This window comes from Protopterus annectens, chromosome 16.part0, assembly GCF_019279795.1.
Source record: "Protopterus annectens isolate FY-2018-M chromosome 16.part0, PAN1.0, whole genome shotgun sequence".
NCBI classification, from domain to species: Eukaryota; Metazoa; Chordata; order Ceratodontiformes; family Protopteridae; genus Protopterus; species Protopterus annectens.
This window is the reverse complement of record NC_056750.1, coordinates 783,042,095-783,114,183: the sequence shown is the minus strand read 5'-3', so window position 1 is coordinate 783,114,183 and position 72,089 is coordinate 783,042,095.

Here is a 72,089-nt window from a genome sequence, read left to right as displayed (position 1 = left end):
ATGGCCACCGATAAACTACAATTTATGGGCCAAAACCCACTCTTCCCGTGGTAGATAGGCCACCTGATGCTTACCGCTCCCACTGATAAGCTAGAAGGCTTCCCTCCAACACAGAAAGGCTTGGGGGGGCTCAGAAGCTTACAAAGAGTCCTGGATACAGCAAACCTGTACCTGGACTAGATTAGTAACAGGAAAGGCAGGAAACAAGCACAAACACAGGCTTTTGAATCAGAAGGTTGAAAGAGATGGAAGAGCTTCCCAAACGGCCAATAAACTATAATTTATGGGCCAGAAACCTCTTCTCCTGTGGTCGATAGGCTACCTAGTGCTTACCACTCCCACTGATAAGCTAGAAGGCTTCCCTCCAACACAGTAAGGCTTGCGGGGCTCAGGAGCTTACAAACAGACCTGGATACAGCAAGTCTGTATCTGGACTAGATAAGTTACAGGAAAGGCAGGAAATAAGCTAGGAATTTTTTTTTTATCAGAAAAGCAGATAAAACAGCAGTAAATACAATTCAAATGCAGTGCAGGCTAGCACACGTATATCAATATTACAGCAAATACAGTTTAATTAAATGCAATTAAATTAACAAATGACTAAAAAACAAATGCAGAAGGCATTAAATTAGAAGGCTACTAACAAGCAGTAATAAGTGCAGAGTAAGAACAACTGAACAGATAGCCCGCAGAACAGCAACTAAGACAGTTATAGTAAGAGCAGCTGAAATATATATATATATATATATATATATATATATATATATATATATATATATTTGTTTTTTTTTTGAGGGAGGGAACACAGCAGGATTAAGAGGCTACAGGGATTGTCCTTCTCAAATGCTCTCTTTGTACACAGTAGGAGTGCCTATGATCTCACTGCACTCAGTTGACTGAGCAAATGAGATAGGCCCAGAAGGAGTATCCAAATACAAATTTACAAGAGGGGCGGGCAGTTTCAAAGCCACCAAGACAAGAACAGGGAAGGTGGGTGGGAAAAACAGTGGAGACACAAGAGACAGAAACAGAAACAATACAGCACCACTATAAATAATAGGCAAGTGTATAAAGTGGCAAAATATGTACTTATCAGTTTGAAATAGATTCCAGCTCTGCACAGCAAGTCTGTCAGCTTTCCAACAGTTCACCAAAATCAAAAGACCGAAATTCAAAGATGGGATTGGTGTACAGTACTTTTCTAAATTATAGTTAATTTGTGTGACTTGTTGCTAAAGTAATGTAACCAACTGTGTTAAATCTCCTTCAGGAGGGCTGATATTGTGTCCAGAACCATTATGTAAAAGTGGAGCAGCAGCACCCTTGAGAGGTACAGAACATGCTCCTAACAGTCTATCTATAATAGTACAATCCTAAAGCTGTCTAATTGAGCACTCCCATGCTGAAAATGATAAACCAAGGACCAAAAGCACTTGTATCAACAGCATGTATCCGTGTAGCCAAATATAACACCAAGAAACTCAAAAAGGCAGGATCACATAGTGACAAAAGGAATCTTTAGGATGGAAAAAATGTGAAATCCAGTTGTGAAAAAAACACAGTATAACTCTAAAAGAATGGACACAGGACTGTAGAAGTTTTAAAAACACAACAGTTATACGGATTATATCACAGTACAAAATGCAACGGTTAAGCACTTTCATCCCTTAATACATTGGGACTTCATCAGAACTGTTTGAATTAATCAATTAACAGCTTTTTATAATAAATTTACAATGGTTCATGTGACTCCACTCCTAGGCTGCTTAAAGAAACATGCCAACAAGAAATGCCAAAAATATCATAGAGTCCAAAATATATCCTGTTATACAACATCATTAAAAATCTAACATTTATTCCATAATAAAACATATTAACTAAAACCTGTACAACATATTACTAAAAAAAGAAATTGCTTAAAAAAAAGTATAACCACTTATTAGTTTATAGTTTAGCAGTTCTGAACTTTAGTATTGGGGTAATAGAAGTGCATTCATTAAGTTTTCTTTTTTCCCATCGTAAGGATTCCTTGTTTCACTGCATTAGCTTGACTTTTTGAGTTTCTCTATGTTATATCTGGCTGCACGGATACACGCTACTGATATGCCAACATAACAAAATCTACCCAAGAAAATCTAAAGGTGTTACTGCTCAATGCCAGGAGTCTAAACAAGAAGCTCTACTCCCTGCAAGCTCTCCTCACATTGGAAAATGCAGACATCTGTGCAGTTACCAAGACATGGTTTAAAGCCACAGAGAGTATTTCATCATTGCAAGCCGTTAGTGCCTTCCACACATTTAGACCAACAACTGCATGGACAGGGACTAAAGGTGGCGGTATCTCAATTTACACCAATAACAAGCATACCTCTAGGTTGGTTAAACAGAATGACACACTGGAGTTCCTCCACATCCAGATTATGATAGACAAAGTTCCATGCCATATTATAGCAAGTTATAGGTCATCCTCTGTCTCCTGAAATCCATACCTCATACTTAGACCTATTGGAAACAGTCCTCATTCAACCAAATACTATACTCATGGGGAAATTTAAGCTGGGAATCCTACATGACTCCAAATCAGATTTGCAGGTGCAGAGATTCCTAGGCTTTGTAAACATAAATACCCTGGGCCAGTTAGTGTATATGCCTAATAGAGGTACAAACAAATTAGACCTGGTACTCATAAATATGGCAGAATGCTGCACCCCCACCCACCAAGTGTTGTGTTCCCTTTGAAATAAGAATCGGTTATGTAACCCCAGCAAATTCTGTAACAGTTAGAAACTGCTCCACAGCAAACTACCTTTTATTAATTGATACCTGGATACCTGCAGCTGCCTATGCAGAATTATTCACAGAAGCTCTGTACAACCACATCAATGACATGGTGAAGTAAGCCCGAAGCCAACTCAACAAACAAACCACCTTGGTAGAATCAAAAATGAAATAAGTTGCACAACAAAATAAAAACAGTCATGGCTAAAATTAGGAAGTATAACACAATAAAAGATAAAAACTCTCTCATCAAACTGAATAGACAATTAGAAGGGCAAATTTGAGGTAAAGATAGGATCCCAAACCAAAGATAACCATAATGTCTTTATCTATGTCCGAAACCTCAAAGGCAACACACTATAGTGCACCAATCTGTTGGTAAATGGAGCCACATTTCACGGAACTGGGTGATATAGCAAATCTTCTGGCTGACATATTCAGCTCCAACTTTACCTCCTCAAACTTCCAGCTGCCCCCAGGAAATACCATCTAACATAACCCTCCAACTTTCAGTAGGAAGAAGGTCTTAGTTGCACAGGATGCCTCCTAAATATCCTGAAATATGACCTGTCAGGGGCACTGTAGTCACTGTTCAGCCATACCTCCACACAGGCTTTGTACCATGCAAATGGAAGACTACAGTGGTAATTCCTCTGCACAAAGGGTGGCCCATCAGTGGATCATGGGAAAACAGCCCCATTAGTCTGACTAGTCTCATATGCAAAACCATGGAAGTAGTTATCATGGAAATGATTAAAAATGACATAGGAAACCTTCCAACACTGGGCTCAACCCAGTTTACATCAAAGACAGCTCATGAAAACTGAATATGATAGACTTCTTTGAGGAGGTCAGCAAGGCAATGGGTGAGGGCAAACAGTATATACTACCTACCTTGATCCATCAAAGGCATTTGATACAATACTCACTCTGCCATTGTAAGCAATCTTATGGAATAAGTCATAAATCCCTAAGTAACTCACTGGATAGCCAGCTGGCTTACAGACATGACCCAGGAAATTAGGATTGGAGAAACCAATTCCACAAGGAGGCTAGTCACCAGTGGAGTCCCGCAGGGATCTGCTCCTCTTTGGCATCCATTTTTTGGAAGTCAAGGCCATTGTTAAGGGCCTCATGCTTACCAAATTTGCAGATTATTTTGAGCTTGAAGCAATCATAGAAACCCCACAAGATTCTAACATCTTACAGAAAGGTCTAACACAGACAAATAACTACTGCCAAATCCACGGCTTAAATCTCAGTGCCATAAAATGTGTAATAGTATCTTTTGGGTAGTTGGCCACCCATGGAAACTACCTCAATGATAAAACACCCCTAAAAGTAGACATAGTCAAGGATTTGGGGACTCATGTAGATAGTTACCTGACTTTCAACCAGCATGTGTCTAAGGTAGTATAAAAATCATTGTTTGTCACTCATCTTATAAGTAAGGGCATGACATCTAGGTCCAGTGGAAGTTATCTTGTCTCTGTGCTCAGTCCTTATCAAACCCATCAATCAGAATCAGAACCACATTTATCAGCCAAGTATGCACGCATACAAGGAATTTGACTCTGGTCTCAGTGACTCTCCAAGTATGAATTACATAAATGGCATACATACAGCTGCTGAGAACAAGAAAATGACATACATGCAACTATTAAGAACAAGACAAAAAAGTAAATATACATACAAGGTGCAAAGTGCAACTCAGTGCAAGAAATACAATCATTATAACACTCCCTTCTGTATGTACCTATCCAGGCACATACAACAGCTGGAACATCCACAGAGGTTCCTCACGAAAAGAATACTGGGGGTAAGTGCAATATCCTACGCAGATCACCTCAAAGTCCTGTCTCTATACTTTGTTTTCTACAAACTGCTTAGAGGCAATTTTTGCCTGGCATACAAGGCATCCTTGGATCCCACTCTGATGGATCTTTTGCATATCCAGAAAAACAACATCCCCAGAACTACTAGATCTAAAGATTTAAACTTTGGTTGCAACTTAAATAGAACATATTGGGAGGGACAGGTATGAGTCTCAGAGAATCTCTATTCTTGGAATATGCTTCCCTTCCTTAATCCTATTCAAGTACAACCTGGATAAGTGGTTAGGAAATCAGAAATTCACCCCTGGTCTGATACCTATATCTCTGACGGACAGAGGCAGCCATTAAATCATGGCCTAGTAACCTATAAGTCTCAACTTGTGGGATACATTTGGGTTGCATGTTTGTTAACCTAGTACACACCTTTGAACCTATGCCAGATGGAAGTAGCAAACCTCACAAGGAGGTGGAGAACAATTTTTCTTAAGTGCATATATCAACTATATCAGAATGCAAACTGAGCAACATAAACAGATGCAGCGAAGTACAAAATAATTACCTCTAGATGTTATCATGCCTCTAAGCTTATTTGCTTAATAATCATGGACTAAACCTAATAATAACAGGGGCAAAGGCCCAAGGTCAGGAATGATTTTTAAATATTGTTCTAATTCATTTATTTATTTACATTTGTTGACTGGGGAAGTCTGGCTGAGAACAAAGGCCCCTTTTCAGCATAGGCCTGGGGATAGGAGCTCTAGTAAATACAATACAATCTAAATCTTTGCTATACAATATCAACAATGTCAGGCAGAAGACAAACTAAATTGTTCAATGTCAAAACAGATAAGAAGATAGTAACTATACATACAAAAGTAGGATTTCTATACTAATTATACTCTATACAGATAAAGTTAGACAAATAACTAAGCAGTAGAATAGGTGTCATACTACAAAGTACTGAGTCATTTAGAAAGGGAGCATAGCAAAAGGTTGATTTAAGTTTCAAATATAAATGAAAGGAGTGGCAAAAGAGTTAAGAGAGGCATAGGCTGAAGGTGGGACGGGTGAAATCACAGTGATTGTTAACAGAGTAGAGGACAGCAGAGGTATAGTAAAAAAAGAAGGAAAAAAAGAGATGTTATGCTTATCCTGGAGATGTGCAGGTACAGAGTCATGATGTTGAGAGGTGTTTTCTTAGATGGGTTTTGAATGCGTGCTGGTTTTCAAGAAGCCTGAGAGCATTTGGGAGTCTGAGTATAAAGTGACTCCTGATGTGTTTTGGGCTTTAGTGACAGAGAGGAGGAGTGTGTCTTTAGAGTGAAGAAGCTTTGGTAGGTTGGTAATGATAAAGCATGCCTTTAGTGTCGTATACTTATCAGAGCAGTATATTAGAGTATGAGCCAGTACCGGCTGACTGCAATGGGGGTGATGTGGGACTTCAGTCCAGTTTAGTTGCTAAAGGGTAGAGCAGTGATGAGTTCTAAATGAGTGATTTGCAGCAAAGCAAGCTGTTTTATTGTAGCATTGTTCCAGCTTTGTTTGTGTGGACATTTGCAGGTTAGTAAAGACTGGGGAGGCACATAGTAGGGTAGATAGGATGTAGGCTTTAGCTATGATTTCTTTAGTTTTGTCTGCTAGGCAGGCTTTTGTTCTATATAAGAAACCAAGCACTTGGTGTTATGTTTGTCAAATTTTATGTTGCTGTCAGTGTTTGGTATCTAAGGACCTGTTCACTAAGAGCATTAGTTAATGGTGTGCCATCTTCCAAATGATTGGGATAGAAGATGCTAGAATGGATCTAGTCATTAGTATTGATACTGGATGAGATAGAGCTTCAATTGCTATGCTTGTAGTTTCTAGTTTTAGAAGATATTTTCTTATTTTGGAGGTAGAGATATATTTATGGGAGAAGTGAGTTTCCATGAGGTTGTGTGGGTGGAGGGGTTTGGTTTAATGGTGGAGCTGTCTTTGATAGGAAAGGCTACATCTTGAAGGAAGTATTTATTCATCAACAATTCCAAATAACTTTAACAGTCTTCTGGAGAGGGATTAGCTTGTTGACTGTGGTCTGGGCCCAGCAGATTTTAGACCGATGACCAGATTTTTTTTGGATTATTTTGGTGTGCCTATTGTAAATTAATTTTAGTGCAGTTTTCTGCCATGTTTTATTCTGTCTTTGGGTTAATTACTTATCTGTCTGTAGTCTAGATGTTTCTCCTGGGATTTGCTGATGTGCCATGCTTTCCAGGTCTTGTCTTCAAGCAACATCAATTGCCTACTCTTTTTAGACAGCAATGTTGATAGATTAAAATTAACTCTATCTGATGGGAGTATGTTTGTTCACTATATTGGTAAAGGTTTGTTAAACTCAAGGTGGCTTAATTTAGATGAAGATTTTTTAACATATTCCAATTGTACTGTTTGAGTGTGAAGATGAAATTGTTTGCATTAAAATTTATATTGATATTCTTGTATGCATGGTGTTTTACTGGAGGGTCATTTAGGTTGTCTGGCATTGTGCTACAGTTGTAGATATTAGTGGGTTTAGTTGAGAGAATTCAATCCGGAGCAGAGGCCTTAAAGGAGGGCTTGTTATATCTTGGTGTATGTATGAGCCGAGATAAACCATATAGGTTAATACAGGTAGTGGGGCTATCAGATACAGTTTGGGTCCAGTCTATTTTAAGGTCCCCAAGGATAATGGTTTCTTGGGGTATATTGGTAGATGCTCATGATAGTATGTCCTGTGCCGTGCTGATATTACTGCCTGGGGGAATATATAAAGCTATGATATATATGGTCCTATAAGAGTTTAGTTTGAGTAAGGCAATAAGAATCTCTAAATGAGAGTTGCTTTTTCTGATAATGGGTATGTTCAGGTTTTCTGGTTATATAATAGCTACACCACCAACTGTTTTGATTTATGGTTTGCTTGAAGGATAATATATCCTGGTGGGAGGATTTCATTGTCTGCAATTTGGGGTTTTAGCCACATTTCTATGACAGACAGGATGTAAAGGTTGTAATGTGAAATGAAAGTATGCAGTTCAATTACTTTAGTGCAGATGCTTCAAAGGTTAATGCTTATAAATGTTGGGCATTTCACCTGAGTTGCAGGAGTGAGATGTTACACTATTAATGGTAGTGTGGGCCATTATGGGAGAGGCTGTACTGGCTGGACCTGGGATGGGGTGAATGTCACCATATAGTTGGGTAAAATGCCACTTGGTTCTAAATTTGTTCTTTCCAAACAGTTTGTGAGTTGAGTTAAGTTCTTTTATATATTTTTGTTTGAAAAAGATGAATGTGAGATATGTTGTGAAGATTTTGGGCCATAGGAAATGAAATGTGGGTGTAATTGCCTTTGCGAGCAATGGACTGAGCATTTGGGCACAAGGTTGGTGTTGAGAGGTGTATTGTAGTTAGTTATATGCTCCTGAAGGAGGAAGGAAGTGAACTGTAGTACTTTTAATAGCATGTTATTTATTATGAGACTGAATGGCTAGTTAGCTTATATTCTTTGCAGAGTGAAAGAGGGTTGGGTGGGGTTTAACATGCGAGTTGGGTTCAGTGGGTGGGGTTGTTGAGTTGTAATGTAGATGTAATCCAGGTGATAGAAAGAAAAAAAGGTAGGAAGTGGATAGTGGTTGTGTAGAAGAAGGGCAAAACTCTCGACTGTAAGCTGTTTAGTGATTGATGGTATTCTGTAGGGTAGAGATCATCTTAGCATAAGTGAAGATGATGTGGAGTGAGTGGGAATTGGAGGTAGTGTAGGGGAGCGGAGTGAGGTTGAGCGAACTGATTATGAAAGGAGAGGGGTCAACCCTGCTGGTGTTCAATGACCAAAAACAATCTATAGATCCCAACAAACTCAAAAGGATATCTGCCTGCTAACTCAGCTCTAGAAGACAGATGAAGTGAGTAACAGGGGTATTACAATTCAGGGACATCTTAAAACTGAACTTTAATCATATACAATGCTATGGGAGAACAGAGATTTGGCTGGGATAATCATTTGTGGGTAATCAATTTCAGCTGTGCATTGGCTGCACTTTACAATTATAAAGACATCTACAACAACTGGAAAGGCTGCAGAAATATCTCACAAAGATGATTACTGGCCTCAAACAGATGCCCTGCACAGACCATCTCAAAGAACTCCAGCTTTACTCCATCGCATATTGCCTAAACTAGGTAATTCAAAGGAATGTAGTTACCCCACCACCACCACCACGAGTGGTTTTCCACCAAAAAGAATCAATAAGGTAGAATGTGTAGGGATGCAAAGATAAGATTTCTTTGAAGTCTGATTGCTTGAGTCAATCGGGTACGACACTACAAGCTTACTTGCAATTGTTTCTAGTTTGGTTGAGCCTGAATGCAATAATAAATAGATTCTGTTAATAAATTCTAAAAAATGCAGTTTAATATACTGTAGAGTGAATCAGCTGGTGGGAGTTGATTTCACTTGGGTCATGGAGCAGAAAAGTAATTTTAAAATTGGAGCCATAACTGCTATTTCTGCTGGAGACCAAATGAGATGAAGGAAGGAACAATCTGGCAATTCAGTGAAATGCAGTTTAAAAGCAATCAGCAAGGGAGGACGTGTAGGGATACAATGACAAGTTCTTTAAACTCTGACTGTTTAAGGTGAGTCATAGCATTCATTTTATTTTTATTGGAGCAGCATTTACCTGTGGCCTATTACAGTACGTGTACAAGAAGGATACTATTTTAACCATATGTTCCCTTAGTTGGAGGCTAGTCACTGCTTTTTTTTTTGCAGGCTGCAAAAGTCTCAGCAGATGTTTGCACCTGAGAGAATTACTTTCACTAGGGATATTTTTGCTCTGCTAAGGTATAATATGCTAAAGTGTCAAAATGTCAAATAATGTAGTATAGGGTCTGAGGATAGGGGTGGGAGAGGCCTTCCAGCAGGTTCTACACTGCATTACAGTACAGAACACACTAATGCAAAAGTGAGGGAAAACAAGTGTTTGTAGCAATAAAAATATTTCATAGGTTCATAGGTAGGTACTAGGCTATTGGCCCTAGGGCCTACATAAGCCTAGCCAAAAAGGTACCCTGGCTTTCACCACCCAAGAAAATTATTTTCCTATGCCACTGTCGAGCAGAGCCACAGAAGTGATCCCTGGGATGAATTTCCTATTTCCCATCCATTCATCAAGATTTTTCTTGAAGAGTGCTAATGAAGAGCTTTGTTTGATATAGATAAGTAGTTTGTTTCAGAGTATGGGAAGTCTCTGGGGCAGGAATCTATCCCCTCCATCATGATCTGTTTATTGTGGTGACAAGGTTTAGGTCCCTAGAGCATGTAGCTCGGAGGGATTGTGATTTCTTTAAGTGGAGCATATCCAACAACTCTGGGTTTGACATAGCTTTGTATGTTAGACAGAGATCGCCTCTGAGTAGGCAATATGTGATGGAGTAAAGCTGGAGTTCTTTGAGACGGTCTGTGTAGGGCATCTGTTTGAGGCCAGTAATCATCTTTGTGAGGTATTTCTGCAGCCTTTCCAGTTGTTGTAGATGTCTTGTGAGGTACATACCAAAAGGGGAGTTGTACTCTATAATGGGTCTAATGAGTGATGAGTAGAGGGGAACAATGACCTCTTTTTTCCTGGATGAGAAACCTTTTGTGATGAGGTGTGCCACGTAGAAGGACTTCCTGACTACTGTGGTGATGTGATTATCAAAGGAGAGACTACTGTCCACCTGTGTCCCAAGGTCTCTTATCACACTTTCAGTGTTAAGTAGACTACCGCCTATGTGGTAGTTCATGGGTACACAGTTTTTATCAAAAGGAATGACAACACAATTTTTGGCATTGAGCTTGAGGCCATGCCTTTGACACCAGGCATCTGTCTCAGTGAGGCCCTTTTGTAGGATGTCCACATCATTAGGAGTTTCGATTATGGCTCCTAGTCTGCAATCATCTGCGAACTTCATTAGCCAAAGACCTTCTGTGTTAGTCTGTACTTCAGAGAAGTAGATACCAAACAGGAGAGGACCCAGGACAGAACCCTGTGGTACTCCACTTGTCACTGGTCTGAAGTTTGGTTTGGAGTCTGCTACTTTCACAGTGTGGGTTCTGTCAGTGAGCCAGTTGGCAACCCATCTTGTGACATAGGGATTTACAGCGAGTTTAGTGAGTTTATCTATAACTCCAGAGTGGGGGATGGTGTCAAAACTTGGCGAGATCTAGATAGGCTGTGTGAACCACCTTACCCTCATCTACGGCTTTGGTGACTGCTTCAAAGAAGTCTATCAGGTTTAGGAGACATGATCTGCCTTTTACAATCCCGAACTGGGTGGGGTCCAGAGTTTGGAGATTACTAATGTCTTTGTTTATAAGTTCCATGATGATACGTTCCATGGCTTTGCAGATCAGGCTTGTCAGGCTAATGGGGTGGTAGTTCCCAGGGTCCGTGGTGGCTCCCCATTTGTGGAGTGGGATAACCTTCGCTGTGCACCATTCAGTGGGCACAAAGCCTGAGGTGAGGCTATGACTGAACATGGTACTTAGGTGGGGTGCCAGTTCATTCTGTAGTTCATGTAGAATGCAGCCTGGGATATTGTCAGGTCCAATGGATGCTGTGTTCTTAGCTTTGGAGAGTGTGGTTTTTACCTGTGCAGCCGTGATTACAGGAACTTTGTATTCTTCAGCAGCCTTATTTCATCCTTGGGTACTGTGTTACACTGGTTTTAACTGAATATATCTGTCCTTATGTTGCTTTTGTAAAGCTGAATCAAATTCTGCTGTGGAAGTTCCTCTGGCAGTGAGAGTTTCTTAATACTTTTATAGCAGGAATCTTTAGGGCAACTATGTGCTCAGTACACTTACTGTATAGAGAAGCAGCTGGAGGGAGTTGCTTTCACTTGGGTCATGAAATAGAAAAGTCTTAATTGACCAACTGGTTTTACATCAACATGCATTTTGTTAGACAATAAGAATTATGAAGCTCTAGACAGGTTGAAAATATAAGGCAGAATAAAGCACATTCTGCAGTATCAGACACAACTGAGATCTATGGATATTATGACAGAGATAGAAATGCAAAGAGGTAGTAGGTGGCATTTGGGTGTTTTTCAAACTTGCCTGTTTTTTTACTCTTTTTTTTTTGCCTTGCAATGCCTTTGTTCACTTTTGTAACATGCACGTCTGCTGTCTGCTACTGAATAATATCCACCATGTCAAACAATAGCCAGTCTTGATGTATCCTCAGCAGCACAAGTAAGCATCCTTGTTCATTAGGTCCCAGGACAACTGGAAGTAGTATCTTTAGAGGCAAATTACATAGAAAAAAATGGGAATTGTGGGAACAATTCATGCAGAATAATGTTATGGAGCAGGAACAAGGTTTACGGGAAGGCAGGAATCAAATGAGCTATGTAATGTTGGATTGACAGTGACTGTACAGAAGATTATAACTGGTATATAATGTTTGCAGCTGAAAATATGTCAATACGTTTTTTCATTTATATAAATGTGTGATTGTCTATGTCATGAGTGATCATTTAATAAAGATGTCTCATTGTTTAAAAAAAAAAAAAAAAAACCTAAAACTCCAGGCAGAAAACAGTTTGCAGTCCTTCACGGAAACCACTGATAAGCTTGTCCTATTACTTTCTTATTTAACTTAACTTACTGTTTTACATCACTTTAGGCACTAATAATCTGTGCTTGACTCAAAATAGGAAAAGTTGCAGCAAACACAGACACCAGTTTCTTGAGCGCTTTCGTTCAATTTATTCACCAGAACTTCATGAAGTTCTGTCCGTGTTTGCTGCAACCTTCCCAGGCATATTTTTTGTGTGGTTAAAATAGGAAAACTGTTATGAAAGAACAATAGTAAATAGCCAAAGATTATTGTCTTATTAAACAGAATCGTGATTGCAAATGATTGTATGGATATTGACTACTACAGTGACGCAACACTTTAATGTAAAATGGAAAGAGAGATGCAAAAAACACTAGTGCCCATTCATATAATAAAGAAGAAAGGCACACAGAACAGCACTTATATTTTAATGTATTTGTGGTTTAACTGGATTAGTCCCACTTGGCCAGTTGCCTCTTTTCAAGGGAGACCTGAGGTAGTATTCATGGTGATGGGGAAATTTGGTAAGAGCATCTCTCCTACGCTTTTCGATAAGTGCTATGGGATCATTTACATCCACCTAGGTAACCAGCAACTCAAACCTTGGTTTAATGTCTCATCAAAAAGATGAGACACTCAGGAGTACAAGAGCAGCACCCAGCTCACACCCCCTTATGCTGCACTACTGTGTCACTACTGGAATGTTAATCCAGGCACCTGGTGTGGGATTAAAACCTACAGTCTTCTGATTTTTTCAGCAACAAATATGAGGGCGCTAACTGTTGAGCCACTGACACAGTATAAAACAGGCAAAGAAAAGCAAAGGTTGGCAAAGGGAAATGGCAAAAGCAACACATTCACTTGAAAATGTATGTAAAATCTGGAATTATGTTAGGTTGGCTGACACCAACACCCAAGCAGGCAAACCCCACTCAGCAATGCAGAACCATCAGCAAACAGACAAATCATCTACCATGCAGCAGCGCAAGTTCACCAAGCAGGGCAGTTATGTGTTGCTACACTATGCAGTTGTTATATGTGTCCCAGAAGTACACCCAGACCACATGCACAACAGGGTGCTTGTACGCATAACCGCAAGAACAGTAGTGAAGAGACCAGTATTGGTGGCAGCACATCTGCCAAAGTGCGACTCTGAAGAAGTGCGGTTCATATTTTTGATGATAATGTTTATGGGGTGTTGGTATCTCAGACGTACCATGTGGTATCACACATTTAACACTGATGCAAGATTGCCGGATAATAAGTATTCCCCAGCCTTTCACACTCACACACTTCATTTGTAATAGTTCACTTCTTAGTCTGTATGTTGTGGGTACCCTAGCAATGATGAAGATGCTGCTGCATGAGCCAGTGTGCAGCCTTCCTTTAATGATCATCCCTGCTCGTAGTTACATTTCACTTTTAGCCACTGTCTGTACTCCTCATCTACCAGTCTGTGATCTGATTGGTGGACGTGGTTTGCTACTGACACTGTGCCATTGGCAGGGGTGATTCAGCGAGGTGTCTTAAACTTACAAAACCTGAACAACACATGCATTTGTTAAGTCGAAAACTTTAAAATGTTAGTGTAAATATTCATTTCAAACTAAAGCATCTTTAATAGTTTTAGTCATCGCTGAAGAGCTGGTTATCCGTCCTATATTGGTGGCTACTGGGCAGTTTATGCTACTGTTGCAGTTTCTTTTTCCCTCTGGCTTGGTTTGCTGTTGTTGACTGAGGCTGGATTGATTTTGATCTGTGGTAAGACTGCTGTCGACTAAATGTCTGCAGAAAAAACAGTTGATATAGCAGAATGTGGATTGTGCTTCAGTTTTCATTAACTGTAGATTGATTCTGTTTGCTGTAGTCAAGTTGTGACTGATCTGAGGAGGGTTTAGTATTTTTACTTTTGGTTTCTTTGCAAAATTTTGTTGGCTATTTTGAGGTGCTGGTATGGAGAATTGGCAAGTTTGGTGTTGCAGCTTTGGTTGTCCACAGCTGGTTGTGACTCCATTTTTTTTTCTTTTACATCCAATTCCCTATATTTCTGTCAGACAGATTTTTATTTGATCGAGTTCTTTCTGCAGTGACAGTTAATTTTCAAATGCTGTTTTCTTCTTGGGTCAGGAATGCACAACTTTTAAACATTTTTTTTTCTTTTTCATATTTTGCCATGTACATTTTTGTCACTCGTTCATCTAAAACATATAACAAAAAGGTTTTGGGTTTCATTCAGATGCTTTAATACATACAAACATATCAGGATTGATAGCAGCATCATTAAATATGAACAAACTAGTTAACAAACAGAGCTTACATACATGCATGCTTACATCTCAACAGCGAACTACAAAATGGCAATAAGGCTCACAAGTGCTCAGTATTTATACACTTGTGCAAGCCCTTGGATACCTTCTTAAAGGTATATACAATTGATCTACATCCTCCCTCTTAAAAATATTGCCCTTTGAAAAAACAATATCAGAGTCAGACATGCATTACTATATACATTGGAAACAAAACACAACATTCATGTCCAAGTTACTTCATGTCTGCTACAGGGTTTAGAGATTCAACCATATCTCATAACATAACAGTTGGGATCAAACTTAACAATAGCGACAGTTTGCAGTGCACAACTCATATCAGGAACTTCTGGATTCATCATAAGAACAGGAATGAGCTCTGGAACTTCCTCTGGAATTGGAACACCAGACAACTCACTCTGAGATAGTCTTCCTCACAGGCTATCTGCTGTGGTATAGGCTCAGACACCGGTCTCAAATGCTTCCGATTCCACCTAAAAGTTGCTCCTCCTGGTTCCACAATGGACGATCTCAGCTCTGGACCAATATTTTTCACAACACCAATCTAATCATAACCTTTGGACGTTTGCATCCTTACCACCTCTCTCTCTCTCGTAATGGATTGAGCGGTTTGCTGGTCTCATCGTAGTAGGACATTTGGGATAGGCATTCCTCAACAGATTGGCTTTCACTGATCTGTTCTTGACACATGGAACCAACAATTGACTACTGATTGGTAATGTGGCTCTGGTTTGCCTTGACAGAAGTCTCTAAGCAGGTGAAGCATGATGTTTATCATGAGGAACATTTCTGAGATTCAAGAGATTTACTAAAACATCAGTATTTTCTCATTTTGACTTCTCAAGTAACTGTTTTGCACTTTGTGCTATGCGTGCTGCCAGACCATTTGACTGTGGGTACTCTGGACTACTTGTGATATGAGCAAAGCCCCATTCTTCAGCAAATCTTTTGAACTGTTGGCATCAGAAATAACTTTGTGTGGATCACCATGCACTGCAAAATGATGCTTCATCTTAATAATGACAGTATTGGATAACAGGCAAGGAAATAGGTCAATCTCAAACCAATTAGAGTAAAAGTCTACTAACACCAAATAATGCTGACCATTCCACTCAAAGATGTCTGTGCCTACTGTCGACCAAGGTAGTTCCAGAATTTGCTCAAGCTGAAGTGGTAACTTCTTCTACACACTGAACAAGATAAAAGTGCTCTCTCAATGTCTTGTGACATAGAAGGCCAAAATATTAGTTCTCCCATCATTTTGGTAGATTTGGTTCCTGGGTGACCACAATGCAAGATAGTAATGTATTCTGGTTGCAAGGACTTTGGAACAATTACTTTCAGACCTTTCATAATGATATTTTTGTCAGCCAAAATCTCATCTCTGCATGGAAAATAAGATTGTAGTTCTTGAGATAAACTAGATTGTTTGATAAAGTGGTTGAGCCTCTGTAAAACTGGATATGTGGCTGTGTAATGTCTTAGCACATCAAGACATGTGGAAGAAAGATTTCTCACTTCTATAACTTCAAAATCAAGGTTCTCATTTTTCTGCTGTTCTGTGGTGTTTCTGGGCAATCTGGATAATGCATCAGCAAGAAAAAGAAGTTTGCCTTTCTTGTAGACAGGATTGAATATGTACTTTTGAAATCACAGCATCACACATTGCAGTCTGGCTGGAGCTGAATGCATTGGCTTTCTCGGTATTGTGACTGATGGTTGGTGGTCTGTTTTGATCTGGATATGTCTACCGTAAACATAACCATGGAACTTCAAACATGCAAACATAATTGCCAAAAGCTCTTACTTAATCTGGGCATACTGCATCTCAGTTTGAGTAAACGTTCTCAATGTGTAGGCAACAGGTTGATCCTCTTGTAGAATGACTGCACCAAGGACAAATTTTGAAGCATCACAGGAAAGAGTTACTGGCTTGTGAACATCTTATTATCTGAGAGTTGGTGGACTTGCAATTCTCTGTTTCAGGACATCAAAAGCTCTTTGGTGTTCCTCTAACCAAGACCAGAATACATCATTACATGTCAGCTCTCTGAGCGGTGCTGAAAGTTGGCTCAAGTCTGGAATGAACTTGCCTAGGTAGTTGACCATGCCAAGAAAATTTTGTGGTGCTTGAACATTGTCTGGAGCTGGCTGTTTGCTTTGAAGGGTCTGGTCATAGGCCTGTACTTGTAAATAAGTGACCAACATAAGTAACTTCTTGTAGCCTCAATTTGCATTTGTGTGGGTTGAGCTTAAGATTCACTTGACATGCCATTTCTAGAACTTTTCTGAGGTTTCTGTCATGTTCAGCTTCATCACGACCTCCTACTAGTATGTCGTCTGCTATAATAGCACAACGTACCCAGAAAAAAATTTGCTCCACTGCACACACTGAAAGACTTCACTTGCAGAATTTTTCCCAAATGACATTCTCAAAAATCTGCACCTGACAAATGCTGTACTAAAAGTAGTGAGCAATGATGATTTCTTGCCAAGCTAAATTTGCCAAAATGAACTCTGCATCTAAGACAGAAAAAAATAGTGGCATTTGGCATAAAGGCTGCAACTTCTTTGACTGTGCACATTGGATGAGGTCTTTTTAGCACTTTGTTCAAATCTCATGTATCAATACATATTCTGATGTCATCTGAACTTTTCTTGTAACCTACCACCATGGAAGATACCCATTCAGTTGGAGTTTTAACTTGACAAATCACGCCTTGTCGCACCATTTTATCTAACTCTTCTTTAACCCTGTCCTGTATGGCTACTGGAACTTTTCGTGCTGGCCTGATAGCTGGACTGACCTCTGAGTCTAACTTCATGGAGTACTCAACTGGAAGTTTGCTGATCTTTTCCAAGACAAATTAGGCAGAGATAGAAAAAATGTGCTGGGTGAAATTAGAGTAGTGGTCTTTCAAGCTAGCATGATGGACTTCCTTATTAAATGAAAGCAGTCCCATTTTCAAACTGTCTCTGAGCCCTAATAATGAATAAATGTGCCTCTTCACCACATAAAATAATAAGTCGTAGCTTCTTCCTCTCTGCTAGAAGTAACATGAAAGCACTAATGAGCCTTCAGTTTGAATTTATTCACCTCCATAAGCAACAAGTTTTGCACACCTTGCCAAATCATGCCTTTCACCTTTACACACTCTAGCAAATGTTTCTGTTGACATAACATTGCACTTGGAATGTGTATCAGCTTTGAGCTCTGTGGGTTTGCCATTTATCCAAACAATACAAAATAATTCATTCTTGACCCTTAAATCTACAGCATTGACCATTTCATGAAGCACTAACACATGATCAACATGAAGAGTAGGCTTGCCATTGTCTAACTGATCAATTTGTTTCTTAAAATGTAATCTGGCCCTTTTGATTTATAAAATCTGTTGAAATTATTCCATTTATTCCATTTGTGGCATTGCTAACCAAAAGCTAAACATTTTTCCTTTTTAGATTCATGACTTCCACCACAATTACGACAGTTGGCAATGAAATTAGGTTAGGGCCCATGCTTTGAATTTGCTGACTCACTCTTAGGTTCATAGGTGTGTACTAGGCTAATGGCCCTGGAGCCTTTACAAGCCTAGCCCATAGAAGTGCCCTGCCTTGTACTTCCCTGAGACTGTGCAAAGTATGGAATGTGCTAGAAAGTTGTGGGGTTTAACAATAAGTGCTGCAAGGGTTACAGCTGCTGCCATGTGCTTGGGTACGTTTCTTTTAATAAAGTGCTGCATACTATCAACATGAGCTTTATAACTATATCTTCTAGAGCTGCTCTCATTTGCAAGCATGTTTGTGTGCTTTTTTGTGAGCTCATATATCTGACAAATCTCAATGGCCTTATTCAAAATTAAACCACTGTCGCAAAGCAAAATCTTCCTCACAACATCATCTTTAATAGCACACACAAGTCTGTCTTTTATCAACTTATCTCTTAAGTCACCAAATCTGCACGTTTTAGCCTTATTTGTCAGGTCAGTTACATATGCTGCAAAAGTTTCACCAGGCTTTTGATCCATTGTGTAAAATAAGTGTCTTTCCATTGAAACATTTGTCTGGGGGATTACACATTTCTCTAAATTTACACTTCAAGCACTCTGGGTCCTCCCTTGACTCAGCTGGTACAATAATATGACGGCTTTCCCCCTCTCCTGTATAGATAGCAGGTGCATACACAAATGAGTGTTCCCTTTCAATGGCTTCTAACCCAGCTAAATAAGCAGAATGAATGCCTTTGTATGGTCAGCTTGATCAGAAAATGCAGCCTGTGTGAAAATGTCATACTCTTGCTCAAACGCTCTCCTCAGTATTATTACTATTAAACGTAATGGGTTTTCGAGAAGGGAGGTGATGATTAGTGATCAGCAGTATGGTTTCATGCCAGGCAAGAGCACTACAGATGCAATGTTTGCTCTGAGAGTGTTATTGGAGAAATACATAGAAGGTCAGAAGGAGTTGCATTGTGTCTTTCTAGACTTGGAGAAAGCATATGACAGAGTGTCTAGAGAAGAGTTGTGGTATTGTATGAGGAAGTCGGGAGTGGCAGAGAAGTATGTAAGAGTGGTACAGGATATGTACGAGGGTAGTGTGACAGTGGTGAGGACTGCAGTGGGAGTGACAGATCTGTTTAAGGTGGAGGTGGGATTACATCAAGGATCAGCTCTGAGTCCTTTCTTATTTGCAGTGGTGATGGACAGGTTGACAGATGAGATCAGACAGGAGGCCCCATGGACTATGATGTTTGCAGATGACATTGTGATCTGTAGTGAGAGTAGGGAATAGGTGGAGGAGACCCTGGAGATATGCTCTAGAGAGCAGTGGAATGAAGGTCAGCAGGGCTAAGACAGAATATATGTGTGTAAATGAGAGGGAGGGTAGAGGAATGGTGAGGATGCAGGGAGTAGAGTTGGTAAAGGTGGACGAGTTTAAGTACTTGGGATCAGCAGTTCAGAGTAATGGTGAATGTGGAAGAGAGGTGAAGAAGAGAGTACAGGTAGGGTGGAAAGGGTGGAGAAGAGTGTCAGGAGTGATTTGTGACAGACGGGTACCAGTAAGAGTGAAAGGGAAGGTCTACAAGAGGGTAGTGAGACCAGCTATGTTATATGGTTTGGAGACAGTGGCATTGACAAAAAGGCAGGAGTCAGAGCTGGATGTGGCAGTTAAAGATGTTATGATTTGCACTCGGTGTGACTAGGATGGATAGGATTAGGAATCAGTATATTAGAGGGTCAGCTCATGTTGGACAGTTTGGAGACAAAGCAAGAGAGACAAGATTGTGTTGGTTTGGACATGTGCTGAGGAGGGATGATGGGTATATTGGGAAAAAGATGCTAAGGATGGAGCTGCCAGGTAAGAGGAAAAGAGGAAGGCCTAAGATAAGGTTTATGGACGTGGTGAGAGAGAACATGCAGGTGTGACAGAGCAAGATGCAGAGGATAGGAAGAAATGGAAAGAGATGATCTGCTGTGGCGACACCTAACGGGAAAAGCCGAAAGATGATGATGATGATGATAATGGGTTTTCGAAATCCATCTGCCATGCCCACAAAGTATATACAAGCACACTGAAAATATGGCCCTTGTAATTATGTACGGACAAACTGTTCCGTGAGCATGTAATAACATTCAAATGCACAATAAACTCTTCTAAATATTACACTCTGTAATGGCTGTACTCTCTGAAATATGCCTTGTAATTGCTATACTTTGTGAAATATGCTTTGTAATGGCTGTACTTCATGAAATAATTTTACTGTAACACTGCACAAACATGCGGACACTTTCTACACTTCTAAACTCTGACATCTTTGCTTAATACAAAAAATACATATGCTTTACAAAAATGCAGTTGTTTCCCCTTATTTTATTTGTTTTATGAAATACAGCCGTTATTTCAAATACTTTCTGTAGTAATTTGAATATTTTATCAATATTGCGCATATCTGTTTATGCAAAAATTATTTAGAACATTCTGTAGGACCCATTTCATATTATGCAAAAACAATAGTGCTGAGCAAATTTTTAATACCTGAAATTCATTTCTGATCTGTTTTGCGAATTTTGCACATTTAGGAAATGATCCACTCCTGTATATTCCACCAGCATCTAAACAAGTTCCTTAAGTTGTTTTAGCCAAGCCGTTTCTGACCTCATGCCCCTTCAGTATGCTTCTACTGACTTCATGTCCTTTTAGATATGCTGGTTCCGGCACCATGTCCTTTAGACATGCCACTTCTGGCAGCATGTCGCTTGTTCATCTCATACATATAACAAGAAGGTTAGGGGTTTCTTTCAGATGCTTTAATACATACAAACACATCAGGATGGCTAGCAGCATCTTTAAATACGAACAAACTAGTTAACAAACAGAGCTTACATACATACATGCTTACATCTCAACAGCTAACTACAAAATGGCAGTCAGGCTCACACGTGCTCAGTATTTATACACGTGTGCAAGCCCTTGAATAGCTTCTTAAAGGTATATACACACATATTGGTATACAGTTTATGTAACTTATATTTGTTTTAAATCTTATTAATTATTATTATTTATGTCTGTATTTATACAGTGTGCAGCTGAGAAACGCTATAATGAATATGGAGTAGAAGTTAAACCTGAAGGAAGATGGTACAAAATAGACTAAATCTAAATGCTGTCAAAACACTTAAACAGATACAATATATGAAGAAAAAAAGAATACCCCCAAAATTAGATGATGCAACTTTCCTAACAAAACATAAGTATCATTAAGTATCTACAGGGATTTTATTCCATTGTAGGGGTTTTTCACTTGTTCTACTGGGCAAAATATTGACTCACTCTTGAAATCTCAGTACTCGTGCAAGTGCTGTAGTACTGAGAAAGAAATACTAAAAATATGGGAGAAAGAGGAGAAAATATTGAACATCTTTCTTTTCCTTGAAACTTCTTTTTTTTTTGTGGGGGGTATACTTACTCTGCATCCCATGTACCCCCAAACCTATATATTTCAACTTAAAGATCACCATGCCTCAGAGCAAAGGGAATATTCCAAGAAATTGTGGTCTCAGACTTAGTATATAATACTAAGTCCAGATTTTCAGTCTTGCAGTCTATATATTTTTGGGACTTGCCAATGCAAGTCCTGAGATTTAAATTGGTTATCAAAACAGACATATAGACAAGTAAAATGGCAAGCATTAATTAATGGAACAAAATTACCCCAAATACCATGCATCTCATACAAATGCACCAGTAGTGAATAAAATGATGCATACGTTTTCCCACCATTTTCTAACTTGTACTTTTCTTACTGAAAATGTCATTTGGTTAACAGAGTTCTTCTGATGTTAATATGCTTGCAAGTTTGCTATTTACTAGTTGAGAGAGAGGTATGCTGGAATGCAATCAGAGTAAAATATTATTTTTCTGAGAAAACCACCATGGCAACTTGAATATCCCTTAGAAAGATTAGTTCCAGGTACTTTATCAAGCAGTCATAAAACAAGAATATACTTGCTCAGAGTTCTGGTATGTTGGCAGACAGCTGGAAATGTCCATAATGATTATTTGGCTTTTGTCATGGCTGGCAGGTTTTTCTTAAGAAAATGGCTGGCAGGATTTGACAGAATGGACAACAAACCTGTTCACTTGATGCAGAAGTGAAGTTTTGTTGTTTAAAAAGTCCTTATGAATTTCAATGTTACTTCATAAAGCAGGGAAGAAATGACTGAGCTAAAAAAAACTCTCTAGAGCAACTAGAGTGTCTAACTTATCTGACTAAACAAGTTTTGCCCAAGTGGTATGTTGATTGTTTTTTCTTGCTCCATTCATGAAAACCTTATCATAACTGAGAAACTATTGGGATGCAAAGAAAATTGTAAGATGGGAAAGTCCCTATAGCCTATGTAGAGGTACCATTGCTATCCATTTGTTTACATACTTTAATGGAAGATCAGTCATTAGGACATAGGCATAGTTAGTCTTATATGTTACAGGGCTTATAAGAAGCTCTTTATCTACTTTAAGTAACAGAGAATTTGTAGTTTCTTCTGTAGATGAAGTAATTAACAGCAGTAGAACAGTTTTAGGCATCCTAGGAATGGTCATGGATAACTAATTTTTGTATGAAAGTAAAGTAATTACATTTCAGTTAATCTAATAAAAATGTTTCCTCACTAAATACTGTACAAAAAAGTTAAAATTCATAATAACTACAGTTCTGAAATATATTTTAAATAGGCTTTTAGGTGAGGCAGTAACTCCACCACTTTACGTGTGCCTTTGGGTATGCGTGTAGAGAGATTTTGAAATGTGTAGGATTTTTGGTTGTTCTAATAGCTAAAGGTAGAACATTCTAGCTTTTTAACTAAACAATAAGAGAACAGAAGTTGGCTGGGAAGCAGGTTAGGCATGTAAATTTGAACAAAGGTGCTGATTCTCAGATCTTAAGTGTCTGTTTGGGAGGAAGGGGTGAACATACAGTTAAGAGTGGGACAGTCAGAAGGTTTAAAGATGAGTTTTTGAGTAGTAGTAAGCTGCAGGTAGTTGAGGTAGTTTGGTAGTTCTAGCCATTTTAGTGAGTGAAGAGCAAAACAGTGATGGGAGGAGATTTTGGCATTTGTTGCAAATTTTGCAATTTTATTATAACATGCCTTGAGTTTGGCTTTTAGAGAGGACTGGAGATTGGTAAGTAGAGGAGTGCTGTACATTAGAGAGGGGAGTAGGTAAGTGGATGCGAGGATTTGTTTGGTGAAGGGGGTTAGCAACTGGTTGAGCCTGTAGAGCATCCCAAGTTTTTGGATATTTTGTTGCAGGTGAATATCAAATCTTAGGTGTTTATCTATGGTTATTCCTAGAAGTTTTGTGTGGCTAACAATTTCTATTTTTGCTTTACTTTGGGAATTGATGAGCAAAGGGGAATACAAATATAAAAGAGAATAAAATCTGCCATTGCAGACTAGTAAGCAGCATACAACTTCCACCTGTGGTGTATTCCTACAGATAGTTTTTCTTGGAGAAACCTTCCAGTCCTTGAACAAGGGTGCCTGTATGTTTACCTTATTTTCTTGGCTGTTCTTGATAATTAGCTAGGTTTAGCAGAGTCCCTTGGATTCTCCCCTGCTACTTTAAATTCCAATTGAAGGTTTCCCTCCCTCCCCCCACCCCAAGTTATTGCTCAGGTACAACACACCAAAGGTTTTAAAAACCCTGGATGCCATATTTGCTCTAATTGCAGCTGAAAGCCCTCCAGGTGTAGCATCTCTAGTAAGTGATTGTATTATTTTTATTTTTTCAGTGTTGTATTCCACACTGTAAACTCACTGTCCCCGCATAGAGTACTACAGTAATTTCTCTCTAAGGTAGCTTTCCAGTTATTTTTTATTTTTGCTGGTATAGTTTATATTTGGACATTAGAAGCTTATGTTTTTGTTTGCTCCCAATTTCAGTAAACCTGTGTCAGCATTCCTCTTAATGATAGTTTAGACTACTTTTATAATGTCACAGTACTACTAGCTTAACAGTGATTCCAATAGCTTCTTTCAAAAATAAGGGCATGAATATAAGATATTTTATTAATTGTGTCTTCATGTAAAGCTTTTTTGTTTGTTTAATTGTCATAACTACCTGCTATGTGTGAACTCTTTTTTTTCTCTCCTCCACATTTGTCTCTCTTTCTCCCTAAAGTACCCTGCTCCCCATTGCGCTGTTCCTGATATAGTCTCTAAGAACCTACCTACCTGGTGACAAAGAACCTTATCGAAATACCTGCGGTCTCATTTAACGGCCTTATTTTCCCTGCACCCTCTCTCAAGGAAGCAAGAAAGTATGTGGTTGTCTAAGTCCTGCTTGTAAAGCTGACTACCGTCTACTATTGCTTCAGAGGTTCTAAAGTACGCTACGAGCCTGAACAGCCAGCAGCCTTTACCCCCCTTCTATCTACCCTGTATCCAACAAACCTGTTCTACTTTATAATAACCCCCTTTACTAGCTATCACTCCTTCCCTAGTTCTAAACCAGCTAGCTCCCTTACATACTTACCTGCAATACTATATCTGCCGACTAGGTGGCACCCTTATCCCATCGTTTATCTCCTGCTTATCCCTATGTATTTCTTTGTAATTACACTACATCTCTTAAGTCCTAGACCTGCTCTTATTTTCTCACTTACCCTTTACTTCAACTGTCTACACACACCTGTTTTTTTTCTCATAGACTTCTGTTTTATCTCTGATCTTTCCCACTCCTGACTTGCCTAACTTTCCTTCAGTTACTAGCATTGCTGATGGTTTCTTCTCTAGCTTCTCCTTCACTTGTCTCTACCCGCTCCATTCACCCTGCGGGCCCACTTCGCTCCCTTACCCTACCCCCAAATCCCATACACCCCCAGGGGTGCTACTCTTATACCATCTAACCACACCCCTTCCCTCTTCCACCAATCACAAACCCTTCACCATTGGCCACTTAACTCCAATTCCCTCCTTTCACTTACCACTCCCTATCTCTCCCACCACACCCTCCACCTATTCATTTCCACACCTAGTATACCTCCGAGCCTATAACAGCAACCTAACAATTTACCCTTCCAGATGTATAAGCTACCCACCCCAGCCCTCTTACAGAGGTTACTCATACTTACACTTCTACCACCTCTAACTTTAGCTTACCTGCTAACGTCCTATGAACATCCATTATATCCACAACTTCTCTACCTCAATAAGCTATCTACCTCTCCTTCTCTACCTATTTTCACTAACCATGTTAACATAACATCTATACCCAGCTATCTACTAGCAAAATACCATAGGATAGCCCACATTAGATATGACTCTCCCAATCCCAGAAATCTCTACCTCTATATAGTAAATTCCCAAATCCTAGACTTCAAACACTACTCTTCTCTTTAAAAGATGGAGACATTCACTCAAACCCAGGCCCAACAACTGCTACTACCACTCAACTCCTCAACCCCAACCCCTCCACTATCCATTCCCTTATCAAACCACCTAACTCACTCTTATTAGCTCACCTCAACATACGTAGCATTAATAACAAAGTCGCACAATTCCATGCTCTCTTGGAAGTCTACTCCTTTGACATTCTTTGTTTGACAGAAACTTGTTTAAAACCTGTAACTAAAGACAATGAAGTCATCCCACCCAGTTATAATATTTTGCGACTTGACCGTGCAACCAAAAAGGGAGGTGGTGTAGCTATCCTATTTAAATCTGGGTTGCAGATTACTACCTACGACTATAAACCACCTCAAGACTCCAATGCTGAAATTCATATTGCCAAACTTCAACTTAACACATTCAAATCCCTCTATATTATCTGTATCTATCTTCCTCCTGGTAATAACATTGCCACCATATAAAATATCCTTTGTTGGTTATCCCAAAATTTAAGAAACAATAATCCTAGGTGATTTTAACATTGATTGGAAGTGTTGTAGCAGTAGCCACCCTACCAGCCATATTAACCTTTTTGGTTTTTCTCAAACCATTACCTCCCCTACCAGGATAAACAAGCCTAATAAGAAAGAAAGTACCTTAGATTGGATTCTCATAAATAATCATCCCCAGACATATGAAGCTGGAACCCTCCCTGATGATGTAAGTGACCGCTCACTAACCTACATCATTAGGCTTAAATCCAATCTACCTAATCCAACCATATCTAGGACAATTAGATCCAAGAAAAACTTCAACCCCGATCTGTTCCAGAGAGAACTAAGAGCATGTAACTGGTCTCCCTTAAAATACCTCACACTGGAGGAAGCTGTTAATTACTTTAATTCTAACTTCCTAGCCATACTAGACCACCATGCACCAACCCGCTCTATTAGAATGAGAACTAAATCTGCCCCATGGCTTTCAAAAGAAACCAGGCAAAAAATCCATCTCAGAAATAAATACTGGAATAAATCTCATTTAACTAAAAACCCAGTAGACTAACAAAACTTCAGACAGCTGAGAAATGAAACTAAAAAAGCTATACTGTCTGACAAAAGAAACTACTACCTACAATTCCAGCAGACTCACCATAATAAACCACAAAAGTTCTGGGCGAGTATTAATCAATTATTACACCCAGGTCAATCCATCACACCAAACCCACAAGGCACAGACCAGGAGAATCCCAAGCAGACTGCTAATGCCTTTAATACCTTTTTCACTGAGGCCATTCAAACTCTTGCCAGTCAGTTATCTACTCAGAACTTAACTATATCCAACTTTAACCCATCCCCTCCATTTCTCTTCCAACCAGGCCCAACAACATATATTCTTACCCTTATCCAAAAACTGAAACCGTGCACTCCTTCAGCAGACCAACTACCCGCTGAATATCTACAAAAGGCAGCCAAATCCATTGCCTATCCCATTTCCATTCTCATCAATAGAACCATCAGTGAAGGACACATCCCTAAAATCTGGAAAGTCTTCCATATTATCCCCCTTCACAAGGGTGGGAACTCTACTGAACTCTCCAATTACCATCCCATAGCCCTACTTTCTCCCTTAGCAAAGATCATGGAAAAATGCATCCACAGACAATTGCTAGACCACCTAATCCAAAATAACTTACTTTCAAACTCTCAACATAGTTTCAGACCTTCCCACAGCGCTACTACTGCCCTCCTTTCCTTTACTGACTGTATTAATAAAAAACGTAACCTCAGTATGCTTTCCTCTGCACTGTTTATAGATCTGTCTAAGGCATTCGATATGGTAAATCACCAAATACTTTTAAATATCCTCACATCCCTGTCACTAGATACACTAGCTATAAAATGGTTCCAGTCCTACTTAGATAACAGACAACAGGCTGTACTTTGGCATAACATTTTATCTACCCATCTGCCCATTAACATTGGTGCTCCTCAAGGGTCCATATTAGGACCTCTCCTGTTTTCTATATTTATCAATGACCTTCACCTAGCAATCCCCCAAGCTACATGCATACAATATGCAGATGATTCCACACTTATATGCTCAGCCACATCTATATCTGAACTTCACTCCCTTACCCAAAATGTGTTTAACACAGTTGAACAATGGTTTACACAGCGCTGTCTCCTTCTGAACCCCCAAAAAACTAAACTCCTCCTTTTTACTCCTACTTGTAAGTCCCCCCCAATAAAATTCACACTAACATCCAGTAATGGTACTCTCATATCCCCAGATCCAACTACCAAACTACTAGGTATCAGCATAGATAACAACCTTAATTTCAACACACACCCATATTAACAATACTCTAAAATCTGTTAATAGAAAACTAGGCTCTCTCTACAGGATCAAACCCTTCCTCTCTCCTGCAGCTAGAATAACTATTGCTCACACCCATCTAATTTCTACTCTCCTCTATGCCTCACCCATATATACTAATCTCTGTAAAAACAACCTTAATAAAATGGAAAACTCCTACAATAACATAGCCAGATTTGCTACAGGTAACCCTTTCAGAACCCACCACTGTTTTAATCTAAAGCAGCTAGGATGGCTTGAGTTACAAAATCAGCTTAAATTGCACCAACTGACCATTGCCCATAAAACCCTTTACCAACTTACCAATACCCCTATACTATCTACCCTCATTACCCCCTACAACAATCTAAAGACCTTATGATCATCACATAAACTTCTTGTAAATATTTGTAAATCAAACAACAGGGCTGGGGACTCTCTTTTCTCTAATTTTGTTGGAAAATCCTGGAACCTTCTTCCTAATGAACTTTCCTGTCTTCCCTCTATATCACTCTTTAAAACCAAACTGAAACTTTTCCTCAGAACACACTGGTTGTGCCCGTGTACTAAACCTGAATGATCAACTAGCTCTTCTTACTTGGTTCAACCTACCCTCCTCTTCAAAGTAATCAAGTTCCTTTCCTTCATAACAACTTACCTTGTCCTTCTATACTATTACTTACATCTTCAGAATCTCATTAAGGAGACTACTTTTACTAATATATTGTATAATTTCAACTCCTACGTTTTCTTTATGACTACTTGTATACTAATATATTGTATAATTCAGCTGCCATCTTTTTCTTTATGATGTATTGCAACTACATTTTGTATTGTACTAATTGTATCTGTATATTTTGCACTATGTTACAAACGAATGACCTCTTTGATTATTCTCTGTACTGCACCTGCAATGTTCATTGTATACGTTAATTTTTGTATATGTGATTTTGTTTGTTTCCTCGGATCTAATCTCTCTGGGCCTCTACTGAAAATGGACATATATCCAGTTAGACTAGCCCGGTCAACAAATGTAAAATAAAATAAAAATAAATAAGTTCAGAGAAAATTCTCTCCAGATCTTACAACCTTTTGAACTCTATAATACATAACTCGGACTGCCTTTTCTCTAGTTATTGGGACAATCAAGGAACCCTTATTACAGAGGAACAAAAATTATCTGCTATAAAAACTACCTTAGAATTATCCCCATTGAAAAAAACTCATTTACATATTGATACATGATCAACAATAACTCGTATTATACGCCTTCTGTGCTCAATATGTTTGACCCCAAAACTCCCTCCTGTATGTGTTTTTCCTTCCCAAAAGCAGACCTTCTTCACATAGTTTGGTTCTGCAAACATACCCACAAACTTTGGTGTTCCTTAAAAGTAAGCCTCGAGAAAATGGGTTACCACAAATCCACCCTTTCCTGGGAAACAGCGATCCTTCACATCCCCAACATAAAGCTTTCTAAGTTAAAACTTCATGTACTAATCATTCTTTGCTCCTTATAAAATTATATATTACTAAAAATTGGATGGACCGCACCAAACTTTGCTGGAATAATTTCAAGGAGATGGCTTTGAAATATGTTTCGGCACAAAAGCTTATCACAAAAGGACCTAGGAAAAAAGCCTACTTTGAAAAAGTCTGGAAATGTTTATTCAACCTAATTATATGTGTTTAATCCAGCTCGCAGCTCCTGTCTTGGAATATGGTATAGATTCCACTTTAAGTTTTACTTGGAGATCCACTGATATCCCTTATAACTCCAACTTTGCTCTTCTAATGCATTCCTCTGTATGGTAGCACTTTAGTTTGTAAATATTGTACATAAATTAGTGTGTTTATAGGTTGAAGTTGTATTATGTTTGTTGCATATTCGTGCTTACATACAATGTTCAGCTATTCATTCATGGATTCTCTTTTTTATCTTTTCTTTTTCTGTTTGGTTCTGATATCAGTGAAATAAATAAAAAGTTATTTGAAAAAAAATAAATAAATAAAAATAAATAAATAAATAAAAATAAATTGATATTGAACATGGCTTTGTCCAGCAGGGTTGAATTTTTTTAGAAGTGAAAAGCATGATTTTGGATTTATTTGGGTTAAGGGCTAGGTGGTTGTTAAACATCCAGGATTCAGTGGTGGAGAAGGCTGATTGAGTTTTGAGTTGGAGTTCAGAGATAGTCGGATGAGCAGACAATTGTTGAGTCGTCTGCATTATGAATAAGGGCCCCATTTGTCATAGATGTTGGGGAACTTATTAATGAAAATATTGAATAGTATGGGGCCAAGTATGGAGCCTTGAGGGACTCTGGTAGAGGTGTTGAGCTATAGAGAGATGGAGTTTTGCCATTTGACGGCCTGTTGCCTGTCTTTTAGACAGCTTGAGAACCAGTTGAGAGTTGTAGGGGAGAGCCTAAAATTTGTGAGTTGAGACAGTAGCAAAGGGTGGGAAACAGTATCAAATGCCTTTGATAGATATAAGAATATGGTAGATACAATTTTCCGGATGTCACAAGCTCTATTAACAGTATCCAAAAAAAGATATTAGGGCAGTTGTAGTGCTGTGGCCAGGTCTATAACCATGTTGAGTAGAGGACAGGAGGTGGTTTTGAAGTAAATAGGGAATTAGCTGAATGTGAATGCATTTTTCGAGGATTTTAGAGAATGGAGACAGGATAGTGATGGAAAGAAATTTGGAGATGTCTTTGTTTTTGCCGCCTTTCTGACGAGGGAGTATGTAGGCTTTCTTCCATAATTTGGGCAGGTATGATCCTTGGGTGGACCTGTTAATGAGGATACTTATAGGGAATGCAATGGCTTTAGCAGCTATGTTAAGAAATATGGGGGTAAATTGTCAAGTGAGTTAGAGCAGGGTTAGAGCTTAAGGAGTAGTTTTTTTTGTTTTTTTTTTATGGTTGAGGTAGAGATGAGGTTAATCGTGAAACTAGAGTTAGAAAGGGAGCTGGGTTCAAGGGTGGAAGAGATGTTTGTAGAGATAGGAAAGGTGGAGGAGGTTTTTCATGGAGCAGTGTTACATGAGCTGTGTCTGTCTTGTGGAAAATTAGCAGTAATGTGGGCAATAGAGTTAATGAAGAACAAATTGAAGAGAGAGAGGCTATTTTATGAGAGGGTTTGTCTGGAAGAGGACATGGGTTGTATTTACTGCCAGGATTCAGTAGAGATGTGATTGCTCTTATAAATGTAGAAAGTTGCTAGAATGTTGAATTTGACCAAGATGGCACAAAGCATTTTAAAAGTTTATGTTGACAACTAAGACAATAATTTTATTTTACATTTGTTGACCAGGCTAGTCTAACTGGATATATGTCCATTTTCAGTAGAGGCCCGGGGAGAAAAGCTCCAAGCATGAACAGTGACAAAGTTAACAATATATAAAAAGACATGTAAAATCACAATACCGAGGCAGCATTGGTCAAAAGAAAAATTATAATAATACAATTATAAACTATAAAAATTATACTAAAAATTATACTAAAAAATTATACTAAACACAGTAGTAGGTATGAGCAAAACCCAATTAAGAGAGAAAAGCCCTTATATTTTATCCTCGTACTATGAAGAAAAGAGTAATAACTAGATTTGGGGGCAAAGGTCAGAGGAGTAGGGAAAGGGGTAAGAGCAGGAAGGGGACAAAGATATCAGTCTGGGTTAGCACATGGACAAAGCCAATGAGTTTTAAGATGCTCTTTAAGATGTTTTTTAAATAGAGAAGTAGAAGCAAGGGTTGATAATTCCGAAGGAAGCTGATTCCAGTTTTTACTTGCTGTGTTCGAGAAAAGTGTCACTACTATGCAGAGAGTAGCACTTCGAAGACATGAAGAATTTTTAGGTGAACACAGTTTGACTGAAATGGAAGGAAATGAGAATACATGCTACTGCGTCCCAAAAGTGACATATTGAAGTCATCATTTTGTAGTCTCGTAGTTTGACAAAACTGCATTTTAGGTCCATGAGCCACAGGGAAATGCAGAACCCTTGATATTATGTCTGTATTTTAGGACCCACTCAATTACTGCATAACAACTTACAATGAGCATTTACAATGACATCTTATTGATATTGGAAGTTTATGACACAATGCAGGAAATGACTGTATCATACAACTGTCCTTTGTTGTAGTATTTTTTAGGGGAATAAACAACGGGCCACAAAGTCTTATGTTGCTGAAGTTAACATTTTCATGACCTGACTCTAGCCCTTAACATATCATCCTTGTAAGATCCATATTCAAGGTATAGCTTATCCTAATGAGATGATAGTTTGCTCAAAATATGTTCATTTTATTTCTAACCTTTCATGGTGAGAGAATTCTGTTACTGATTGATTTTTTAGTCAATTGTCTCTGAATTACTTCAAGTATCCTTATGACATTCAAGCTGAAAAACAAAAAGTTATTCTCTGCAGAAGGATTAGATGAATAATAGACAAAGAAGCCTGAAAGAGTAAGAATGTCCCTTGATATAGTAACTTTAATGAAATTCAATCAACCTTGTAACTTTACTTTTTTATATTAAGTGTGGTTCCCGAAAGGAAACCTTATTATTTATGGTTATACTAAGATTTTTCATATGTTCACAACAAAATTTCATGTGTTATCTGAAGCAGCCACTGCTTGCTACTAAAAAATAAGTAACATTTTTACTTGATCTGCACTTCTTGTGTTGTATTTTACTGTGTGCTATTTTTGAACTGTATTTTACTGCATTTTTGCTATTTCCTACACTTTTAGCCTAGCATAGACTTGGTTCAGATTTGCTGGACCCAGTCTGTTTTAACTGTTTCTGAGTACTAATCCAGCTTTCCTCCACAAGAGTGCCTCCCTCTACACCGTAGTGAGAGTACAGTGTAGCTAAAGACCTATCTGAGTAGTCATTGTTGGCCCTGAGTAGTGAGTGTTGGCCCCGAGTAGTGAGTGCTGGCCCCGAGTAGTGATTGTTGGCCCTGAGTAGTCATTGTTGGCCCTGAGTAGTGAGTGTTGGCCCCGAGTAGTGATTGTTGGCCCAGGGCCCACTCTAGTGTGCTACTGTTACTTAGAGTGTTTGAAATCAGTTTAATTCCATTGCTACTTGTTGACTGCATTAGCTCGGGTTTGTGTGGTGTGCACCACCCACATAACTGCATATTACTGTGCACTGGAGGAAACCTTTGGCAGTTATATATGCGCAAACTCTTAGATAATTTTCCCCTAGTCAACTGCTTGTGCTCCATCACAGGTTTCTCACTGTTATGCTTCACTGCCCGGTTAGGCAATCAGCTGAGCCTCTGAGGTTGTTCCACAAGTCTAACCCATTAAGCCCTCACAGTTTAGAACTTTTTCTTGTCCTTTAGCCATATCTGGTCCTTCTAGTCCTCTTCCTATTACTGACTAGCATTATGAATGGACAATTTTCCAACATTTTTCCAGCCAACCTGATCGGCATGGGCATTCTGAGGCAATGTAGCAATTGCCTCGTGTACACTGACAACCCACTTCTCCTAATTCACACAAATTCAATATGTGAGAGATGAATCTATATTAAGAATCTAGAATCTAGGCTGTCTCACTCACAAATCAGTATATCAGATACTAAGCAGGATGTCAGCTCACACACTTCACCTTCTACACCGTCCATGCATACAACACCTAAGCTGACATATGCAAAGGTTCTTACTAGAAGCCTACCTAAAGATCAGAGACCTCCCAAACATAAACACACCACTTAATACATCCACAGTAAATCACAGTACACAGACAAATGCATGTACCAGTGTCCCATCAAACATGCCACTAAGTTAAAACACAAAATCAAATGTTTTAGTCATAGGTGACTCCATTGTGAGACACACAGAAGCCCCACTCACCAGGCTGGATAAGGAAAATGTCACGCTCAGCTGTGTGTCAGATGCTAGGATCTGCCACAACACACATGCACTCAAGTCTCTCAACAACAGGCACTGTTATAACTCACTCATAGTACATGTTGATGTGAATGACTTGAGATGTACCTCACTGGACTATATGAAGAGAGAGACATGACTGAGCTCTCTGATTGTGTGTCCCAGGTAGGTATGTCCCTAGTCTTAAGCAGCATTCTACCTTCACCTAGGATGATGCCTCAATACAGACAAAAAATGATTGACTTCAACAACTGGCTTAGTTTCTGGTGTCATTCTAAGGGAATCCAGTACATGTCAGCCTGGGATGATATGGTTGATAGACCACGATGCTTTGCTAGAGATGGTCTCCACCTGTCACCTCTCAGTGGTTTAAAACAGGAGTTAACAACACCATTGAGTGCTCTTTTCAGCCACAGCCTAACCACCGCTTTTATCCCTGCTTAATGGAAAACAGCTACCATCATCCCCTTGCACAAGGGGCGTGCTTCCACCGACCCTGAGAATTATAGACCCATTAGCCTAACCAGCCTTATCTGCAAGGCCATAGAGAGAATCATCATGGACCATATCGACAAGGATATAGGAAACCTTTGAACACTTGACCCGACCCAGTTTGGTTTTGCTCAAGGAAGAACCTGCCAGTTGAACCTGGTAGACTTCTACAAGACTGTCACCAAAGCCCTGGATGAAGGCAAATCTGTGCATACGGCCTACCTAGACTTGGTCAAGGCCTTTGAAACAATCCTCCACTCAGGCATTATTGAAAAACTCACCCAGCAGGAGGTCAACCCATATACTGTTGGGTGGGGTGCAAACTGGCTCACCGAAAGATCTGCTCTGAGCTACAGCAGAATGGCATTAAATATACCGATCCCAAACACATTGCCAATATCCTGGCAGATCAATTCAGTGCCAACTTCACCCCCCTCTAAACCCCTAAAGGGCCCATCTCAATACCGAAAGATTGCCAAATTCTGGAAATCATGGCCACACAGGTAAAAAACGCACACTCCAAAGCTAAGAATACAGCATCCATGGGACCAGATGACATCCCGGGCTGTGTACTACATAAACTACAAAATGAACTGGCACCTCACCTGTGTCATGTTTAATCATAGCCTCACCTCAGGCTTCATGCCCACTGAGTGGTGCACAGCTACAGTTATCCCACTCCACAAGGGGGGATCCACCTTGGATCCTGGGAAGTACCATCCCATCAGACTGATGACCCTGACCTGCAAGGCCATGGAATGTATTATCATGGAACTTATAAACAAAGACATTGGCAACATTGAAACACTGGACCCCACCCAGTTTGGGTTCATGAAGGGCCGATTGTGTCTCCTGAACCTGATTGACTTCTTTGAATCAGTCTCCAGAGCCGTGGATGAGGGTAAGGCAGTCCACACAACCTATCTGGACCTCACCAAGGCCTTCAACATCATCCCCCACTCTGGAATCATAGATAAATTTACTAAGCTGGGCATAAATCCCTACATCACTCGATGGGTTGCCAACTGGCTTACTGACAGAACCCAAACTGTAAAAGTAGCCAACTCCAAATCCAGCTCCAGAGAAGTGACAAGTGGAGTACCTCAGGGTTCAGTCCTGGGACCACTCTTGTTTGGCTTCTATTTCTCTGAAGTACAGGCCAACACTAAGAGACTCTGGCTAACAAAGTTTGCAGATGACTGCAAACTGGGAGCCATTATTGAATCCCCAAATGATGTGGATATTCTACAAAAGGGCCTTACAGAAACAGATGCTTGATGCCAGAGCCAAGGGATCAAGCTCAATGCCAAGAAGTGTATAGTTATTCCCTTTTGGAAAAAACATGTACCCATGAATTATCACATAGGTGGCAGTACACTAAACACAGAAAGTGTGATAAGAGACTTAGGAACACAGGTGGACAGTGGTCTCACCTTCGATAACCACATCGCCACAACAGTCAGGCAATCCTTCTATGTGGCACAGCTCATCACTAAGGGCTTTTCATCCAGAAAAAAGGAGGTCATTGTCCCACTGTACTCATCCCTCATTAGACCCATCATAGAGTACAATGCCCTGTTTGGTATGTACCTCACAAGACATCTTCAACAACTGGAAAGGCTGCAGATACACCTCACTAAAAGAATCACACACCTAAATCAGATGCCCTATGCTGACCGACTAAAAAAACTCCAGCTATACTCTGTCGTATATCGTCTACTCAAAGGCGATCTCTGCTTAACATACAAGGCCATGTCAAAATCAGAGATGTCGGACATGCAACATTTAAAGAAATCCCAATCCATCAGAGCCACACACTCCAGGGACCTAAACTTGTCATCACAATGAACAAAACATGCTGGAGGGATAGATTCCTGACCCAGAGACTCCCCATACTCTGGAATAGACTGCCCATACATGTCAAGCAGAGTGCCTCCTTGGTCCTCTTCAAAAGGAACCTTGATGACTGGATGGAAGAAGAAATTTACCCCGGGGATCATGTCAGTCGCCCTGCTAGAAAGGGGTCCAGGGAAGTAAATATTGTGGGAAGAAATAGCCAGGAAATTGTTATGGCTAGGCTTGTATAGGCCCTAGGGCCAATAGCCTAGTACCAACCTATAAACCTATGAACATACAGTCAAAATAGGGGACTCCACCTCCACCAGTAAACCCGTTATCAGTGGTGTTCCATAGGGATAGGTGCTGGGGCTCCTATTGTTTGGAAGGGTCTATATTATAACAACAAATGATCAAATGTTGTTATACTGAACTCAAAAGTTCGAATTCACAACACATCAAACTACAAGAACAGCGATTTTTTTCCCCACGGAAAAAAAATCACTGTTCCCCAAAAAAAAAAAAAAAAAACACATTTAAACATTACATAAAGTGGGGGGATTCACCCTGACACCCCCGACATGGGGGGCTGTGCCCCCTACACTCCCTCTATTTAAATACACCAACTCTGAGATTGCACTACAGTGCCGAAAATGGTAAAATGACAGAAGCGGCCAAGCGACTTCTTTCCCAGGGAAAGAATTCACTTATATGCCGCTTCGACATTTTGAATTTTCGACATTTGAAGTTCAACCAAGATGCATTCAACAAAATGCATCTTCGGTCTTCTGATAGGAACCCGTTTGGAATCTACTTTTCAGAAATACAGGCAAAAACAAAAGGTCTGCAGCTGACAACGTTTGCTGATGACTGCAAACTGGGAGCAATCATTGAGTCCCCAAATGATGTCAACATTCTACAAGAAGGACTTACGGAAACCAATCACTGGTGCCAAAGTCATGGTCTTAATGCATTTTTTTGCATTGAGCTTAGCATCCCCTTTGGCAAAGGTGATGTCCCTGCAGAGTACCATATTAATAACAACACCCTAAGCTCTAAATCAGCTGTGAGAGATTTGGGCAAGCAGGTTGACAGCAACCTTACTTTTGATCACCATGTCTCCATGATGGTAAGGACGGCCTTCTACATTGCTCACCTCATAAGCAAGGGCATAGCTTCCAGAGCAAAACAGGTTATAATCTTCCCTCATCAGGCCAATAATAAGAGTACAATGCTCCCTTTGGTATGTACCTAAACAGGCACCTGCAGCAACTAAAGTAACATCAAAGGTTCCTCACAAAAAAATTCAGGGTCTTCAGCACATCTTACATGGGCAGAGTGAAATCGCTGTCACTATACTCTGTATCATATAGACTACTCAAAGGCAACCTGTGCCTTGCATACAGAGCAACCTCTGATCCTGCCTTAATGGAAATGCTGCACATTTGTAAGTCAAATGCTACATGATACACTCGCTGTAGGGACCTTTACCTAGCATGTGACATCAACAGGACTTGCTGGAGAGACATATGTGTCTCCCAGAGGTTCTCTCTCCTCTGGAATAAACTTCCAGTACAGGTTAAACAGAGCCCCTCATTAAACCTTTTTAAGCGTAACTTGGAGGATTGGATGGGAAACTGCAAATTCACCCCAGGGGTTTCACCTGTTTCCCTCTTGGATAGGGGTAGTGAGTGCTGATTTAGATCTGCTTATAACATAGACAATATCTCTAGACCCTTAAGGGAACAACAGTTGAACTTGGCTAGGCTTGTAAGGGCCCTAGGGCCATTAAGCCTAGTAACCTCCTATGAATTGCTTAAGCTGATGGGCTGGCTAGTTGATGGTTTTCTGGAAAGAAAAAAAAATAACAGCTCTTGCTGCTATTAAAAGTTAAACCAGTGCTTTTAGCCTTAGAATAGATGGCATCCATATAGCTATTGAGATCATCTGTAACTGTAGCAGTCATCAGTTAACAAGGTATACAACAATTGAGCAAATGTACATAAACAGGAAAACTAGTATAGGTCCTAACACAGACCATTGCATAAACCCCACCTTACTGGAATCTTGCTAGAATTTACATATTGACCCAATGAGCAACATGTGATGGGTCTATATCAGAACATCGAAGTATTAAAACTTTGAATGTTCTGATATCGAACACTATTCAACGAACACTAAGAATAGCAAAGCTGCAGAACAGCAAATTCTTTCCTCGGGAAAGAATTTGGTTGGCCATTTCTCTGGCTTTGCTACTCTTAGTGCTGTGGTGGAAAGTTACAGGTTGGGTTCAGGTAAGTGTGCGATTGTTTGTACGTTAGGGTTAGGGGCGGGTTAAGTGAGTTAGGGTTAGGGCGCGGGTTAGGCATGTGTGCAATAGTGACAGACTTTAGGGTTAGGGGCGGTTTAAGTGAGTTAGGGTTATGTGAGTGTGCGATAGTGACGGACCTTAGGGTTAGGGTTTGGATTAAGGTAAGTGAGTAGATAGTAGTGTATGTTTAGTTTAGTGTAGTGTTAGATGTAGGAATTTAAGTGTATGTGTGTGGTTGCTGTTTGTTTGATGTGCTTGTGTTGTGTATATGTATTTCGGAATGTTCGATATTTTCATGTTTAGATGTTTTGGGGCCGATGAAATAGAAATTCGCTATTTTCATCTTTCGAAAATGTGATATAAACACCATGTGTCTGTGTCATGTAACAAAATATTTAAAAGCCCCTCATATGGAAGTGAGGTGAATGCTTTAGATAGATAAAAGAATTTATGGGGTAGTTAGAACTAGGCCATGGGTCTTACCTATTGCCTTGTAAAGTCTATCATACTGGTATACCCAGATATAACTCCATGCTGGTAAACATCTGTTTCAACAAAAAACATACCTAAAACTATTCTGAAGATAAGAAGGTAAAGAATGATTAAAGCATTATCCCAGTATGGAGATCAAGTTAATAGGTCTTTAGTTGGTGATTCAGTTCTTATCATCATCTTTAAATATAGGAACCACTGCAATTTTTCCTTTCTGGTGAAATAAAGTTTTAACTAGAGGACTAACTGGGGCAATCTTTCTTATTACAAATAAAGTAATTTGTGAGTTTACCTGGGACCAAGGAGCATGTTGTCTTGACTCTGGTAATTAATTTCCTAACCAGATTTGTACAGAGATTAGGAGAAGGAGCAAGACATCCAGATTCCTAGGTTCCTTTTGTCAAGAACTTGCAATAAATGCTTAAAAAATATTAATTAAAATATGTACCATTTCAGAAAGCAAGATGACCAATTTATCTAGATGCAGATTTGGGCCAACAGTGCCTGCACCCTTTTTAATAACTTGTGTACCTTTACTGCTACGTTAAAATGTCATGCTGTACTGACAACATAAACTCCTATTTACACTTAAATACCTGAATCTGCTCTTATTATTTTTTTGTTGCTTTGTTTAAAGTTATTTTATTATCTAAGGTAGGGAACATTTTATAAGTATGTGTGTGCATCTCCTTTTGTTAAGTAAATTGAAATAACCTTTTAGTCCACCATAGGGATTATGTTTTTTGTTTATTACTAATTTTAACCTTTATAATGTACTGCGGTGGTGGTGCTGCGGAAACGTTGTCGCCTCACAGTAAGACATTGTCCTGTTCGATTCTCAGCTAAAGCGTCTTCTGTGTGGAGACATGCATGAATGGGCGTATCTTTGTTGAAGGTTGTGCGTCAGAGCTGACAAGTCGGCATGTAAAAATCTACTGCCAATCATTAGCGGACCGGAGTTCCGCTGTGGCGACCCCTAACCGGGAAAAGCCGAAAGACACAACAACTAATTTTAACCTTTATACCACTCTCTAAAAACTTGTAATAGAGAATTTTCAAAGTTTTCCATACATGAGATTTTATATCTTTAACAACACAGTCCCATTTTGTTGAGGTAAGACTCATTCTAAGACATTGTAGATCACCTTATTATAATCATGGATTTTAATCGTAGTTATATTACTAACCCAGGGAGCAATTACAGCTGTAACAACTTCAGAGTCTGAATTGTTGAGCAGTTCCATGTTAGATCTGAAATAAATCCCGATTTGCTTATTAGAACAAAATCTTGAATATGATTGCCAGTCTTATAATTACAATGTTAACGATGCTGAGCAGATCGAGTGTTAGAATTTTGATTTCTGGTCAGCACAAAGTAAAACCAATGGAGTAAATAAACAAATAAAAAATGTGTTAAAGGCGGAGTACTAAAATAAGAACAACCACCTCTGCTTCACCAAAGAACGTAGAACTCGATGAGCATCTTAGGGAAGATTCTTAAGCAAGGATAAGATTTTCCTAGTAATTCTATGATAAAGATGGCCCATATGGTGACAGAAAGAACACGGAAGTGAGGAGTACCCAGTGTTTTGATCTTCTTCTTCCTAAATTACAAGAAGTAGTAGTTGGTCATGAGTAAGGTAAGAATGTCGAATATCTGGTTTAAAGGATGTCAATCTTAGCTGGTCCAGAACTATTGCAGTTTTCTCTTCAGTAGGAGGAATTATTTGTCCCTTGCTTTAGGAGACTAAAAAAAAATACCAGGAAGTTTCCTGTTTCTGCATGTAGATAAAAGATGCTAGTGGGTATTATGAATTATGACACAACCATTGTAGGATTAGGGCTAGATATATTAAGAAGTTATAAATAAGATAGATAAAAAAATTGATTATGTCTGCAGATCTTTTATAAAAGCTGATAATCAGTTCAACAAATGTTGTTGAGTTAAATCTAACTCCTGTAGCAACCTCATGAACAGCTGCTTTAATTCACAGAGTTTACTACGAAAGTAAGGAATGAATGTAGATTGTCAGGCCTTTCTTCCATCTCTCTGTCTCTCTCTCACACGAACACACACACACACACACACACACACACACACACACACACACACACACACACACTGCATAGACATCTAAGAACAAGTTGTAAACGTGGTCCACCTACTGCATGTCTATGAGATGTGGGGGGGGGGGGATAGAGGGCACACAGAAACCCAATGGGAACAATGAATATATTCAAATGCCACACAAATGTTATAATTCTTCTTCTTCTTCTTTCGGCTTTATCCCAGTTAGGGGTCGCCACAGCGGATCACCTGTCCGCACATTGAATGGCAGTGGAGTTTTACGGTGTCGAGTTGCCAGCCCGGCGCCCAACCTTCCACAGAAGGCACACTCACACACACACCTAGGGCCAATTTAGAGTGTCCAATCCACCTGCAGCATGTCTTTGGGATGTGGGAGGAAACCGGAGCACCCGGAGGAAACCCACGCGACCACAGGGAGGACATGCAGACTCCGCACAGAAGGCACCCCAGCCGAGGATCGAACCGGAGAACCTCTTGCTGTGAGGCGGCAATGCTAACCACTGCACCACCGTGGCCGCCCCACACAAATGTTATAATTAATATTCTTAAATGGAAACAGTTTTTAGCAATAGTGTAGGCATATGAAACATTTATATCTACCAGGTTAGAAATTTTGTTTTGTTATAAGATCACAAATCCCTAGAGACAATTTTCTACAACTGTAGATCTAGAAAGATTCACTTCAAAACAATGAAAACAAAGACAATGAAACTGACAATATCCCGAGCCTATAATTGAAATCCACTCTCAGTGAATCCAATTATACAGGAAATTTGAGACAGTGAAGTCAGCAGAAAATCATAGTGCTAAAAGTAAAGACATTAGAAAATTCCACAATGTTTTTTTTTTGTGTGTGTGTGTGTGTGTGTGTGTGTGTGAGGGGAGAGCAAGCCAACCTGCACCCCGCACCTATTACTTAAGTTCAACGTCATGTAGCTGTGACAAAATGGCCTTCAACCTGAAAGACTGCAATAAAATTCATCCCCGGCTAAGTACCAAATAACTGTTTTAGGATGTATTGGCTGATGATCAACATTCATTCACTCACTTTTCTGATACCTGCCTTATCTTAGTCAAAGCTCCAGGGGAAGAAGCCTTTCCCACAAGTGCATAGTGTCTCTGTGATGATAATAGCAGCTTTCACAGATACTGCATTTCATAACTAGTGCAGTGATATCACTGCCTTTGAAGTTAAATCATTTGAACAAATGTTGTTCTGTTGATTCAAACCACAAGTGTGCATTGAGAGACGACCCCAAAGGGTCAGTATGCTGCAAATTCAAGATAATTTATAAGGCAAGGAGAACATTGTCTTCACAATGCTGAAAAATAGTGCTCACTTATTTCAACATGTAAAGGAAGAATTAAGACAATTAGCCGAAGAACATATCAGCTTCATAAATGACTATGATGCCACAAAAGCATTAACTGCAGCTAGAATACAACAAGAAAGAGAAATAGATTTGGTGTTGCAAATTGAAAAATAATATGCCAGGCAGGTAGATGGTACAATATATTCAGAGATGATCCACAGTCTGATATTTTAAACAAATTTGAAAACTGACAGAATGAAAAAACTGCGTATGACAGTGTTTTATAGATGCTAAAGAGCATGTGCCTAATCAGCAAAGAGTAGTAGAAACAGTGTATGAAGCCTGGGCTCATGATGCAGAGGGATGGAGCCTTGAGTGTGACCAGGATGACCAGGATTAAAATAATGGCCCTGGTACTGGAGGATACAGGCAGGGGTAAAGGAGTGAAGGGACATAACCCACTGCCCTCTCCCATGGGACGGGTTTACTTACACTCAAGGGTACATAGGGTGGTGGGACTACCCTGGTGGAAACAAAAAAACACTGCTCATACACTGAGGGAAGGGTTGCATGGAGGAAATGCCTCTTGCAGAAATGAGGAGATATATTGCACAATCAGTCCCTTGCTGCCATTCCACAATGCCTAACCAGGTGCATTCTGTTAGGACAGGGTAGAGAGCAAGAAAAATTCACAAACTACCCTGACTGCTGTCTGAATGACAGCACCTTCTAATTGATCCCTCCCTCACTGTGATGGAGAACAAATGGGACATTTTTTTAATTTATTTATTTTATTTTCCATTTGTTTGCCGGGTTAGTCCAACTCAACACAATGTGACCATTTTCAGCAGAGGCCTGGGGAGAAAAGCTCCAGATACATAATAAAAAATTATAAAAAAAATAATAAAAATAATAAAAAATTATATAAACGCAGCTATTTTGTACAAAGAGCATAGAACATATAAAAGGAGTAAAATCAGAGTTTTACAAATGATGTAGCATACAGTGGTTAGAATATTGAGAAACAATTAAACAAGATATTATACAACAAATATACAACTGCTTGAACATAAATTCAAAAATAATTTTCAATAGACAAACAGGGTCATAAACTAGAAATCATAACTATAAAGGTGGCCTAAACACCAGGTTCACAGTACTATGCATTAAGTGAAACTACACAGTACACCTGTGATTTAGTGATGTTGAAAGTCAGGAACAGGTGAAATTTAGTTTGGTTCTGTACAGGAACATATCCAGGTTTTGAATAGGAGATCTTTTAGTAGGGATTTGAAAGTATGTTTACTATTTAGACATCTAACGTCAGGGGGTAGAGAGTTCCAGGCCTTAGCAACTGCATAGGAATAAGAGATTGGCCTGAGCTATGTAAGCTATTGGTAACATTCAGTAGATCGGTACTGGAAGATCTTAGTTGACGCGCAGTATTATGGAAGGTGAGCAGACCAGAGAGGGCAGGTATTTTATTTGGTTGGTATAGCAGTTGATGGGTCAGGAGAAGTTGATTGTATTTTAGTAGGTTAGGGAGTTCTAACCATCCTCATTGTCTTAGGGAGAGGCAATGGTGATGGTGAGAACGAAACTTAGCATCGCTTGCAAATTTTGAGATTTTATTGTAGCAGGTAGATAGTTTCAGAAGGTCAGATTTGTTTAGATTAGTTAGAACTGGGGAAGCATATAGTAAGGTAGAGAGTATATGGGTATGAGAGATAGTGATTTGGGATTCCTGTGTGGAAGCTCTTGCAGCAATAGAGTGAACCTAGTTTTTTATGAGTTTAGTTTTTTAGTTTTTTTCTTTCGGCTTTTTCCCGGTTAGGGGTCGCCACAGCCGATCACTGTCCGCTCATGATTGGCAGTGGAGTTTTACGGTGTTGAGTTGCTAGCCCGGCGCCCAACCTTCCACAGAAGGCACACACATGCACACACTCACACTTAGGGCCAATTTAGATTGTCCAATCCACCTACAGAATGTATTTGGGATGTGGGAGGAAACCGGAGCACCCGGAGGAAACCCACACTACCACAGGGAGGACATGCAGACTCCGCACAGAAAGCACCCCAGCCGAGGATCGAACTGGAGAACCTCTTGCTGTGAGGTGGCAACGCTAACCGCTGCACCACCATGGCCGGGCTCTCTAATTATTTTTAACTAATTTTATGTAAATAATTTCTTTTGAATATGGCATTTGCTTAAATAGTATGACTTTGTAACTACTGCTCTTTTATTTTATTTTGTCTTACATTTTTTTCTCTTATAATTGTGCATTATTAACTTTTAATTGTCACTGTGGAGCTTTTCTCCCCGGGCCTCTGCTGAAAATGGAAATATATCCAGTTGGACTAGCCCGGTTAACAAATGTAAAATAAATAAATAAATAAAAATAAACAGGATTGCTTGCATTTTAGGAATGGTTAAGAAGTCAAAGCACCAGGATAGAAAAATCAGACAGTGACTTTCAACAGAAACACAAGATGATGTCTTACACAGACACTGTAAGGAAAACAGGGATACTTAACATATGCAATCAGCAACTCTGTGGGATCAAATATACTGTTCAGGTCCGGATGTTTAATACAAGACATTAATAAGGAGCATTTGGGAAGTTGGCATAAGGGATAAGGTGTTTACCTTACAGACACAAGGTCCAAGGTTTGATTTTCACATGGGGTAGTTGGCTGGGCTTAAAATGTCCCACATGGGCAGTTAGACTAGTAGTAATCTATGAGCATGGTCCCTCTCAAAGGAAACATATACACTGACCATACAATGCTCCTTTCTGAAGCATTTTCATAAAAATAATGACTTTGAAGACAATGGCATATAACCCAGTGACAATAAAAATGCATCAGTATAGACATGCAAAAACATGAACAAGCAATAAGGTATATAAAGAAAGCTGTTAATTTAAATGGTTATATAAGTAATGATGATTCTTAATGTTTCTTCTTTTACAGATTTCAGCTTCCCAGACGTGTAACTTATTGCAAATGACATTTCTTTGATATGGGAAAGAAAAACATACTTACTTTGCAGGTTCTGATGAATGGTTTCAGAAATGTATTCTTCCTTTAGAAAAAAAAAGTGAATGTTAAGGGTTTCATTGTTGATTACTGTATATAAAATAATTGCTGTTTTAAAAAGAGGGACAACATCTTTTTGGAAAGTGCAGTATATATTCCCAGGACAGTCTCTAGCTGACAGGGTACTGTGTACATTCTATTGGAGAGGTACTGGAAGAAGAGTGGTTCTACTATCTAATTTGTAGATTATTGGCCTATCAGCAGTAATTATTCTGGAATACCATTTCACCAAACCACTAAAATTTTTGAATAATTTGCGGTATATCTCATAGAAAAGTACTGAAATAATCCAACTGGTTCATCCCTGGTCATAGCAAATTAACAAACATGGTTCAATCTCATTATTTATGCTGTAGCTTTACTGGTTAATGGATTAAGGACTAAGATTAGAACTACCATGTATTCTGCATTTTCTGCAGATCTGAATGTGCCTCTTGAAGAAATGTAAATAAATTAAAAAAGAAAGCAACATGCTTTCTGATGACTGGATTGCCTGTACTCTCTTGTGTGACAAAATGTGTTTTTCTAAGTTGTGACCCAGATATGTGTTGACCTTCATTTATGTTGATTTCACTAATAATCCATGCACTAAGAGGTGTCCCTTAAAACTGTCCTGCTATACCTCTATGTTATCAATATAAGGTAAGTGATGGGGGCTGTAGTAACTAAAATAAACCAAACCCGCAGACAAAACACACTAGTTACTCATGCACGAAGCCCAATCAGACTTTGTGGGAGGCAGATACAGTGAAGATTACAAAGAGCTTTGCTGAGTGTAATGCAGTTGGTGCAAACGGGCAAAATTAGCAGATACTATTGTGAATTGCATGAGACAAAAAGATACTATTTAATAGTGCTTTGTGGTCATAGTTGTAAGCATAGCTTAGAAGGCATTGGCTTTAATACCCCCAAAAATATTTCTATCAATTTATTTATTTATTTACATTTGTGGACCGGGCTAGTCTATCTGGATACATGTCCATTTTCAGTAGAGGCCCGGGGAGAAAAGCTCCAAGCATAGACAGAAAACTTATTATACAATATTAATATAAAAAATTAAGCTATAATCAAGTACAGATAATAACAATATTTGAATATTTGAGAGAGAAAAAGAAAAAAATATTGTGTGCAGAGTTATTTAGAAGGGAATGAACTAAGATCAAATACAGAAAAATAAACAATATTTGACAGGGGAAAAAAAACACAAAGAGTAATACATTTTAAAAAAAAAATTATAAAAAGTTTTTTTTTTTTTTTTTTTTTTTACAAGGACATGTATAATGGCTAGTAAGCAACCCTTACTAGCCAGTTTAACATGTAGCAGCTGGACTAATTCAGCCATGCACAGATCCACTTAGGTTATAAATGTTGTATTGTCTAGTCCACTAATACTCTTGTGAAAAAAGATGATCAACGGGAAGCAACATACAGCAACCCATGTATAATGGCTAGTAAGCAACCCTTTTGGTCAGTGGTCCAGCTACCCCCTGACATCATTCCTCTTCATGCTGACAAAACACTGTCTGAGCTTGTGAAGACAGTAAGCATACAGGAGTAGAGGGTAGCATCAAAAAAGCTAAATTTAGTGATGACTGGTTTAAGTATCTTATCCTAAATGGTTCATTTCTGAAGTAATATAAATTCTTAATAATTTATGTCCTGTCTGGTGTAAAGCTGAACTTAAAGTCAGAAAAAAATTCCAATGATTGAGGAAAGCTTTGCACAAGAGACTGGGAATGTAAGGTCTGAACTTCAGAAGTCTTTCTTATATATAACAGAAACAAAATTACTTAACATTTTGTAATAAGCATTTCACTAGTCTTATTTCAAGAGATTTTTGTCACAATTGAATTAATACAGTCTTCAGATTCTAAGTTGTGCAATGTAGCTCTCACACAGAAAAGTTTAACATGTAGCAGCTGGACTAATTCAGCCATGCACAGATCCACTTAGGTTCTAAATGTTGTATTGTCTACTCCACTAATACTCTTGTGAAAAAAGATGATCAACGGGAAGCAACATACAGCACTGTAATGATTTTTTTCAAAATCACTATTGTCTCACAGTGAGATGCCATACATCTATATAGGCAAGACAAATATTTATCTTTACCTTACATGATTAAAATTGCAGTATGGCTCACTGTTGCCATATGGATATTACAATACTGCAGAAAACCTAAGCACCTGCAGACTGCATTGAGTCTCTCACTCAAATGTGTTTGTAAAACAAAGGTGACCATGAGGAAGCAATGCACACCATTACACTCTTGATTCTTTTTTATCTTGTATCTTGGTGATAAACAAGTCCCTCCTTCTGCCCAGCTGAACCATTCATTCCACTGGGAAGCAGCACGCATTCCTCTTAAAGGTAAGGAGCCTGTGCCTAGTTAGTATTATTATCCTTCTTGGGGAGGCAGGGGGTTTTTTTTGTATTTTCTAGCTCTTGCTCCAACTAGTGGCTGATGTATGTTCACATATGCCAATGACTCCTATGCCTTGTATTGTGAGTGTGAACATTGCCACATATGCCCCACATGAAGACAACCTTTGTTCTGTGTTATGCATACCAAGCACCTATCTCTCTCTAATAGGTGCCATATCTGTCTTGGTACAAATTTCCTCTCTTCCCCAGGATGGGTAATCAGAAACTGGTTGCTGATTTCCACCGTCCTACAGTCATCATCACCTTATCCCATGCATTAATCAAACTAATGTGTTAGGGCTGCATCCTTCTATGTCACAGAGCTGGGCATTATGTTTTTTAATTTTGTGAAAAGTATTATTATTTGATGGCAGATAGTAGTTATAACCATATATAGACAACATGACTATTTCACTTTGTTATATTATTGGAGAGCTAGTAAAGTAAAGTATTTGGAGTATTAATTGTATAATAATTATATGCTTGTAAAATGAAAGATGATCATTGGGAAACAACGTATAGCAACATAGTACTGACTGTCTGAGAAACAACTCAATTACATAAACAGCAATTCTCTACTATGTGGTAAGCAACATAGATTCAGCAAAGGTTTTAATATAGTTACTGCCTTTTGTGCCACAATTGATTTCATATTTAATCATATGGATAATGGATTAGTAACAAGAGGCCTTTGAAACAGTAAATCACTCTTTTCTAATTAACAAATTGTGTAAACTTAATTTTGGCAATACTATCTCACAATGGTTTGAAACCTTCCTTAACAGAACATTCAAGGTGTATTCCAAGAACACTCTATCTGAACCAGGTACTCTACATATTGGTGTCCTCAAGGCTCTGTGCTATGCCCCCTTTTGCTTTCACTATTCATCAATGATTTAGCAAGCAACCTCCAAACATAATTATGTATGCAGATCATGTTCTCCTCCTAGAGGCCAACAAAAATAAATATGAAATACAGCAAAAGTTGCAATCGAATTTTACAATTGAATGTACACCAACAAACTACTAGACTGTCTAACCAAATCCAGTGTTATGGTCTTTGCTATTCGAAAGAGGTTACATAGCCTCTTTTCACTAGTTTTACTCAGTAACAATGACAGCATTAATCCTAATGCCATGGAACAAACATATTCCAGCTTAACCCCTGACCTCTCATTAGCCCAGCATATAAGCAGGCTTGTGAGCAAAGCAATGATTCAATTCAAACTATGCTACAAGATTACACATTTTCCCTCTCCTGTCATCATGCCAATCCCTTGCACATAACATTCTTATTCATAAAATTGAATATGGCCTCCAGTTACTTACTTTCCACTCCTTTGCCAACACACATGATTCAGATCACAGTGAATAAAATATGCAGATTTGTTTTGCTCAGAGGGTTCAAGGCATCCTACTGTGACCTACTTAAAGGCTTTTACTAGTTGCTTGCAAATAGCAGTCACTCTGCTATTAAGGACTGTCCTATTTAAAATCATCTCTCAAGCTCAGTATCCCACACTAAAGTAAAAACTTAAATTTAGGCAGCAAAACTACTCTTCTAGAAACAACTAGGATAACACTCTTTACTTATATAGACCACATTTCAGAACAACAGCAGGGGAAAGATAATAGGTAGAAAGCTGCTAACTCAGTCCCTTCTGTGGCACCGTTCAAATAATTTATAACTGTTTTACTATTTCTGGTAGTCTAATGTACCTGTATATAGTGTACATTGTTTTACACTAATGTGACTATTTTCTATAGATTATCTTAATATGAAACGTCTGCTGATACAAACTGAATATACCATTAGATGTCTTTTTCTTTGTCTCAAAATTTTTTTTTATTTTTCAAATACATTTGAATGAATGCCACAGTATTTATACATAACATCTTAAATAACTATGTACATTATTTACATTAGCCTGATACTATAACAGATCTTAATGTGTACAGTAACTTTATAAGTATGTCCAATCCATTATCAGAGTGTCTGATCAATTATTGTATAGTGTCAATCAACGGTAAGACTTTTCCCCAAGGGTTGTTGATAAATGGCTTTGGATAAATTCTTAGTTCTTTAATTTTAATTTCCAATAATGCTTTGGTCTTCAGTAGGCTGTAGAAGTCTTCCAAAGTTGGTATTGTGTTTGTATTCCATCTTCTTGTTATACACTTCCTTGAAATTGCGAGTTCACTCAAACAATCTACTGTATTTCTCCCTCTCTCTTTGTACATATTGTAATATTGTTTGCATGCTTATAGTATACTATAACGCTACCTGACTATAGAGTAGTACACTTATTCTTGTATATAATTCCTCTGTATTACTGTAATAGCCTTTTACATTTGTAACCTGTGTTATTGCTATATATATTGTTTATATTCTGTAATTTTCTTCTGGGCCTTTTCCCCCCAGGACTCCGCTGAAAACAGACACTAGTTGTCCAGTTGGGCCATCCTGGTAAACAGATGTTAAATAAATAAAAAATAAATATAGTCCATACTAGATACTTGTTTGACCTATTCAAATGAGGACCTTCGTTCACATTTAATAATATAAGAGCTTTAATTAAATAAAATGATTCATTAAATAAAGCTTGTAGAAAGTTATTAAAACCATTCCAAAATAGCTTAATTTTAACACAAGGAAAATGTGGTTCCAATCTGCATTGTGTACTTGCTCACATCTCTAACATATTCCTTTTATGGAAGAACTAATTTTACTGATTCTATCTGAGGTTAAGAATGCTCTTTGCAAGCATTTCCAATTAAAAACTTTCCAGTATTGTGTAAAGGATGTATATTTTATCAATAATAAGATATATGTTGTAATAACTTCAGTTAACTGTATCGAGTGTCCTTTTGTTATATATTTCCAATATGAGGTGTTGGGTGTTGTTTTATAGTTTATCAATATTTTGTAAAATTTTGAAATGCTGTTTCCCATGTCAAAGTCATTATATATGATTTCATATATGTATTTTGTAAAATTAGGTATTTCTTTAAATGAATAATTGTTAATTAGTCTACTTAAATCTTGCGAATATGACAGAATACTCTATAAAGTTAGGCAGTCCTGTTGTGGAATTTTGTATGTTGTTTTTATTACTTACATATCTGAAACTTTTAGTTCTTTGATACATTGGAGCCAACAAACAAATCCTTTCTGTTCCCAGGAATTAATAATTTCTCCATATATTTTATGTGGAAAGTTTTTTGTGACTATAAATGGTGTTAAAATATCAAACCAGATTTTTAAATCTACATTTGCATTAATAATTTTCTTAAATGAGTCAATGTAATAATTAACAATATGAATTTTAGTGGGTTTTTGTAAATCAAATTAATTTATTGATATTACAGTTAGTAATTCTTTCCAATTTGCAGTGTAATTTAGACTTATCCAATCTGAGATTGTTTTAGATATTGATGCTTTTATATATGTTTCTATATCAGGAAGGTTTAATCCTCCCTGTTTCCACAGTCTGATATGATGTATTAAAGCTATTCTGTTTCTTTTGGGAAACCCTAAAACATTTTTTAGGCATGAATTTATTTCTTTAAGTATATTCCTTTCTGGTAACAGTTGTACTGCCAAGGCTATATATAGGATTTTGGACAGTAAAACCATTTTATTAACTGTAGTCTATCTTCAAATTTTAATATTATTTTGTTCCATTTTTCCACAGAGATTTTAATTGTATTGATATTATTGTAGTTTTTTTAGACTAATTCGTTATTATCCTTGCATAACTTAATTCCTAGATATTTTAAAGTAGATTATTGCTTCCATATGATGTGAACCCCCTTATTCTGAATTTTGTTTTATTTAAAAATAAAAATTTTGATTTTGATTTATTGAAATGGAGTCCTGAAGTCATCTGAAATTTGTCAATTAATATATCTAATTCTTCAAATGCCTCTTTTGTATTACATAATGTTAGTAATATGTCATCAGCAAATAGCATTACTTTAGAATTGTTTTGTTCATGAACATCTATTCCTTTGATTTTTATATTGTTACGAATTGAATCTGCCAATATTTCAATAGCCAGAGCAAATAGAATCGGTGACATGGGACATCCTTGTTTATTGCCTTTTGTTATATGTAGAGATTCAGAGGTAAAAGGACCTAACTTGACATACACTAAATTATTTGTATATATATTCTTTAGGAGATGAACAATGGATGCAGGAAATTCAAATAGCATTAGGATTTTGAATAAATAGTCCCAATTTAGGGAATCAAAGGCTTTCTCTATATCTAAACCAATTACGAGTGTTTATTTTTTTTATTAACATAATCTATAAGAGAAATTATCCTTTTAATATTGTCATGTGTATGTCTATGATATATAAATCCAGTTTGATAATTTATTGTTTTGGATAGTGGTATTTTTGTTCTGTTAGTTAATATGTCATAAATATCTTATAGTCATTATTTAATAATGATACAGGTCTATATGAGGTAGAGAGGTTTGGGGATTTGTTTTCCTTTAGGATTGGTGTGATTAAGGAATATCTCTAAGAGGGTGGTATTAAAGCTTGTGACTGAATTTCTAGTAGAGTTTTATGGAAGAGAGATAGTATCTTTGAAGAAAAAAGTTTATATATTTCCATAATTATGCCATCTATACCTGGAGCTTTATTATTTTTACCCTCTTTTATTGTATCTGTAATTTCTTTGTAGGATATGGGTGCTTGCAGATCTAGTTTTAATTTTTCTGGTATTTTTTTATATAAGAACATTTTTCATCTAGATTTAATTGATCGATATGTATATTTTCTTTTTGGAAATGTTCCATATAGTGATTTCTATAGGCATCAAGAATATTACCTATATCCAATAATTTTCCCTTTCTTTTCATGGAAGATACTTTTAATGGGATCTACTTCATATGTTTGACAGCTCAAAAGGCCGACTTTCATATGGCCGAGACCATAAGATCGACATTTGAAATGTGGAACATATGAAAAAACAAAGTAAAAAACAACAAACACTTACCTAAACACTGCTAGCAGGAGGGCAAGCCTCATGACATTTGAAATGTGGAACATATGAAAAAACAAAGTAAAAACAAACACTTACCTAAACACTGCTAGCAGGGGGGTGAGCCCCACTGCACCCCTCATGGGGGGGCTTCACCCCCACACCCCCGTAACATTAAATATACCAACTCCAAGATTACACTACAGTGCAGGAATGGAAATCTTTCTATTCCTCACTGTATGGAGATGCTGGTTCTGCATGGTCAGCATTTCAAATGTCGATCATATGGTCTCAGCCATATGAAAGTCAGCATTTTGAAATATCAACCATGTGAAGGAGACCCTTTTAATGTTATTAGCTTTTGATTGTATTTTGATTCTTGTGGATAAATTATGTAGATATTTGGGAGAAGTGGCCAAGGTATTCATTTTTAGTTTTTCTAAAGCTAAACTAGTTTTATGTGTTAGAATTTCATTGTATTTATTGTTTAAATACTTCTACTTTCTTTTTCATCTCCAAATGATTTTTTTTCAGCTTTTACTGACAAAAGTTTGGATTGTAGATCTAATAATTTAGAATCCCATTCTCTGATTTTTTTTTTATATGTATATGTTTTTTACATATAGGGTTTTACCATATATGTAAGCTTTTAATAAGTCCCATATCATTATTTTATTTATCTCTGTGGTGTAATTAATATCTAAGAAGAACTGTAATTCAGATAATAACCAGGGTTTGAACTCTTTAATTTTAGTTACATATGCTGGAATTCTGGAGTTAAAGATTAATGGTTTGTACCCATTTTGAAGTTTTAGTATCAATGAATTGTGGTCTGAAAAGGGGCAGGGAGTGATTGCGAAATTAATGATTGTAGAGTGCAAGTCATGGGCAGCAAATATTTTATCTATTCTAGTATGGGTACCCAAATCTGTGATCTTGATGGGAAAACAACAAAGATTTATTTTCTTTAAATTTGAAAGTATCTACAAGATGAAATGATTCTACCCACTTGTTTAAAGCTTTTGATACAGCAGATGTATGCAGCAGTCTTTTATTTGTAGTTTCAGAAATATCAAATATACAGTTAAAATCTCCTCCTAATATTAAGTTGCCTTTATAATTATTGGAAATGAAATCTAGTGTTTTTAACAGTTCCTGTTCCAATGCCTGGGAAACAGTACAGATTGGCTAGGGTGCATATTCTGTTATTACATTTAACTATTACTAATGCCATAAGGCCTTCTTTATCTTCATACGTATAAATGATTTCTGGGTTAATCACATTTGTTTTCCATAAAATTGTTACTCTTTTTGTCTTTGTCTTATAAGTGGATTGCACCAATATCATATATTCCTTAGGATTCCATTTGCAATTCTCATTTGTTTTGAAATGAGTTTCTTGAAGGAAGACAATTTGTACTTTGTTCAATTTTAAATATTTCAGTAGATTTGATCTCTTGCTAGGATTGTTTAAGCCATTGGTATTTAAAGATAATAAAGTTAAATCCATCTTAGGTTATTTAGACTATGTACTTTTTGTTTTATTGTGACTATTAAACATTTTCCTCTGATAACTATAAAGTATATGTTTGAGCTTTTAAAGGAAATTATCAGTTTTATACTTTGAGTATTTACCAATAAAGTAATGTTTTGGTCAGCCATACTAAAAATGTTTTTGTGAAATAACAAATTTAAATTAATAAATGTTAACAAAACTAAGATCCACACTTGCCATGGAATGAAAATCATTCCTACTCTGGTGAATAAACCTAAGTCCATCAGATTATCACTCATACCTTGACAATCCAGAACATCTGAGCTCCATAAATTGAATTATCATATGGAAAATATTTGTAATAGGAATAAGCAATATTTATATTATTTTGAACATATATAGTACTATTGTAGATTAGACAGAATTCTAATACAATATAAATGTCTACTTATCATATAAGCAGTTAATATTTACATGAAAGATAGATTTCAAGCAATTCAATCATAGTAAAGTAGGATGTATCATATATAAAACCTCAGTAAAAGATTATAGCACACAGTTATTTCACATATTCACCCTTATTGATGAAGTCTTTCAAAACGTATTGCTTAATATAAATAGATGGTAATAACATTTATACCTAATGTTTATAATACAATGTATTTTACTGGATATATCAGAAGTTATATTTCATTGTTTGCCAGCATTTAAGTAATCACTTAGTTTGTTGCTATCTTACTTAAAGCACCAAGTTTGTTTTATGTGAACACTGATGAAAGTTAGTGCATTTTAATTATCAGTGCATCCCTCTTCCCCCCATTTCCTAGACATACGGATTTTCATATCTGTCATTTCTTATTATAAAATGAGTGAAATTATTGGTTAAAAACAACAAATTCACTTATTGTGATTAATAATTACAAGTTCCCTTTCTGTATTCATAAATTGCTATTTTATGGCATACACTGAAAGATTTTAGATTTAAATGGCAACATTCTATTTTGTATAATCAGCAAAGGTTAAACTGAGTGATTATTGTCAATTTAATACTATTTGTTCAGAATGTGATTGTTACATTCTGTGACATTTCAAGTTCAGGCTTCTATTGTTTGCCTTGAACAACTTTGTCAGTTTGTCATGTATAAAACATCAGTTACCTTGGTAACCACTTAAGTATTATATATGATCAAGATGGGTTACAAAAACTACAATTCAAGTTAAAGCAATTGCATGACTTGTTATGCATATTTACTTATATGAGAAAATCATCATGCTTCCCCTTGATGTTCAGTGCAGTTTATGTCATTTATGACATGTTAAGACAGTAGTGTTATTGTACACAAGCCCATGTTATTAAATCCTGTCTTTAATATCTAAATTCAGCAGACTGCTTCATCTTATATGACGATTATATATTTGTCTAGATTTACTAAAATCATACATTACGTAACTATTGTGTGTGTGTATTTTTTTTTTTTTTTTGGCTGTTGCTTAGTTATTTGAGAGACCACAAGCAGTAATGCTTATTCTTATTATTAGCTCCTTCCAGGCATGTTTTTACAGTCCATAGACTTTAAATTATGAGACCCTTCTAGTTTCTTATTTGTTATAAGTATATTTCCATCCTTACATACACACATATCAGTACTTCAAGCATGGACAACAATGCCTGTCCAGTTTTTCCAGAATACCATTCACTAGTTCATGTGGTGTGTTTCCAGGCTGTTCATAAAATATCCAAATCAATATCTGTCCTGTTCCATTTTACCAGCCTGTTCCATGCAATGGCCACTCTGCCAGTGAACCACTCAACACACCTTCCATTCCCACAGATATTTCCACAAAGGAAATCTGATAACTTTCTAGCACTTTCTGGCAACCCCAAACACACCTAGAATCAGCTATCCCCATATGCCCAACACATCCAAGTAAGCTTTCCTCCCAGACCACTGCAAAGGGTACTGCACAAGACCAAGTGCTCTTAGTCTTTCACAATAACTCAGACTTCCAGTCTTATGTAAGTCCTTAATGTGTTTGGACCAAAATACATTTTAAATATAAAATTGCGCTTATTATTTTTATTTTTTTTATCACAAATTATCTTAATGAGCTAAACAAAGTGTTGGGAGATCATCAACATGTGTACATGTTGTTTAAAACAGCCCCTTTATTATATATATATTTTTTTAAACCAAAAACTTCACTGCCGAGAATTATCTTGTTGGCTCCTCAGAGCCATTAAGCATTATCGTCACTCTGTCTCCATTACCATAGCAACATGGGAGCGTCTGTTACTGTTAGTGTGTCGGTGTACTGCATACCAGAGGCTCATGATGCACCTGAAGCAAAGCTTCACTTCACTGCAACTTCAAGCCTAAATTCCCTCCTTTTCAGCGAGGCAGCAGCCAGGAAAAGAATGGAGAGCAAACAGATAAAAAAAAAAAAAAACCTCCCAGCAAGCCGCCACAACAAGAGATAACACATTCTTCCAGCCTTCCCACCTCTCACTCAGCAGATGTATAAACAAACTATTCTCTACCAAAATATCCCAAATCACAGTTTTATCCACCCCCTTCCCCTGGATCCAGGCTAAAACACCAAATGTCTCTTCCTAATTTACAAGCATAAGTAAACCTCGATCACAAGCCACAACCCACAGCTTCCCAGAGACAAAAACGGCAACATACAACAGCTGCCAGACACAGCTGCATCCACACACACCATGTCAGGCTTAATCAAACAGCACTCAAAACTATGATACCTGCCATAGTTGATATTAACTATGTTTAGATATAATAATAATGACATTTGTACTAGCTGCCAGACACAGCTGCATCCACGGACACTATATCAGGATTGATCAAACAGCACTCAAAGCTATGATACCTGCCATAATTGATACTATGTTAAGACAGAATAATAATGGCATTTGTGCTAGCTGCCAGACACAGCTGCATCCACGCACACCATATCAGGATTGATCAAACAGCAATTGTAGCTGTGATACCTGCCATAATTGATATTAACTATATTTAGACAGAATAATGATGACATTTGTACTAAGAGCTTGCTACTATTATTCAACCAGGATATACATTTCTAAATCACACTTTAACTGAAGAAGTTATTAGTCTCCATGACAGCATTTTTTTTTCAAAACACTCTACTGTTACTGTTATTATATATGATGTTAATTTGTTACATTTGAGTCTGAACTCTGATGAACAGTACCTTGTTGAATTAGTTAATTAATTACTTAAATTATTATAAGTAAAATCAATGAAAAATGAACAAGATAAATATTCATTGAGTTCAAGTAAGGGAATAGAAATGTTTATGTTTATATTACATGCTGCTTTGTTTGGCTTATATATAATGTAAATAGTAACCCATCTTGACCTACCTTTGTTTGTGAAGAATTACTGGACTCTGAACATTCTGAATAAATCATTACTGTTTCTCAGTTGTTTAAGAAACCCTCCTTTTTTAAAAAAATAAAAACAGATGACAAGTGATGTACCATATCAGTTGATACTTTGAGAGATGTAGTTGTAAGAGTTATTTTTTTGGGACAGTTATCTTGAAATCAGTTTTTGTTTCTTCTTTCTAGCATCAGCCCAAGTATTTGTTTCTTTTATTCTTTTAGGAGTAGGAGGCCATCCATTCCATTTATTCTGGGATAAGACACTTTGTTGTTGTTTTTGATGAATATAGTAGCTTTGTCTAAGTCATTAAAGGTTCTCATCTCATTGGCAAAAAGTATTTTTATCTTGGCTGGAAAGGTCAGCTGTGCTTTAATGTTGTTTTGTTTCAATAGTTTTATTATTGCCCAGATTTTTTTCCTTTGTTCTAGTATTCTGGAAGAATAATCATTGTCAAACCTTATCAGGCTTTGATTGTATTTTAAGGGTGATTTTTCTCCAAGCAGATTTTAATATTAGTTCCTTGTCCAGAAATGAAAGAAATGTTATAACTATGGATCTAGGTGGAGTATTTGTTGAGTTAGAATTAGGTTTCCTCAGTACTCTATGTGCATTTCAATTCCAAATGAAAGTCCCTCTTTCAATTTTAAAAATTCAAGAATTCAGGTTAAGAATGAAATAATGTCTTCTCCTTCAGTGTTTTCAGGCAGACCAAAGATCCTTATGTTGTTTCTCCTTTCCCTGTTTTCTTATGTCATGTATTTTGTTAAGCAGACATGTATTCTGTTTAAGCAGAAATTCTTTTTTGAAATTCTTCCTCTTTGAGTATCCCTTCAGTGTCATTTAGAGAAGTCTCTATATTTGTTATTTTATATGGTATTGCTGTAATAGTTATTTAAGAGTATCAGTCTGTTTTTGAGAATTTAATTTGAGGTTTTCTAAGTCATTTGTAAAGCCATCCATCTTCAAAGATAGTTCCTGTAAGGTAGATATCATCAATTGCAGTTCTTTTTTCAAAGCAGCATCTGGATGAGAATTCCTTGAGTTGTCCATATTCAGTGACTCAATATATCTCAAAGTTACTTGACAAGAAAATTTTTGCATATCTCCACCAAAATTGATATTTATGTAGTTTTGTAGTTTATTTATATTTTTCTGATGTTTTAAACTTTCCTATATTATTATACTAGTTTATGGAGCTCTCAAAATTCACTGCTCTCAGTTGGCCATCTAGGCTCTGCCCCTAGATGTCTTTTTCTTGATGGTTGTCATCACCACTGTACTTGCACATTATTTTCCTGAAATGCTGTAGCATTATGATCTGAGTCATAGCTAAAAAGGGTCACTGGACCAGTGCACTTACCGAGCTATCAAAATAAAATAAATAAAATATTTCATTTTATTTTACTTGTTTGCTAATTTCATTTTATATGCATTTTAGCAGGAAAACAACATACAGTAACATAGTAATGACAACCACAACCAGCACTTAAAGAAACAGCAGGTACAGCTCTGTAAATAAAATACTTTAATAAAACAGAAAACAGGCATATAAACACATTAACTTTATCACCATATTTTCATCCCTTGGACTTCATTAGACATCTTATTCACCCAATGACATCCTTTACATAATTTTAAGTCTACTATTCATCAGAAGGATGCATTTTCCAACTCCTGTCTGTATTTTACTAATGCCCACCCTTTTTTGCAGAAGAAGAGTATTGTTAAGGGGCAATTTGATAGAAGTTATAGAATGGTATTGGATGATCAAGATTTTCTAAATGAATGTGAAAATTTAAAAAGTATGTTTCTTGAAAGAAGTTATCCACCTAGTTTGATTGAAACTATCCAATCAGAAATGAGAGATGGAGGGATAGGTTTGCTCCCATACTTGGGAAGGAGATCCCTATAGGGGACATGGCTACAAATAGGTTGTTTGATGGTATTGATATGGATGATGACTGTGATGGGTATAAAGGTGCTTTTATAACAACTTTTAGTGGTGATGCAGGAATTATCAAAAACATTATTACTCAAGAATGGGAACCATTAAGGTGTTTGTCAGATTTAGGAGAAATTTTTGATAAACCCATTAAATTTATTTTACAGAAAGGGGAGTTTGAAAGATCTATTTGAGGGTGGAGCTACCCATGTGGTTATGAGGAGTCAGAAGAAAGTGGGCTCCTACAGATGTGGTAACCACCCTTATTGTCCCTATATTCTAGAAGGGAGGGATATTTATGTACCTAGTAGGAGAAGGCATCTGGTTGGTAGAGCATTTGCCAGTTGTAACACAATTAGGGTAGTTTACCTCACTGTTTGTGATGTCTGTGGAGGATTTTATGTGGTAAAGATGGAGAGGAAGCTAAAGATTAGGATCTATGAGCACTATGATGGTATTAGGAACAAAAATTAAATTAATGTGTTATTTAAACACATTTAAACTTGTGGTAATGCTAAGTCAAGTTTTTTTTTTGATATTGAAGTGGTTCCCATTGATATTATGGGGGACCTTGGGAAATGACTACTGAATATAAAGAGTTATTTTGGCAGTTGGTTCTTGAAGTCAGTAAACTCCCCGGGCTGAATGAAAACCGATTACTAACGATATTATGGGGGACCTTGGGAAATGACTACTGAATATAAAGAGTTATTTTGGCAGTTGGTTCTTGAAGTCAGTAAACTCCCCGGGCTGAATGAAAACCGATTAGTAACCCCGGTCTTAAAGTTAAGGCCAGATTGTGAAGTGGTGTGATCTGGTTTAGTTGTTTTAATAAGTTTTATGTTAGTACATATTTTATATTCATTTATGTTTTTATTACATAAATGGTGGCCTTGGCTAGGCTTGTTTTATTCATGAAATATTTTCTTTTTAGGTACTTAATAGCTTTTTTCGTTTGCATTCAACAGCTTTTTTAACAACACGCATCTTTTAAAAAAATAATTTTAAGATTTTTTAAAACAATTTTAGGGTCATATGTTTAACTGGTGCTTCGTATTAAGGAGAGAGACATTTCTATTTGAGCTATTTTTAATTCTTGATGGAATAATTAAAGGTTGAATTTTATTGGTTAAAGAAATATTATATAAAGTATGTCATTGGTTGGATAAGATGTCTGATGTGCTCCCAGGGATGAAAATGTCCGTGGTGATACAGTTAATGCATTTATATGCCTGTTTTTTTGTTTATTAAAGTCTTTTAATTACAGAGCCATACCTGACATTTCTTTAAGTGCTGGTTGTGGTTGTGATTACTGTTTTATTCAGCACTTATTCCTCCTGTTGTTTTAATTGGTTATACAGGAACATAGTTCTATTGTTTGACAAGCGTTATTCTGTGATAACTGATAGCTAAGCGTTATAGCCAAATATAAGCGAGAGAACTTCACTTTTTATAAGTTTGCAAACATCATTTATTGTAATGTGGAGTTGCCATATGTTACTATGTGCAGCTGAATAATAGAGCCTCTGGTATGATGCTCTGCGCATGACTGCATTAATAAAACCAAAAGATGCCAAAGCTGCCTTTTGCATAATATAATTTCATACTGCCTGCAAATGTTACTCTGTGGATTGTAGAACTAATACAGATGGGGATGGAAACATGATTTTTGCCTGATCTGAGCTGAAACATTTTCCTCTACACTTTATGATCAAGGGCTAAACAAGATACAGCATTTTAAAATGATCCTAGAAAACCAATATACAGCACAGGACTCCTAAATAGGAAACATTTAAAAAAGAAACCAAGACTGTCAGTAAAGGAAAAATGGCACTAAATTTGCCTTCATATTCTTGCTTTAAGACATGATTGCTCAACATTATTATTCATAACATCATTAATATTAATGATGCAGAGCTGTTATTGACAGCACATAATTCTGATATCTACTCATCTGCATATCACTTTGTTTTGACATTTGCTGATTTGCACATTCCCCTGTCGAAGCATCTGAATGGTTGAAACCATTCATTGTGCTTGTGCATTCTGTATGCAGCAGACATTTAAGTTTCAGATCATCTGATGATATATATGGCCCATTCTCTAGTGGTAGCAATGACAATCTGCAAGGTTTTGTTAAGTGAGTCTGCATCTATTTTGGCAACTTAAGCATGCAGTTTGGTTTCAGTCATCCAGTTTTGATGGTTATTTAGTCTCTTTATTGTTCAACAATAATAGAAGTAAAATATTGTGGGGTCTATATTAGAAGCTCAAAGGTGTACTTACCCGAATATGTAAATGCCGACACGTCTTCATCGAACCGTGAAAACATCGATCATCCTGAAGTGTGAAATCCGAAACGTCGAATCATCATGGTTGGCCTTTCTGAGGTATAGCTCCGTAAGGTAAGTGTGCGATAGTTATGGACCTTACGGTTAGGGTGCGGGTTAAGGTAAGTGCATAGATGGTAATGTATGTGAGATTTAGTGTATGGTTAGAAGTAAGGTTTTGTTAAGTGTATGTGTGTGGATTATTTAGTTTGTTTGGGTATAGCTTCTTAAGGTAAGTACGCAATAGTTACGGACCTTAGGGTTAGGGTGCGGTAAGTGCATACATGGTGGTATATGCAAGATTTAGTGCAGGGTTAGAAGTAGGGTTTAGTTTAGGGTTAGAAGTAGGGTTTTGGTTAGTGTATGTATGTGGTTTATTTAGTTTGTTTGGGTAGGTAGTATGTAGTGGGTGGTGGGGTGGGACAACTATGACAGTTCGAGTTTTTGAATTTCGCAGCTTAGAGCATTCGGTGTGTTCGCGGTTTGTGGAATATGTGTCGGTGTTTACGTATTCGGGTAAGTACACCTTCGTGCTTTTAATATAGACCCATATTTTAAGGCACTTCCTTAACAAACATTGTGAATCTGACATTTCTATCAAATTGTGTAGCTTTTTATGTCAGAACCCTGGTAAAAAATAAATAAATAAATAACCCCAAACCCCTTCCTGACAAAATGCCTGCACAAATAGCCAACCTCTTCAACAATCACTTCACTGAATGCATACAAAATGTCACTACAAAGTCATCTCTCCCCACTTCCTCACACAACTCTTCACTCTCTCCTCCCCCCATCCTTAACCCAATTGCCTCCTCTCCCTACCTTGACTCACCCTCTTCCCCTTCCACCACTGCTTTCACAACTTCACCTACTTTCTTACTTCAGCCTGTCTCTACAGAAACTATTAGGAGGCTCTTTCTCAAACTCAGACCCTGCTCTAACTCTCCAGTCAATCTTCCTGTGGAATATCTTAAAATGCCTGCAGAATTCATAACATATTGCATATCCATCCTCATTAACAGATCTATACTAGAAGACTATGCTCCAACCCGCTAGAAAAAATATTCTATTTTAGCACTACACAAAGGTGGTAACTCCATTTAAATGTCCAACTTCTGGCCCATTGCCCTTCTGTCACCCATCTCCAAACTCCTTGAAAAATGTATCCACTCTCAAATACTCCAATAGCTCCTATAAAATCAACTTCTTACACCTACACAGCATGGCTTTTGACCTGATCACAGTACTAATACTGCTCTACTATCCTTCACTGACACTGTTAGCAAAGCACGCGACTCAGACAAACTTGTCTTGTCTCTGTTCCTTGATCTTTCTAAGGCTTTCAACACAGTTCCACATCAGCTTCTTATACAAAAGCTAAATGACCATGGAGTATCCCCTCCATCTGCTAGGTGTTTAGTAACTACATATCTGATAGACCACAGGCAGTTAAATGGCTAGACTCCATCTCCTCATTCCAGAATACCTCACCTAGAGTTCCCAAGGCTCTATCCTTGGCCGCCTCTTATTCAGTATCTTTACTAATGACCTACATACCTCCTTCCAACCGAGTACATCATACAATATGCCGATGACTCAACAGTCATCTGCTCATCCAACTCCATTTCACACCTTCAACAAATCACCCCAAGCAGCTTTGACATCTACTGAAAGCTGGCTTACTAATAATCAACTACTACTTAACCCCTCCAAAACTAAACTTCTACTTTTCACCCTCAAAACTTTCTCCCTAAATAAAATCCAATTTACTACTCTCTCAAAGAACAACACCCTACTCTAACTTGTTCCCTATACTGAACTACTAGGTGTCACCATTGATGAGCACCTCAAATTCAACCTACATATTTAAAATAGTATTAAAAAAACACACCAGAAACTTGGTATTCTCTATCAGCACAAACGTTTGCTAGACATGTCCACAAAACACAGTCTTGCCACATCCTACCTTCTTCCTATACTCTTATATGGTGCCCATGTTCATGTCTACTTTAGAACAATGAAATGCCACTTCACTGAAACCCATATCACTGAGACAAAAACACCGACAGCACCAACACTCCGACGTCCCGGAACACCGACTAACCACTCCAGGTAAGTAATCACTCAGCCATCTGGCACAAACATGTAAACAGAAGAAAACCAAGCCTACCCATGCGGGGGCTGTGCCCCCCACAACTAAATATACCAACTTTGAGATCACACTACTGTGGGGGTAAGGGGTAAATTTCAATAGGATGGCCAAGCGGTTACTTACCTGGAGTGGTTAGTCAGTGTTCCAGGATCTCGGTGTGTTGGTGCTGTCAGTGTTTTCATCTCTGTGATATGGGTTTCAGGTAAGTGGTATTTCATTGTTGTAAAGTAGACCCCCCCCCCTGTTCTTACAAACTTACAAACTAAACTAAAAAGTAAGCTTGAAACTTGCTACAATAAAGTTGCAAAATTTGCTACTGATGCAAAATACTCTACACATCACTGTATTCCCCTCCGCTCCCTCAACTGTCTTGAACATCCACAATATCTAATCTTCCTACAACTTCAAACAGCTCATAAGATCTTTCATAAACTCATGACCTGCCCATCTCTCAAAACTATCTTCATTATCTACATACCAAACTGATCTCTTAGGTCAGAAAACATACAACTCTTATTTGAGCACCATCCCATAATATCAATCGGACAAATTCTATACTCCTGCTCCATAGATAAAATCTGGAACGCCCTCCCACTAACTATCAGATGCAACCACATACACGCAACCTTCAAACTCTCACTCAAGGAGCACCTCTCTAAATCCTGAATCTGCTCCTGCTCAACCCCCAGGCTGATAAACTCTCTACTAAATGACAAATTCGCCTCTTACCAATCTTTCATTCAGTCTTATCCTTCTGTATTCTTCTCCCTCCTCCGTTCTGCACTCCATGATTCCTTCTCCCCTTTCTTCTTAACTTCCTACCTCAGCCTATAGAATCTCTCCCAAATAAGACATCTACATGCATTTTCATACTTATCCTAGGCTTCATAGGGAAAATATACTTGGAATTTTCCTGCATTTGTAATCAAAAGTCTTTATTTCATTATTGTATGTTTTTTCTTCTTTTTTCTCTAGAAATCAGAATTGTAATATTGTAAATATTGTTCAGATGTAAAAAAAAAACAGTTTTGTCATTCTTTTTAATTTTGGAGCTTTTTCTCTGTGGGTCTCCACTGAAAATGGGTTCGCTCAGGCTCAGATGAACTTTCCCAGTAAACAAATGTCAAATAAATAAATATATAAACTGAAATTTCACTCCAAAGGTATCCCTTGATTCTGAGAGCTGCATAGTGTAACAGCTGCTTGTCCAACAAACTGTTTCACTGAATTGAAAGTGTAGGGATGAGTAGGTTAAGTCATGCTACACATAATAATATATCTTTAATTACCAAGATAAAATATTTTTCTGGACAAAATATTTTTGTCTGTAAGTGATTATAGCTGAATAATAATTTTCCACTATCTTTCGATGGCATTTGCATCCAAATTAGTTTGAGCAGACCATGTATTTGCTGTGTCATGTCTATATTTATTAGGTTTTCTAAAGATCTGTGCAGATCACCCTGTTTATTTGCTTAGAGAATTTCAAAGCTCATCTGTAGCAAGATGTTAATACTAAAAAGAGGTGATTACAAATTCATGTAGTTAATCGTTAGAAGAAACTGCCAGTTCCCACATGTTGCTATGTGATCTGCTTGTGGAATGAAACATTGCTAGTCTGCAATGTTTGACGTTTGGCATTTGAATCTCTGCTTTTCAAGCTGAAGAAGATTGTGAAATGCTTGCAATAAACAGTGTTGGGTGCTAAGAATACTCTTGTAATAATACTAAAGACTAGAAAAACAAGTCCTAATACAACTTATTTGTCATAAAACTGCAATACTTGTATTAAAATAGCACATCTTTTGAAGTAAATAGGCAGGCAATATCATTGCATAAAGGATTTTCTTCTTGCATGAATCATGGAGCATATTACCAAGATCTACAGTAAAGTACTTCTTGTACTTTTATAATCCACAAATCTGAGCACATTTATTCAGAACATCTGCATTTGCATTCCCTGAAGTACAATGCAGGAGGCACATTTTAACAGGATACATGCTTAGTTCTGTTCTCTTAAGGATATCCAAACACAAGGATAAAAAGATCACACAGACAAACCATTCAGTAAAAACTACAAGAAAACCCTTGTCCAGCTAGAGTTTTTGTTGTGTAATACCTTAAACCTCATGTACTAGAAGCCCATTGGTTATATTCAAATGACCACTTAAGAACATTCATGCCTCGGCTTCTGAATGCCCATAACTTTTTACTTTTTAAGTCTTTATGGCTACATTCAGGCCAATAAAGCCAAACCCCACTAGCTGCAGGCATGAATGTTTTGGACTTTAAGTGACCTCATCAGTACAATATGAGCAGATTGTTTGGCTATACTTTGGATGCACAGAGGTTACAGGCAGCTCAACCACACATGACAGGAGAGTCTGGGATAACTGGCAGTGCAAACAAGCAGAAGAGAGATTGATATGTACAAGGGCTGCAACTTCTACCACATATGAGGTGATTTTATACTGTACTGTACTGCTATAGTCTTTAAATTCTAATGCTGTCTGATAATACTTGCAACAGTTTTTTTGTAGTGCCAAAAATTTAACCATTCTTAAAGTTTATTTTGTGCCATAAACGGACACATCTGTGCACTTTGATGTTTCATTATAAAACTGAAATAATAATTTACCAGCTTTTGTTTGGAAATCATTAACATATTCCATTCTTATTCTTTTTTTAATTGGCAGCATCAGTTGTTATAGAATGTATGACAGGGATAGACAAGTGTAAAGATGCAAGGAGAAGAATAAAATGATTTCATAAAACTATTTATTTTGTATCCAGATTTATTTAGGCAAAAATAACTAAATTGTTGTCTAACTGAAGCAGGTCTTGTTTTCCAAGCACTCAAATTACCAACCTGCTCTGCTTCAGTGGGAATTGGACTGTCAATGTTAAGGCTATTTATTCTACAGTACTTTGAAGTAGGACAGTACTTTGAAGTAGGACAGACAATAGATATACTCAATTCCACAACAGTAGGTTTATTTTTTTTTAAATTGTAAGATAGATACAGTTGCAGTTGGGCAAACTTCCTATACACTGGTTGAGAAAATTAATTTTTATCCACTATTTTGTTTAATTTTACAGGCAACTAAATTTAGCTGCAGATAGCAAATATGAGAGAAATGCATTACCAGCTGCGTTACAGCTGTACATTTAGGAGGACTGGGACATTGTTTATTTCTGATTACTGGGAAAGTTTGACTGGGTGGAATACCCATTTTAAACAGAGGTCCAAGGAGAAAATCCCTAGTCCAAGTTTTTTTAGTGCAGTAAGTAAATAAAGTAAGGAGATACAAGTATGCTTAGATATATTTAAAAACAACTATATCTTATGGGTTATATTTCAGAATAGCAAGAGTTTAGGTTGACACTTTTGTAAGTAAGAATACAAGCACATGTTTATGCATATTTACAAATAAGACATCATGGAGGTATGCGATATTATTATAATTATGGTGGTATGCAATACTGGCATAGCAGCAGCTATCTCCAGCACAGTGAAATGGCAGTGACACTGAAGGTTAGCAAAAATCATACCTCTCAAATGTGCAGATTTTTGTAGAGTCTCCAGATTTTTGTCTGTTCCTCATAAATTTTGTGGTTTCTTGGCAAATCATTGAGGATTGAAGTTAATAAATAATGACACACTTTTGAGTTTTCAGACATTATATCCTTAAGAAAATGTGTGCTAACACACAAGCTATTCTAACAACTTTTTAAATTTATAAGAGCAATATTTAAAATCTGTACCTATTTTTGGGCCTTTGTTCCCCCCATTATTTTACACAGTGCAAACAATCTGGACAAAGAGGTTGAGAGGCAAGATCAAAATTTAAGCTGTCTGTATGTGATACAAAGCATTAATATTGTTGTTAATAATGCTACAGGTATGATGATTCAGAGGTAAACAGGCTACAGTGCAGTCAGGAAAGCATTGATACACATACAGACATACAGCCATACAGCCACACAAACACATCAGTATCTCATCAAACCTCAAATTGCAGGTTGAGGGTGGCCTAATGGTTAAGGTGTTTGCCTTATAAACACAAAGTGCAGGGTTTGAGTCTCACAAGGGATAATTGGCTAGGCTTAAAATGGCTCGCAAGGGCAGTTAGCTTAGTACTAATCCATGAACCTATATGCTCATAAGAGCAAACACAGAAAGAATGATCATTTTAGATCAAAATCTAAAGAAATCAAAAGGAAAAAAAAGAAAGCTATTTTTTTTTTTTTGCAAGGGGCAAAACTCTCTTCCACCCCTGCTAATTATATAAAGCAATTCCAAGATCACACAACAGCAGGATACGGACAAATTGCCTTAGTCCATTGCACCACAAAAGGTTGTCATCAAAAACTCTTTAAAGACTAAAAGAGTGTTCACAGTTCTGTAACCATATATAATCTTCTTCTTTTTCTTTTGGCTTTTTCCCAGTTAGGGGTCGCCACAGCGGATCACCTTGTCTGCTCATGATGGGCAGTGGAGTTTTACAGTGTCAAGTTGCCAGCCCGGTGCCCAACCATCTACAGAAGGCACACACATGCACGCACTCACACCTAGGGCCAATTTAGAGTGCCCAATCCACCTACAGCATGTCTTTGGGATGTGGGAGGAAACTGGAGTACCCGGAGGAAACCCACGCGACCACAGGGAGGACATGCAGACTCCGCACAGAAGGCACCCCAGCCAAGGATTGAACCGGAGAACCTCTTGTGAAGTGCAAAATGTGAGGCACAAGAACTTTAAAGAATATCATTGTAAAAAATTGTTCACCAGGTTACATATTTAGTACAAGACTTTGGTAGCGATATACCTAATTCATTCCCATATGGCACAAAATGGGAGAAACATGCATACAGGTTAATATTCTCAGCATGCAGTGTTGAGTCTGTGAAAGAGGAGATGGGGGGCATCCTAAAAAGCCAATAGACCAGGAAGCAGTACATCACCCAGGACTTTTAGCTTAGTCCACCTGGTGATATTTTGCTACAAGGCATTACTTCTATTCTTAGCAAAATAGTCACCCTGTGCCCAGAACTGCAGCAATAACCAGTGACTGCCAGTATCAGGCCCACACTGTATAAGGAAATGCAGATGTACCAGTGTTTGCACAATCTGAATTTGCCTTTAAATTTTCAGTATGTAGTCATCAACATATTACCAAAATACTTTTTCCTCCACTCCTCAGGCATCCTCTCACTTTCCAAGATTTCATTAAACAATCTGGTTAAAAACTCCACTGTCATCTCTCCTAAACACCTCCATGCTTCCACAGGTATGTCATCTGAACCAACAGCCTTTCCATTCTTCATCCTCTTCATAACTATCCTTACTTCCTCCTTGCTAATCCACTGCACTTCCTGATTCACTATCCCCACATCATCCAACCTTCCCTCTCTCTCATTCTCTTCTTTAATCAGTCTCGCAGTACTCCTTCCATCCACTCTCCTCGCTTGTGAGTACGTTTCCATTGATAACCTTTATCACTCTTATGTGCAGCACATCTTTCCCAGCTCAGTCCTTCTGTCTAGCAAACTGGTACCAATCCTTTTCCCCCTTCTTAGTGTCCAATCTTGAATACAACTCTCCATATGCCTTATCCTGAGCTTTTGCAACCTCTCTCTTCACCATACACCTCATCTCCTTATACTCCTGTCTGCTTTCTTCATCTATCTGACAATCCCACTTCTTCTTCGCCAGCCTCTTCCTCTGTATACTCCCCTGTACTTTCTCATTCCACCACCATGTCTCCTTGTCATCCTTCCTCTGTCCAGATGTCACACCAAGCAACTTTCTAGCTGTCTCCCTTACCAGCTCTGTTGTAGTTAAATCATCACAGCTGAGGCTGGGAACAGGAAATGTTGACTTTTACTACTCTGATGTCCTATTTGCTCAAATTGAGTAGCTTGAGACATCATGCGATTCACTGAGACAAAGATGGCCTTACTATTCCCTTTTTCTGCCTTACAGAAGAGAGCTTAACTGTAGTGTTGCACAGATAAATGCCAACAAGGTGATATGATCAATTATTCCAGTAGTATTTAACTGAATAACAAGTCTTAAAATCATATACCAGTGACATCAATTTGTTAAATAATTTGTGGAGAGTTGATTAATAGCACATTAGCAGTTACTAATCCAGGACGTTAACAGTGCCTCAGTTCAATTGTAGAATAAATAAATAAATAATAATAAAAAAAACCCAACAGTTATGACTTTTCTGTGGTAACATCAGTAAAACAGAATAATTTCCAGCTGGGCACATCATTTTGCACAGTGCTGGTCACTAGTTAGCAATTGCCCTAAAATGGATAATTTTAACACTTTTTGTTTGCTATAAGGCACTATAGTAAGGTAGGAAAAAAGCAGTAGATTTTTAACAGGCAAAGATGGTACCTACGTAGTCATAGCATAGCAGACTAGCTTAAAGGCTATAAGGGTAGGTCAAAGAGGTTGGTTTTATATGACAACTTATTGGGATGTGTTATAGAGTTACAAACAAGGTTTACAATTTCCTTCCTTCCTTGCTTCCTTGGAGGCAAATAGTGAAATGTATTTTCCTTTAAAGAGTAAAGGGCCTCTAGACCAGGCAGAGTTCAACAGTGGTTGGCTGTAGGTTTAATTAGCAACAAATACATATTAAATTCATAATAATAAATAAATAAATAAATAAAAACACTTCAGGATTGTGCAAAGCAAGGGTTAGCTCAGGAATTCTGTTAATGGTCTGGAGTACCGAGGGTCATGGTAACTGGGACTATGCCTGGTTAAGGTTTTTAATTAATAAAACACAAGGTAGATTACATGTTAAAAAAAAACATTAGAGAAGATTCATTGGAGCAAAAGGGGTAGGTTACAATTGAGATAGTGGCGGAACAGAATTAGTAGAACATACAAGGTGATGAACAGATTTTTTCCACTGTTTTTTTCACCTGTAGATGGAACAGCATGTACAACCGTAACTGCAGGCTATTCTCAGCCTTAAAGGAAATGATTGGTGGTAGGACTTGTCCTGGCAGATGATGGGGTCAGGGCAACTGAAGGTCCTCTCAATGGTTAATGCCGAGTCAGAAAGGAAGTGGTCCCCTGACCCACAAGTAGGGCCACGTAAAGGCATTCAGGTCATAGAGGAAAGCAGCAAAGGAAAATAGAAGAAAGTAACAGAAGGGATAAGAAAACTTGGAAATATAAGCATAAGACAAAACATGGACAGAAATGCAATGGAGCAGATAAGGAGGAAGATAAGCTGGCAGTAAATAATCAAGTGTTTTTCCTATCATTACAGACTCAAGGCTTTTTTTTGGGATGAGGATTTAGTGGAAAGTGAGTCCCAGACTGGTGGTTATGGGTGCAGAGGGTAGGCTATCTCATCAGAGCAGAAAATCATGGGTAATTGTTGGGGGCAAAGGAATAATTGGGGGGTTTAGGTCTAACGGGTTCAGTGGGAGAGCCAAGGATAAGTGAAGGGGTATCACAAGCAGGGTGGGGCAGTTTTGGAACACACTTGCTTGTTGTTATCACAGATTAATGGGAGTGTGTAAGGACAACATATTATTGGCCAAGGATAAGTGAAGGGGTATCACAAGCAGGGTGGGGCAGTTTTGGAACACACTTGCTTGTTATCACAGATTAATGGGAGTGTGTAAGGACAACATATTATTGCAGAAGTAGAGGATATGCAGTGGCACTTCAGGGGTGTGAAGCAGGAGGAACAGATCAAGAAAGGTACCATGGTGCAGTCATACTGGATTTACCACTGGGCTTTCATTTGAGTGAGGAAAGTCAAGCAACCGATCACAGGAGGGGAATATGTAGATATGTTTTGCCTCCTGAATAGAGAGGAAGAGGAAGAGGATAAGGTGAGAAGTGCAGGGTATCCTGTTGAGAAAAAAAAGGAAAGAAGGAATTGGGAAAATTGCGTTTTGTTGTATTTGATATATGCAGATATTCTGAGGGAGTGG